The sequence below is a fragment of the Prunus mume genome, linkage group LG5, assembly GCF_029339155.1.
Source record: "Prunus mume cultivar Tortuosa linkage group LG5, ASM2933915v1, whole genome shotgun sequence".
Taxonomy (NCBI): domain Eukaryota; kingdom Viridiplantae; phylum Streptophyta; class Magnoliopsida; order Rosales; family Rosaceae; genus Prunus; species Prunus mume.
In genome coordinates, this window is record NC_142702.1 from 7,991,953 (window position 1) to 8,064,041 (window position 72,089).

General features: G+C 36.5%; 3 protein-coding genes and 1 long non-coding RNA gene across 9 annotated transcripts; 3 read left to right on the forward strand and 1 right to left on the reverse strand.

Moving 5' to 3' along the window:
• The first annotated feature begins 21,528 nt into the window (after positions 1-21,528).
• Positions 21,529-26,920, forward strand: LOC103331080 (uncharacterized). The gene is made up of 6 exons (XM_008233696.3): positions 21,529-22,296; positions 22,755-24,161; positions 24,257-24,522; positions 26,184-26,250; positions 26,361-26,411; positions 26,499-26,920. The coding sequence occupies exons 1-6, from the start codon at positions 22,105-22,107 to the stop codon at positions 26,652-26,654; spliced, it is 2,139 nt and encodes a 712-aa protein (XP_008231918.3). The 5' UTR covers positions 21,529-22,104; the 3' UTR covers positions 26,655-26,920.
• Positions 26,921-27,352: 432 nt separating this feature from the next.
• On the reverse strand, positions 27,353-34,327 carry LOC103331052 (protein FAR1-RELATED SEQUENCE 3-like). Of its 4 annotated transcripts, none has more exons than XM_008233662.2 (7): positions 34,068-34,327; positions 33,366-33,446; positions 30,963-33,194; positions 30,702-30,791; positions 29,815-29,964; positions 27,957-28,072; positions 27,353-27,732 (listed from the first exon to the last, which is right to left on the reverse strand). In XM_008233662.2, the coding sequence occupies exons 3-6, from the start codon at positions 33,183-33,185 to the stop codon at positions 27,962-27,964; spliced, it is 2,574 nt and encodes an 857-aa protein (XP_008231884.1). In that variant the 5' UTR covers positions 33,186-33,194; positions 33,366-33,446; positions 34,068-34,327; the 3' UTR covers positions 27,353-27,732; positions 27,957-27,961. The 4 variants fall into 4 exon arrangements, with proteins under 4 accessions (XP_008231884.1, XP_088908760.1, XP_088908759.1 ...); XM_089052634.1 differs by having other exon boundaries at positions 30,963-33,254; positions 34,068-34,309; XM_089052633.1 differs by having other exon boundaries at positions 30,963-33,284; positions 34,068-34,309.
• Positions 34,328-37,697: 3,370 nt separating this feature from the next.
• Positions 37,698-42,807, forward strand: LOC148916795 (uncharacterized). The gene is made up of 3 exons (XR_016127203.1): positions 37,698-37,896; positions 40,247-40,326; positions 41,290-42,807. It is a non-coding gene; the product is annotated as an uncharacterized LOC148916795 (long non-coding RNA).
• A 9,285-nt stretch (positions 42,808-52,092) lies between these two features.
• Positions 52,093-58,342, forward strand: LOC103331053 (disease resistance-like protein DSC1). Of its 3 annotated transcripts, none has more exons than XM_008233665.3 (6): positions 52,093-52,249; positions 53,007-53,571; positions 54,700-55,786; positions 55,950-56,225; positions 56,323-57,408; positions 57,496-58,342. In XM_008233665.3, the coding sequence occupies exons 2-6, from the start codon at positions 53,078-53,080 to the stop codon at positions 58,015-58,017; spliced, it is 3,465 nt and encodes a 1,154-aa protein (XP_008231887.2). In that variant the 5' UTR covers positions 52,093-52,249; positions 53,007-53,077; the 3' UTR covers positions 58,018-58,342. The 3 variants fall into 3 exon arrangements, with proteins under 3 accessions (XP_008231887.2, XP_008231888.2, XP_088909488.1); XM_008233666.2 differs by having other exon boundaries at positions 53,010-53,571; XM_089053362.1 differs by lacking the exon at positions 52,093-52,249 and adding an exon at positions 52,407-52,822.
• The last annotated feature ends 13,747 nt before the right edge of the window (positions 58,343-72,089 follow it).

Sequence of the window (72,089 nt, forward strand, 5' to 3'; positions counted from 1 at the left end):
TCCTCTTGTCTTCGTCGCCTCTGAACTTAAACACCAAAATCCGAGAGAAAGCTTTCATTGCACGCAAAAGGTAAGCTTTCATTTCTCTGTTTTTGTTGCTATTTTTGTTGCTATTTTGCATGCTCATACTGTTTTTGTTTTGAAAATCTTTTTACCTTTTTTCTGGCGAAAATCATTTTTACTCTTTCAAGTTTGATAAAATACACAGAAAGAGAGGGAAAGTTTCAACTTTGAACACAACTAATTCAACTAAATAAGACGACGGTAGCTTTGTATTTGCGTGGTTAAATATGTAGACCACGACGGTTCGTCAGTCGTCCTAGCGTCGTCTTAAAATTGATCTAAGTTGTTTTTAAACAGACGGTCAAATTTTTATTTGCTTGTTTAGTTGCAGGTTTGATTTCTCTGAACCATGGTTTTCGTTTTTCCTAATTTGATAAAATACAGAGAGAAAGAAAGTAGGGTTTGGTATCTTATATAGACGACGGTATCTTATTATTGACGCCGTGTGAATGTTCATACCACGACGTTGTTTTAAGATACCGTCGTCTATAAAAAGATGCCAAAGCTTTTTTTCTTTCTATTTTATCAAATTAGGAAAAACAAAAACCATGTTTCAGAGAAATTAAACCTGCAATCAAACATTCACAGAGAAAGAAAAATGTTTTTGGTTTCTTATAAATACGACGGTAGCTTATTATTCACGTCGTGTGAATATCCATAACACGACGGTATATTAATATTTACGTCGTGTTAATATGAATATCACGACGTCGTGTAAATATCGCCGTAATAAGTTCTTATTACGTCTTATTTAATATTGTTTCGTCGTTGTTTAAACATTTGTATTGTTTCTTCTTTAAACATTTATTACGTCTGATGTTATGTTATTACGTCGTGTAAAATCTTATCATACGTCGTAGTTTATAAATAACCGTCGTTTGTGTTCTAATTTTTTCCCGAAATATTTTCACTTGCAGGTTTGTTTATTCTGTAACCATGGTTTCTCAAGACCAAAGTAAGTACTCTGGCTCCAAAAAAAATGGAGGTAAGGAGCTTGGAATGGAAACTCCTCAAGACAAGCCCTTGAAGAAGATGAAGTTTGTTTCATCTGCTGAGACAGAACCAAGCAGCCCGACAACAATTTCTGAGGATTCAAAGTCAGGTCGAGGTATGAGCACAATGCCTCGTGTTGTGAAGAGAAAATTGCAGAAAATCAAGCCAGTTGTTGAGTACAATAAAGGGGGAAAGGATGTGGCCCTGCACATACTGAGATGCAGTCCTACATTGGTGTGTTGGCACGCTCCAGAGTCCCACTTGTGGACAAGAAATGGGCTGAAATCCCCAATGATATAAAGGAGCAGATTTGGGAAGCCGTTGACATGGCTTTTGTGGTAGGTCAAGGGGGCAAGACCTCGGTGTTATCTTCTGCTGCCAAGAAATGGAAGGATTTCAAGTCTACACTGACAAGGCATTATATCCTTCCATACATCAAGGAGAGGGAGAAATTAAGCCAACCCCCTGAAGTATATAAATTCATAGAGAAAGCAGAATGAGATGCCTTTGTAGCTTCAAGGTTATCCAAAGAATTTGAGTCTGTGCATTCTCAACATGCACAGATTAGGGAGAAACTTGAGTACAATCATCGATTGTCTCGAAAAGGATATGCTGGTTTGGAGGATCAATTGGAGGAAACCATGCCTGGGGTAGAAATTGATCGATCTACCTTATGGAAGAAAGCTAGACAGGACAAACATGGTAACATCCCAGATCCAAAGGTGGCAGAGAAAGCAAAATTAATTGTAAGCCTACACACTCTGTTTTAAAAATTTATTAAACTGTGTATATATAATTCTTATTACGTCTAATGTTATATTTTTTCGTCGTGTCAATGATTTTACTACGTCGAAATATTTTAAAAAACGTCGTGAAAGATCTAAAACCTGGAATCACAACTCTGTTTTCTGTAAGTATAGATAAGACGTCGGTGGTTAATTTTTTCGTCGTTTTAATGTTATTACTACGTCGAAATGTTTTCAAAAACGTCGTGAAAGATCTAAATCTGGAATCACAACTCTGTTTTCTGTAATTACGAAAAAGACGTCGGTGGTTTATTTATTGCGTCGTTTTAAACATCTAACCACGTCGGTTTTAATTAACGTCGTTATAAATATATTATAACGTCGAGTTCTATTTTGGTGCGTCGTGTGAAATTATATACTGCGTCGTTTGTTTATAAATAACCGTCGTGTGTTTTCTTGTGCTGACTTTTTTGTATGTCTTTGTTTTAGGATGAATTGCAAAAACAAGTGGCTGAAGGCAGTCTGAGTGTAACTGGCAGTAATGATGTCTTGACCTTGGCTTTGGGTCCCGAGCATCCAGGGAGAGTAAGAGGGGTAGGTGCTGGGATTTCCCCTAGGCAATTCTTCAATTTACCTAGACCACAGAGGGTAAAGTTTGCTGATCAATTGAAGGAAAGTGTAAGACTTGTCCTTCAAGAGGAGACTAAGAAGATGGAAGCTAGAACCAAACAATTAGTAGAGGCTGAGAGGGAACATTTACTAAGTCAGCTTTCCCACCTCATCCCCAATTTTGATCCAAGCATGCTTAAACCGAAAACTAGCCCCTCTCAAAACCAAGGTCTACAGCAAAGCCCCATAAATCCAATGTCTGATAAAGCTAGCTGTTCTGGGGCTGAAGGGAGATCCCAACATTTAGAGGATGATACTGCCAAAAATGGGGAGCAGCAGGAAGAAAGCGGTAACATAAGCGAACTTTGAATTCTCTGTTTTTTTTTTACATTAGACGTCGTTATTATGAATAAACCCGTCGTTTTAAAACCATACCACGACGATTTTATAAATAACCCGTCGTTTTTATTTAAATATCACGTCGTATTTAGTTTACTTGTTTTACACGCCACTAGACGTCGTACTTTGTGGTTTTTAGACGACGGTTTTAGTCCTTAACGACGTAATATACAATTACCACGACGTTTATTATTTACCATCGTTTAATAATTTTAAGACGTCCATAATTCTTACATACCGTCTTAGGTTATGCCTTACCACGACGTTTTGGTTTAATTTTTTTACTCTCTGTACAATCTGTCTTATATATATATTTCTTTATTATTTAAAACAGAAATCTGGGGCTTTAGATAATCAAGATGAAGAGAAGAAAGGAGAAAACAAAGATGAAGGGAAGAAGGAAGAAAAACAAGAGAAAAAAGATGAAGGACAAAAGGAAGAAACAAATGATGAAGAGAAGAAAGAAGAAAAACAAGAAGAAGAAAAGCATGACGAGGAGGTATATTCTCATAACTTTGCCTTTTTAATTTGTTTTTCACATTTCAGACGTCGATATTTTTCTTTAAACCGTCGTTTGTTTTCACATTAGACGTCGGAATTTATTTTCTACGACGTCTATAGTTATATAAAACGACGGTATTTAATTATCGTCGTTTAAATTATAATAAGACGACGTTTTTTAATTTAAACCGTCGTTTTTAATGAATTACCACGTCATTTTATTTTGCTTTATTTCTTTAAACAGGGTACTGAAGTAGTTGATTATTCGAATGTGGAGGTGCCATCTTCCTTACAGTCCCTTTGTCGTTATGTGGAAACGACACTAAAGCCTCAGGAGAAGATCATGACCTTCAACATTGAGAAGGAGGTGTTTGGTGCAGCTCGAAGTACCTTCGTCTTGCATGAAGATATTACACAGTTTGCAGGCATGGAAGAAATTGGGGCTACTGTGGTTGCAGTATATATGAGGTTTGTCATAATCAAATATCAAACATTATATCATAAGACGTCGGTTGTTTAATTATTACGTCGTTTTAAACCACTAAAAACGTCGTTCTTTTTCTACCGTCGTGATAAATTAGTTATCACGTCTGTTTCTATTTCATTTCGTCGTGTGAAATTGTATAATACGTCGTTTGTGTATAAATAACCGTCGTTTGTTTTATATATTTAGGTGCTTATATGATGTTTTGAGAGACGCAAATATGTGCAGCATGGTTGGCTTTATCGACCCTGCTCAAGTTAGTGCCAATTTGGGTCACTAAGCGATGATCACGAATTGTAGCCAGTCGACTTCAAAAAACAGATGGTGAACAGATTTTCATGATGCCTTACAATCCAGGGTTAGTCTCCTTAAAAGGATTTTGTTTGTATGATTTTCACTAATTGACCACTTATAAAACTGTTTAACTAATTCTGTGTCGTTTGAAACATCTAACCACGTCGGTTATTTATTTATTGAGTCGTTTGAAACAACTAACCACGTCGGTAGTTAATTATCGTCGTGATAAATTTATAATAACGTCGATGATTAAGTTATTACGTCGTGTGAAACTATATAATACGTCGGTTTTTATATTAACCGTCGTTTTTTATTTTATTTTTGTGCAGCCGTCATTGGGTCTTGCTGATTGTGAGGGCAAAGAGGGAAACCGTCTATTTTCTGGATCCTCTGCCTGGAAATCGTGTGGTTGATGAGGAGGGCAAAAACATCGTGAACAGTGCTTTAAAAATTTATAATTCCCACATAGGCAGACCAGGCCGTAAAGCACCAATCTGGAAAACTCGCCAGGCACACCAAAGCAACCCAGCAGTGTCGAATGCGGGTATTATGTGATGCGCTTCATGAGGGACATCATCATGGATCCTTCCTTGGAGTTTGAGAAGAAGGTAAGAATAAAATTTTCAGAAACATTTTTTGTGGTTTTTTGTATTATCAACGACGGTCATTTAAAATTACCGTCGTTGAATCGATATACTACGTCGGTTATGATAAAACAACGTCGTCTGTCTCTGAATTTCTTTTTATTTTGTAAAGCTTAATAATCATTGTTTATGGATTGCAGTTTGCCAAGGGAAAAGATCAAGCGCCATACCCCCAAGCAGCCATTGATGAAGTCAGGAAAGAATGGGCAGAGTTTGTTTGCCTTCATATGGATTAGATGATTGTTGGAACACTTGATATTTTTATATAATATATAATTTTTTCTATAATATATAATGTCCAAATTTTGTTTATAATATACATCCTTTTTTTCCCTGAAAATTTGTTGAGGTTTTCATAATATAAAAGAAAAAACAAATTGCGTAACCGACGTGTAATAACTTTCCAACGACATAATTATGTAAAAACCGACGTAAAATGATATTTAGACGTGATGGGGCGTACATAAGACGTCGTTTTGATGACAATTTCGCCATGGTTTCGCTTTTAAACGACGTGCTTTTGAACAAGTAAGTCGTTTATTAGGGTCTAGGTTAATACCTTATAACGACGGTGATTAGGTCGTTGAATATGTATTTTACGTCTGATGGTGAAACATCCGTCATGGTTTCTCTTTTCAACGACGTCTTTTTACATGTGAGTCGTTTATTATTATTTACAACGTCGTGGTTTGTTGTTGACATAAGAATATTTTATTATTTTTAATTCAAAATTTTAAAAATAAATTTAAAATAAATTCAAAAAATTCAACTTCAACTCCTATGAAGTCATTGATATATTTTCTTCCCCCTAAAACCCAAAAAATGCAGTTTGTGTAATAAAAGATTAAAATGTCCAACCTAAATAAAATTGTTTTGATGAGTCATAGCATCACTTACATAGTTTGATGGTTTAGGGTCTAGGGTTTGGGATTAGGGTTGTTATTTATTAGGGTTTATGGTTAAAGTATAATTTTTGGGGTTTAGGGTTTATGTTTGTTATTTCTTAGGATGTAAAACCATAAACAATTTTATAAAATTAAATTTTACAAATATATAATTTAGGGTTTTAAAGTTTAGGGTATTACTTTTAACGACGGTGATTGAGTCGTGGAATATGGAGTTTACGTCGTATGGCGAAAAATCCGACGTCGTTTCTCTTTTAAACGACGTTTTGTTTACACGTGAGTCGTTTGTTATTGTTTACAACGTCGGTAGTTAATTAACCTCGTCGTGGTTTGTTGTTGACATAAGAATATTTTATTATTTTTAATTCAAAATTTTAAAAATAAATTTAAAATAAATTCAAAAAATTCAACTTCAACTCCTATGAAGTCATTGATATATTTTCTTCCCCCTAAAACCCAAAAAAATGCAGTTTGTGTAATAAAAGATTAAAATGTCCAACCTAAATAAAATTGTTTTGATGAGTCATAGCATCACTTACATAGTTTGATGGTTTAGGGTCTAGGGTTTGGGGATTAGGGTTGTTATTTATTAGGGTTTATGGTTAAAGTATAATTTTTGGGGTTTAGGGTTTATGTTTGTTATTTCTTAGGATGTAAAACCATAAACAATTTTATAAAATTAAATTTTACAAATATATAATTTAGGGTTTTAAAGTTTAGGGTATTACTTTTAACGACGGTGATTGAGTCGTGGAATATGGAGTTTACGTCGTATGGCGAAAAATCCGACGTCGTTTCTCTTTTAAACGACGTTTTGTTTACACGTGAGTCGTTTGTTATTGTTTACAACGTCGGTAGTTAATTAACCTCGCCGTGGTTTGTTGTTGACATAAGAATATTTTATTATTTTTAATTCAAAATTTTAAAAATAAATTTAAAATAAATTCAAAAAATTCAACTTCAACTCCTATGAAGTCATTGATATATTTTCTTCCCCCTAAAACCCAAAAAAATGCAGTTTGTGTAATAAAAGATTAAAATGTCCAACCTAAATAAAATTGTTTTGATGAGTCATAGCATCACTTACATAGTTTGATGGTTTAGGGTCTAGGGTTTGGGGATTAGGGTTGTTATTTATTAGGGTTTATGGTTAAAGTATAATTTTTGGGGTTTAGGGTTTATGTTTGTTATTTCTTAGGATGTAAAACCATAAACAATTTTATAAAATTAAATTTTACAAATATATAATTTAGGGTTTTAAAGTTTAGGGTATTACTTTTAACGACGGTGATTGAGTCGTGGAATATGGAGTTTACGTCGTATGGCGAAAAATCCGACGTCGTTTCTCTTTTAAACGACGTTTTGTTTACACGTGAGTCGTTTGTTATTGTTTACAACGTCGGTAGTTAATTAACCTCGCCGTGGTTTGTTGTTGACATAAGAATATTTTATTATTTTTAATTCAAAATTTTAAAAATAAATTTAAAATAAATTCAAAAAATTCAACTTCAACTCCTATGAAGTCATTGATATATTTTCTTCCCCCTAAAACCCAAAAAAATGCAGTTTGTGTAATAAAAGATTAAAATGTCCAACCTAAATAAAATTGTTTTGATGAGTCATAGCATCACTTACATAGTTTGATGGTTTAGGGTCTAGGGTTTGAGGATTAGGGTTGTTATTTATTAGGGTTTATGGTTAAAGTATAATTTTTGGGGTTTAGGGTTTATGTTTGTTATTTCTTAGGATGTAAAAACATAAACAATTTTATAAAATTAAATTTTACAAATATATAATTTAGGGTTTTAAAGTTTAGGGTATTACTTTTAACGACGGTGATTGAGTCGTGGAATATGGAGTTTACGTCGTATGGTGAAAAATCCGACGTCGTTTCTCTTTTAAACGACGTGTTGTTTACACGTGAGTCGTTTATTATTGTTTACAACGTTGGTAGTTAATTAACCCCGCCGTGGTTTTTCATAGTTTTAACGCCTCTTTTGATTTTGCGTGGTACATATTTTACCACGACGTCCTTAATGTAATTAGCGTCATGTTTAATGTTAAATTTTAACGACGCGTGTTTTTTCGGTCGATGTTTTAAAAAGCGCGGTTTCTTAAAATATTCGCGGGACCTAAAATTTTCAGATTTGGCTCTTATTTTTATACTTCTAACCCTGAACCCTAAAATTGTCAGATTTCGCGCAACATAACATTTCGCTCTCTCACTTCATCTCTAATTCAAAGTTGGGCCAGGCTGTGTCAAATCCAATTTGGTCATAATCTGTGAGCTCTGCCAACCTGTAAGTACAAACCCTCTCTTCCCCTTGTAAATTCATTGAATGATATATTACGTTGTTTTGTTAAAGGGTTTTAGGTATATGTTTTGCGATCTGTTAATAATGTTGTTAAAGGGTTCATGGATTTTCTGTTTAATGTTTTCTTGATCACTCTCTGTTATGTTGAATTGGGAATGGATTTCATTTTGTCGGATCTTTTAATCACTCTCTGTTATGTTGAATTGGGAATGGATTTATTGTTTTCATGCTTAGTATATGTTGGTTTCACGTATATGTTAGTTTCTTGCTTGGTTTCATGTCTATGTTGTGTTGTTAATAGGGTTTTCGGATCTTGAAAATAAACTGGATATCGACGCGTTTTCAGGCATACAACGACGGTTTTTACTTTAAACCGTCGTTGTTATTCTATACACGACGGTGTTATGTAACTACCGTCGTGGTTATAATTAGACGACGTAAAATCCGTCGTCTATAAATGTCAAATACGTCTGTTTTTGTTTAAAAACCGTCGTCTATATTGTATATTACTTGCTATTAGACTTTATATAATCTGCTATAGTGATGGTCATTGCTTTCCTTTTCACTTTATTATATATAATAGGGTATAGTGTCGGAGATGGATAAGTCATGGATGCACTCGGATAGAAGATCGAAGGCATATGAGTTAGGGGTGGAAGCATTTTTGAACTTTTCTGTAGAAAATCTTCTAACTACCACACATATCCGTTGTCCATGTGTTAAATGTGTTAATTTGAAATTGTTTGGGGTTGGAATTATAAGGGATCACTTATACTTTAATGGAGTTGACCAAAGCTATAAGAATTGGACATTTCACGGAGAACCTTGGGAAGCAGCTACTAATGCTAGTAGAAATGTTGAAGAAGATGATGACCATAGTAGGTACAGTTTTGTGTCGAAGAAATAGAGATGGATGATAATGATTTTGGTGATTTTGGATATGATCCTTATGAGTTTGCCAATGTGATTGGGGATGGAGATCAACCATTGTACCCTGGTTGTAGAAAGTACACGAAGTTATCGGCATTAGTGAAGTTGTATAATTTGAAGGCAAAATATGGGATGAGTGATGGCTGTTTTACAGAATTATTGATACTTCAAGGCGATTTGCTTCCAGAAGGAAATACAATACCGGCCTCTATGTATGAGGCAAAAAAGACTTTGTGTGCATTGGGGCTGAGTTATGAGAAAATGCACGCATGCCCCAATGATTGCATCTTGTATAGGAAGGAGTATGAGGATTTAACTCATTGTCCTAATTGTGGTATCTCAAGGTGGAAGGAAGGCAAAGATTCAATCTTGAAAGAGGGTGTGCCAGCGAAGGTGGTGTGGTATTTTCCTCCAATTCCAAGGTTTAAAAGGATGTTTCGATCACATGAGACTGCTAAGAGTTTGACTTGGCATGCTGCTAGAAAATCAATTGACGGTTATATGTCTCATCCAGCGGATTCCCCGTCTTGGAAACTTCTTGATGATAAATGGCCCGAGTTTGGTAATGAGCCGAGAAACTTGAGATTGGCTCTGTCATCGATGGATTCAATCCCCACAGTTCTCTAAGTAGCAGATATAGTTGCTGGCCAGTTATCTTAGTTACATATAATCTCCCTCCTATGGCTGTGCATGAAACGAAAGTTCATGATGTTGACCTTATTGATTTCCGGTCCTAAACAGCCCGGAAATGATATAGACGTCTACTTGGAGCCTTTGATTGATGATTTAAAATCTTTGTGGGATGGGATTGGAGGAGTGTATGATGCACATAATGAAGAATACTTTACACTCAGAGCTGCATTAATGTGGACAATTAATGATTTCCCCGCCTATGGAAACTTATCTGGTTGTGTTGTTAAAGGATATAAAGCTTGTCCAATATGCGGCGATGATACACCTAGTCACAGGTTGAAAAATGGCCACAAAATTTGTTACATTGGGCATAGAAAATGGTTACCGATCAATCATCCATATAGGAGGCAACGTGCAGCTTTTAATGGGAAACCTGAATATGGCACGCCTCCTGAGCCATTAACCGGAGAAGAAGTGCTGCATATGGTTGAAGATGGTGACAGAGTTTGTTGGAAGAAGAAATCAATATTCTTTGATCTCGAGTATTGGAAATACCTTCCTGTGAGGCATGTCCTAGATGTTATGCACATTGAGAAGAATGTTTGCGATAGTATCATTGGTACATTGCTGGAGATCCCTGGAAAAAATAAAGATGGGATTGCTGCTCGATTAGATTTATTGAACATGAGGGTCAAAACTGATTTGCAACCCGAGTATGGAGAAAGACGTACTCGTTTGCCTCCCGGGCCTTGGAATTTGTCAAGAGCAGAGAAGAGAGAGGTTTGCAATTCTTTCTATGGTATGAAGGTCCCTGAAGGTTATTCTTCAAATATAAAAAATCTTGTATCTTTACAAGATTCAAGACTTCTTGGCCTTAAATCACATGATTGTCATACCTTAATGCAACAATTGCTCCCTGTGGCAATTCGTTCTGTTTTGGAGAAGCCTGCAAGGTATGCAATAACTCGTTTGTGCTTCTTCTTCAATGCTATATGTGCAAAGACTGTTGATGTTTCCAAGCTAGATAAGTTGGAAGAAGATGTAGTAGTTACTTTGTGTTTACTTGAGAAGTACTTTCCCCCTTCATTCTTTGATATCATGGTTCATCTAGTAGTACATCTTGTCGAGAAGTTCGTCTGTGTGGGCCAGTATATTTTAGATGGATGTACCCGTTTGAAAGATATATGAAAGTGCTAAAGGGGTATGTTCAGAATCGTACTCGTCCCGAAGGTTGCATTGCTGATCGGTATATAGCTGAAGAAGCTGTAGAGTTTTGTCGAGCATTTATCGATGTTAGTACAGTTGGAGTGCCTTCAAGCCAAAAGATGGGAGTTTCAAAGCCATTATCAGGTTGCACAGTGAGCGTAGTTGATCGGGACTGTTGAACCAAGCACATCTATATGTCTTGGAGAATACGGAGGAAGTCCTACCTTATATCGAGTACGTATGAGTTTTATTCTTTAAGTTTCCATTTTAAATTATTTCTTATGTTTATCTTATATGTTTGGGACCGTAATACTTGAATTTTGTGTGTCATGTAGGCAACATATGATTCACATCCAGACCACTTATCCAAAATTTAGAAAGAGAACAAAGTGGCTGCAGGATAAGCACAATAGCACTTTCATTCAATGGCTACGCTTCAAGGTATATGTTATTGAATAACATATTGGACTTTTAATTTTCTTCTTTCTATGTTAGATTGAATGAAGTTATATGATTAATTTGCAGGTTCAAAGTGAACTTAATGAGGAAGACAATCATGGCGTATCAGAAAATTTAAGGTGGCTAGCAGCTGGTCCAAACATGGCAGTGCCATTATATAGGAGCTATCTCATTAAAGGTATTAAATTCAACATCAAGGCACAAGATGATGTGCGGACAACTCAAAATAGTGGAGTTTATTTACTTGCACATACTATGCAAGTTGCTAGTGCCAAGGATAAAAACCCAATTCTCTCAAATATGGGTTTCTATGGTGTCATTCAAGAAATTTGGGACCTTGACTACCAAAAGTTTACAATCCCAGTCTTTAGGTGTGATTGGATTGATAATACTTCTGGTCTTGTAGTGGACGAACTTGGATTTACCCTTGTAGATTTGAGTAAAATTGGACATAGGAATGACCAATTTGTTTTGGCTTCTCAAGTCAAACAAGTATTTTTTGTTGACGACCCGATGCATCGTGGTTGGTCGGTAGTGTTATCAATGCCTAATAGAGAATATAATGATGTTATTGGTGATGATGTCTTAGGTGATGTGAGAATTGAGTGTGAGCCATTTACTAGGGGATGCCAAATGTTGACACATTTGATGAAGTGGTGGTTGAGTTAGGGAGTCAAAATATTCGAGATGGGTGTGAAGATATATGGGTTGAATGATGCTTTTAATTGGCAGTGTATGACATTAATTTTGTAATATATTGTAATGTGATTTCTTCACTTTCATTATACAGGTTTTGGCCACAAAACAATCGAACAAAAATTACTGGTTCCAGATTACAAAACACGACGGTTTTGATAAAAATGTAATAAAACGACGTCTGTTCTAATAAATAACGACGTTTTGGAGCATTCAACGACCGCAATATATTTACCGACGTCTTAAAGCAAAGTAACAATGAAGAACCACGACGCTATTGTGAAACAGTAATCCAGGATAACACGTCGGACAAGCATAAAGAACCGCCATGTAATTCAAAATAACACGACTCCAATCCCATAATACCGACGTCTAAAAGATGAGAATTTTAACCTGAACGTTACAAAAGACGACGTCGTCATGAATTTACCACGTCGTAAGTTCTTTAATAAACGAAGTGGAAAAGGATGAATTCACGACGGTATTTGAAGTCCATTAAATTCGTCGACGTTAAGATGAATTAGACGACGTTAATTTTTTTAATGAAGACGTATAAATTATTAAACACGACGGTCTTTTTCATGGTACCGACGTTGTATATAGACGACAACGTCGTCCTTATAAATTACTGTGTCGTAATTAATGACCCCATCATTTTTTCCACGTCGTTTATTTTCAAAATATGACGTATAAATTCTGTAATACGGCTCTCATTTATTTGGAACCGACGTTGTTTATTCATTTCAACGTCGTCTAAGTAAATACATACGTCGTAATTAATGAACCTGACATCTATTTCCACGTCATAATTCATAAAAAATCGAAGTGGAAAATTTATTTTACGACGGTTGTGGGAAATGTTGTGACGTAGTAGGTGTCAATAACGTCGTCTATTATGATTGTAAAGACGTCGTATTTATATTTGTCATCTGTTTCCTTTTTAACGACGTTTTTTTTGTTGGAGTTGGTCGTCTATTCTCATCCTCGATTGTTTTTTATGTCTTTTTGCAGCACAAAGACGTCGGTTTTTATTTTTTGATGACGTTTTTTGTTTTAACAACGACGGTTATTCACCGTCGTGGTTTTGTTATGGAAAAGATGTCGGTGGATTCCACGACGATTTGAAAACAGAATACACGACGGTGAATACCCGTCGTGGTTTTCCTTTTTTGTAGTAGTGTTTCCTTTTATAAATTAAAAAATACAAGGATGGCATAAAAGTAAAAATAAAAATCAAGTAAAAAAAATTCATAGCTGAACGAGAAATTGAGGTCATTTCAGTGACAACAGAAGAATTAGTCTGAAACTCAGAATAGAAACAAACATGTATTTTTTTCTTCATACGTAAAGCAACTCAACAATAAACGGAATGATGTGGTGCATAGGTTTACTCAGAAAGTTCTTTATTTTCCTACATTTTCTCATCAACCAAACAGGTAATATAAATTAACAGCGACATTGGTTTCTCATATTGGATAATTTTTATGGCATTCTAATCAATTCATCTCATATGTACTTGAAAATTGGTACAAAGCTCTTACTTGAAATTTTTCCTGACGCCAAGATTTTACGACACCGAAATATCTGAGTGGCCTTCCAAAAAACTAGATCAATACCGAAATGATAATACTAGAAGTGAAGACGAGTGAAACGAGTAAAGTAACTCCCATAGAACAGTTTGGGATCAAGACTGAAACCGTATGGGTTCATTGCGATACTGAGCCAAATTAGGAGGATCGAAGACATAAAGAGTGTACTGGCAATCGTGTTTTGGGTTTCGATAATGAATATTGGCGTATTATCTTTGATAATTGTCACCACCACAGCATAATCCAATTGTTGTACTGTTTCGGTTCGTATCCCACATGCGATAATTCACAGTGAGACAGTATAGTTATCATGTGGTTAATTTATGATTTTACATGTCTCCTTCCTGTAAGGAGATACTTATCCTTCCTGCAAATGTAAGGAGATACTTGTTCTTCCTATGAATCACAATTTGACATATATGCAAAAATAATTCATCAAAAACTAGACACATGTCACACTCTTGTTGGTATGAATGTAGGAGGTCATACTTACATGGTAAGGAATGAAGTATTTTCTGTTAACTTAAGGCCGTTAAATGAATTCAGGTACCATATGTGTTTGAGCAAATTTCTCACGGGAGAATATTCGCATGTGATTCTTCCACTCTTTGAGCTTCCTTCTTTTCTTCTTCCTTAGTTCCCGTAAAATAAATTTAAGTCAACGGACCACACTTGAGGGTGTTGGCCAAAGGCCCTCTGATGCTTAAGTTAATTACATGATCTTGAGAAAAATGTGAAAATAACAGAAAGGTCGAAGTTTTCTCTCATGGGGGCTGAGCGGCCTCAGCTATGTGTGGTGGCCAAAGCCGTGAGAGAGAGAGAGAGAGAGAGAGAGAGAGAGAGAGACGGCAAGAAAGAGAGAGTGAGAGTGATTTCTCTAGGGTTTCAGAATTACCTCTTGTGTGATGTGTAGCCATGTATTAATAGTCTCCTTGCTTGGCTAAGGCTTGAAAAATAATCCTTATTTAATTAGAATTATTCTTACCCAAAAAGATTACAGGAATTAATCAAAGTGATTTGTTGGAAATTGGTTCCTTAATTTAGAGAGATACCTATGTCCTATTTAATTAGGGTAATTAGTTGACCTAAGGAATATTCATTTTTCTACATGTCATCTTCTTATTGGTTGCTGGAATATATGTTCTCATAGTGTGCTACAATTGCGTACGTGTCTAATAAACATTTTGTGTTGCCCAAAACGGTCTAGTCCTGTGAGACATAGCCTTATTTTGTAAACTAATGGTCTTAAGTTCAAACCTCTATGACACTTTAGACTCCAACCATGTATAGGGAATGGTGGTCATTTGGGTCAAAATGAAATCTGGGACGAAATTTGGCCTAACTTTACAATTCAAGCGGAATTTCTATGGGGCCCAAGTCGAAGCCAACTTGCACAACACGTGAGTCTGCAAGGTTAGAGAATAAAAGAGTTTGAGTCTTGAAAATACATAGTATGGAGGGTGAAATTTTGGGTTTAGCCTCATTTGCTAGGGTTAGAGATGGTCTTAATAGTGTGTGTATGAGACTCATCATCTCCCTTGTAGTTTAGATTATCGCTTGCATTAAAACATAATAATAAAGGGTGTTGATTTTCTCACTCCTCTTTTGTCCACTTAAAACATCGTTTGTCATTTCTTCGATAACCTTCTTTTGAACAACAATAAGTTACTCTTGTCACCAAACCCATCTTGTTTTTGGCATGATATTGTTTCCTTACATTGAAACCGCTTCTGCCACCATAATTGACATAAAACTTATATGCACACTCTCATGAGAACTAAACTCCCTATTAAGTATATCCAACTCAACTTTTTCTTAATTGTCTTTAAATGGTTCATCCAAACTATTAGTAGGTGAATTAGGAGTAAATGTCTCAAGTTAGGACTCACCTTGTAAATCAACTCCAAAATCAATACATGGCTCATTGATTAGTTGTGGACAATCCATCTCCATTAACCTGAAATACAAAAAAATGTATGGACAAAAGAGTTTTTATTTTTTATTTTATTCTTTATAGGGAGAACAAATGTGTCATTTAGGAACGTGGAGTCATTGAAGAATTAGTGTTATGACATATAATTTGTTATGCATACCCAATTTATGAATTGAAAATAACAAAATTCTGCGTGACCCACAAAATTCATTGATCAAAAGAAAGCAAAAATATTTACTCATTGAAGATACGCATAATAGAGCAGATTAGCTTCACAACTCAAATGCTCAATACACTCAAAGTAACAAAAGAGAACAGTAGCCACAACACACCCAAAAATATGATCAATACATCCAGCTCTTAGCACAAAGGACATAGCAACATATAAAGGATATTGATGACTTAAGCATATTCCTGTCCTTGTTTTCTTTGATACTACTATAATATCTTCTGTATATGACAAATATATAGGTTTGAATTCTTGTAAATCATATATGGGTAATACTAAAAGAGAAATCGATAATTTTCTTTCTCTTCCTTCCAAACCTTGTTCTTCTTTCCTTCTACATAAGAATTCATCAATAATTCAAAATAACCCATTCATGATATGATTATCCCTAGATTCCAAGAACTCATCCACCAATTTATAAAATTTAAAAAGAAACACATAGATACCTGAGGCATATGAGAATCTAAGAACAAGACAACAACCATGGTATTGATGAAGAACACATGAAAAGCAAGATTTCTTGTTTGTAGGGCAATACTGGAGCTTATTATTCCTTGAGCTCCACGACTAGAATGAAGGAGTAAGAGGGTTTTCTTGAGTTTTTTTGGTTGCTCAAGGAATAAGGGCTAAGATTGTTTGCTCAATAAAAGTTGTGGCACAATATCGAACGTTAGATTGTATTAATAGTCAAGATTGAAGGCATAATAATGGTAATTTAGTTTCCAACAAAAAAAAAAAGGTAAGTTAAAAGAAAAAAAACGAAAGTTAAAAGAATTGACACATGTCAATAATATATTGGTTTTAAGGAGTAGCTCCTTCTCAATCTTAAGGAGCCAAGCTTTTGTTAGTAGTATGTTCTTAAAACCAACTAATTATACGATAATTAATATTAAGAACATCTTATTTAATGACTTATTAAGTTATTCATGGGTAAGATCAGTTGTTTTCGACCATGATATTTGATATATTATCATAATATTAAAACAACTATAGTCTTAGGAATATATAAGTGGACATGAGAACTATGTAATGAGATTGTATACATTGAGACTTATCATGTTCCATAATCCTAAATATGTTCTTGGTCAAAGGAGTATCAATTGGGCGTTGATATTTTGCCAAGACCAGTACACACAGTATCTTCTCTATATGAAGAGAATGTCATTGAGTGTAGTGATACCAAGATATGTGTGTTGGTACTTGCAGGAGAACAAGTACACTAAAGCAATCAAATACATAAGTTCAAGAATGGAAGTATCTACTCACATTTCACACTAGAACTCATAGATTGCAATGGTGCAAACTAATCCTTAGATATGAAACATCATAGATGTCTTGTGGATATATTATTTGGCTTTGAGGGCACTATATAGTTGTGTTGTAGAAGACATGACCCAAATATGTTTATCAGGACTCTCAATAAAGTCATGGAGGCAAATGAATGTACAACAAGGGATCTCTACTCTCAATAAGGAGATAGAATACTACAAGGATATGATTGATCAAATCTCTGCGCAAAGTAATGTATAAGATTTGAAAGAAGAGGTCTTCAAATCTTACCAGGATAATCATATAAAGTAATAATTCACATTAGGATATTTGGCATTAGATTACATTATCTAATATTATGAATAAGATTGTACAAGAGAAGGATTCAATTGCACGGTCATTCCAATTTGAATAGGTTCTTCCGTACCCTTTATTTAGCTCGGATAACAATGACATGTTGCTAGGCATCAACCATGGTTTGTGGAAGTCTTGAAAGGTTCAATCATAATTAACCTTCACTAATAGGAAGAATTAAATAGTGAGATTTAATTCACAAGTTAACTTAGAGAAATTGAGTCAATTCGCTATCTTGCTACAAGGAATTTATGGATTGCACACTGAGAAATGTGATTAGAGAAATAAATGAAGAGGATAAGACGTTAAAAGTCAACAGTCAACAGTCAAAGTCAACATGTTTGACCAAAACGGATGACCAAGTCAAAATATTGGACTAAGGATATAACTTAATGGTTAAGTCACAAATCACAATTAAAATGTTAATTGTGAAGTTAGTTTGACGGTTGGACTCAATTTGGGCATTAAAGGCATTTTGGGCCAAATGGCAAAATAGACCAAGGACCCATTGGGCCTAGGAACATGTTTTGTATGACAACACAAGCTAAATAAGCCCAAGAGGAGCCCAAGAAGAGATAGAGCCGAAATTCCCTATTGAGAATTTCTCATCATATTTTGTTGGCTATAAAGCCACACTTTGACATTTTTCAAGGTAGGATTTTCGGCCTCCAAACCATGAAGTGTTGATGTGTAGGTGAGACATCCTCCCTCTCATCTTCTTAACCAAAAATTGAACCAACTAAGAGGTAGTCTAGCATCTAAGGCCTCTTGGTTGATCTTCTCTCCATCTCTTGTCCATTTTGGTGTGGTGAGGTAGATGGCTTTTCCTTTGGAGCATCTTGGTTGAGGAATCTATATGCTAAGAGGAGATTGAAGGCCTTTCCAACGAGGTGATCATTCTTGGTTCTCCAAGAAAAGTCTACAAGGCTAAAAGTTTAACATTTCTTCTCTTTTCTATTTTGTGCTCAAAGAGACTAGATCACAAGATGTTTGGGTTAAAATGAAAAAAAGGCTTAACTTAACTAGAATAAGCATAATCAATCCACCATTATGAATGTTTATGTGTTATATGTTGTTGCTAAATTCATTCCAAACCATGAGATGCAAAATGTTTCCTTCAACTTTTCCCACTGATGATTTGCCCCTTAAATTTGTACCTGACAATGCTTGGCTTTTGACATATTAAGAGCCATTCCTCCTCAACAATGACGTGGGCTCCTTAAAAAATAACTCATGTTTCCTTTCTTCTTCTTTTTTTTTTCCCTTTCTTTCAACGCTTTTAACCAAGCATTATGTCTGGTTTTACTCAAGCCTTCGCCCATGTAAACCTCTGGTCAATTTTGGCGCCCAAGACCCTGGATTGAAATCATTATGTGCTTTTAATTTTTGGTTTTTGATTTGCAGCCAGAGTAGAAATTTGATTGGTTGATTTGAATACCAGATTTTGATGAAGTGGGGGAGGAGAGAGATAAAGAAATAAAGACTAGTAAAGTCACATTTGAAACCTAGAATCCCCACCTTCGCTTACCTCAGATTTGGAGGGTAGAAAGTCGCTGATCTCCACTATTTCAGGTGTGAAGAGAGAGAGAGAGAGAGAGAGAGAGAGAGAGAGAGAGAAGAAAAAAGAAAATTGGTAGGCTGCTTGCTCGTCCTTATCGATTCAGTGGCGAGGTTGGTGATGAGGGTGGATTTAGAACAGGGGCGACAGTGGGTGACTGCGCGTGCGGTGGCTTTGTAGTGTTAGTTTGGGGAAGCTTCATTTAAAACCAGCTAAAAAGTTAGGTCAAAAGATTTGAGAGGGAAAAAAGAAAAGAAAGAAACACGTGATGTTTTTTTGACAACGGGAGAACATTTAGTATTCTTAATTTTAAAAAAAGGAATAAAGGTCAATTGAAAATTAGGTACAAGTTCAAGGAACAAATCACCAGTTTAGCCTTGAGAAAAATAACAAGTGATGAAAAACAAAATCGAGGCAAAATATGATAACCAACAATGTATATTATAATCTTTTTAATCAAACCCTTAGAGCATGTCCACCCCAAAAGGCTAAGGCTAAGGCTAAAGCAATGTTATTATTCACGTGAATAGTTTGCCTTTTTTGGTTCCACCCCAAAAGGCTAGGGCAAGGGCAAGAAAAAAAAAATGCAACAAAATATAAACTTGTTATGTATTTATAGGGAAAGTGAATAAAATTGTTATGTATTTATAGCGAAAACATTGATAATTTTTTGGCTTTTTATTTTTTTATAAATAAAAAAATTGATTTTTTTTTTTTGAATTTTTTTGACTCACGACGTTAGCGTCCTCGGTGAAGCCAGGCAAGATCTGCCCTTGGGCTTGCCCGAGCTGCAGTGTTGGAGGTCCAAAACCGAGGGAATGAGCCTCTTGCCCTGGCTAAAGTCCCGAGGTGGAGAGCATCTCCAGCAGCCTCTTCAACCTCACCATTAAAGCTGCAACCATTTTCTCTCTTTTCAGGACTGGTAAGTTGTCTCTGGCTTTTCAAACATTTAATTTTACTTTAAAAAAACAAAACCTACCTTGAAAATGTTAAAAACATCACTAACTCCCTTTTTTATTTTCATATAATAAATACATAAACATTTTTCAAATGTTTTCATTATTTTCATATTGTTGGAGATGCTCTTAATATAATAGGTAAAGTGCCAAATACCCCCCCTAAACTATCACATTAGTTGAAATCTACACCATGAATTAATTTTTCAGCTAATTTAGCATTCATACTAAATTTTATAACCAATTTACCCTCCACTGTTAGTTTTTGGCAATTTCCATCCAAATCTCTATTAAAAAAGTCATATGTTAAGCACATGCTTCACTGTTGAATTAAAAATTAATTTTTTTTAACCTCTCTTTTATTCTATCTCTTTGCTAGACGCTAGTCTCGAACCCATATGGGTTTTTGGCTTTGAACACAATTCCAACAAGTTATTGGAGACCAACAATTTTTTTTTCTGCTTCGCCAAGGAGCTCAAATGAGAGAAATCAATTGAAGAGAGAAGAGGTTAAAATCAATCGTTGGAAAATCCAAATTGGGGGCTGGGTAATATGGGTTTTGGAGGTGCAGGGTAATTTGGGTTTGAAGGGTGTTGGTTCTGATCACAGACATACCTTCTTCCTCACCTCCTTGTTTGTCCTTTGTTTTAGCTTCGATGGTAAGTTGTTTGTCCTTTGTCTTATATGAAGCTGAAGGTGCTGAAGGTTTTGTTCTTTCTGAAACACTTTGTTGCAGATCTCACCTAGAAATCTATTTGTTGCCATGAGTGATTTGAGAGACAAGGCTATTACTTCAGCATCTAGGTTTGCTCAAGTATCAAAATTCCAAAAAATAAAATAAAAAGAGAGAGTAAAACTGATATTAATCATGCATGATATGTGTGAATTAATGCTGGTTAATTAATTTTGATTTGATGAGAAACCTGGGTTGCCTGGAAAATTTCTCTTCTTCTTTGGCGGTGGTGGTGGTTGTTGAATATCATGTACCGATGATGACTACTGCTGGGTACAAGAAATAGGGAGAGAGAAAAAGAGGCATAGGAGGAAGAAACAGGGAAGAGAGAGGTTTGCAGAGGGGAGCTGGGTAAATTGGCTGAAAAATTAATTCATGGTGTATATTTTAACTAGCGTGATAGTTTAAAGGGGTATTCAACAGTTCACCCTGATATAATATATAAATTGTAATAATTGACTTCAAAATGAATAACATTATTAGGATTTCTTTCAAGGGAGTTTTACTAAAACACCTAAAATGGGGATTGAAATTATAAAAAAATTCAAGCACTATTTAAACATATAAACACACCCAAAATCTATCATTACACACACTCAAAAAATTGACTTTGGGGTTAATTTTGGATGTGTTTTTACGCTTAAATAGTCTTGAGTTTTTATAAATACATGTCAGGATTGGGTTTATTTATAAATTTGTATTCTTTCAATTTCATAGACATTTTGAAAAAAAGAAGAGAGAAATATTTTTTAAAAAGTCGAAATAGACAAAAATGCCCTTATTTATTTTTGAATTTTCTAAAGAATTATTTACATTTGTATATTTTTAGTTTGAAAATTAAAGGATTTTTTCTGTCTTTTTTGAAAAAAATTTAACTTTTTCCAAAAGTAAATTTTTGTTGTTGCTAAAACCTAAATTTATTTTTTATTTTTATCCAACTTGCCCCACATTTCATGTAAACTTCCATCCCCCTTCTGACCTGACACTCACATAAAGTGTGAGCAATTTGTTCTGTGAAACTTTATGCTTCCACGGATCTCCCTCCAAAGTCTGGACATCCGGATTGTTCTTGAAATCCTAGGATACTCATTCACCTGAAAAGGGGAGAAATCCTAGGGCAGTGTTTCCTAATCGCCAGATTAATCTAACGGGTAGAGATACAAAACTGTTCAGATAAAAAAATTAAATAAAAACCGCAATGATTAATTGTACATAGAAAACATAAACTGGCGTCAGTGGCGGAGCATGGAAAGTTGCTCCCACCAAATCCAATAACATACCTTTTTATTCATCTCTCTCTCTCTCTCTCTGCATATCAGTTTACCCATCTGGGTAGTTTTTTTAATCTGCAAAAAGAGCTCTCCATCTTCTTGTTCTTCTCCCTCAGCATTTTCCCATTTCCCCAAAGCAGCCAGAGGTTAGACAGAGAGTCTGAGAAATTAAGAGGTGCTCTGAGTCAGTTGAAAATTAAATACCCAGAAAAAAGAGAGAGGTAAAAACCACATTTACTTTGTAAAAGCTTTCTTCGTCTTCTAGCTTATTTTTTCTTCTAGGTGTTGTAGAAAAACGAAAGGAAGAGACAAAGGGTGCAAATAGTTTAGTGATGCCGCCAAAAAATTCTCGAATGGCTGATGCCTGTAGGGCAATGAAGCCTTTTGGCATTTCCGAAGGTCAGACAAAGGCCGCCGTCAAAGAACTTCTGAAAGTCTATGCAAACAGCTGGGAGTTTATTATTGATGAAAATTACAGACTTTTGCTGGACTTTGTTCTGGACCAGAAGCCAGAGGAGGAAAAGGTTTGTTTTTTACCTTCTTTTTTTCTTCTTCATATTTTTATAAGATTTTGCTTTTTAATTTTTTATTAATTATTTTAGTGTTTTGTTTATTCAATTATTTTCAAGATTTTGTTTTTATTTATTTTTCATCTATTATATATGTCATAGAAGAGAAATATTGGAATATCTATTTAAATAGTTTTTTTTTAATTTTGTTACACTTACTGGGCATCCTTATTTTCCCTTTAAAATGGAAAAGGAGTTTTGATCCATGAATCAAAGGTGAGAATTTCTTGCTGTATTATGTATAATAATATTCTCTATGCCCTATATTTCTGTTTACTATTATTACAAATTATGGCTGGGTTGTTTGTTCTATGTCTTGGAGCTCTCATCAACCATGCAGAGAGCATAATGGTTTTTTTATATGATGAAACTGAAGTTTAAGTGTTTTAGCATTGCATATATTTTCGTGCCAGGGAGTGAGATCGAAGAAAAAAGAAGCTCCATCTTATGATAAAACTGAAGTTATTGAACTTCCAACCAAGAGATATTGCACAAGGCAACGGAAAAAACAGGCATTGTCTCCTTTGGAACACTCCACATCTTGCCTTGAAAAATCTCCATTAAAAAGGGCACGTCAGAGTAATGAGGATAATCTGTTTTCTGATTCGGAAGAATCTGAAGACTCTCAACCACTAGTAAGAAGAAGTCGCCGAAGACACCAGGAAAGAGAGGTTTTGGACTCTGGGAATAACTTCGATCCTCTGTGTAATCGCAACACGCAACTGGAAGAAAGTCTCAATCTGATAGGTGAAGATAGTTCTTCAGATTTTGATGAAGACGGCTTGAAGTTGTTGGAAATGGAATCGGTGAATACAGACAACAAAGATAATGTTTTTGATTTGCCACATTTTGTAGCTGCATCATCTACTCCAAAGGGTGACCTGGAAATGTCTATGATTTGCCACTCATCTCCACGGTCTGATTTCTGTCCTCCACATTTTGATGAAGCTCTAGAAATGGTGGAAGAGACACACATAAAATCATGTAGGGTTGAAGAATGCTTTGTGGAAACAGGAACTGATTCCATCTTTTATGAAAGTACTGCACAAGATGTTCTTGCCAGTAAATATGATCATCTAAGTTTTCAAAATGAATTCATTTTATGTAAAAATCTTATCAAGGTTATACCCCATATACCCAAACATATAGCTTTTGGTTGTTATGATGGTCTTCAATGCTTAATTGGTTTTGCAAGAAAGGATATTGAGAAAATCTTTGGTGAAACCGCAAAGAGATTAAAGGTGATCCAAGGCCGTAGATCTTCAAAATTATGCAAGGTGGAGGCTGCTCATAACTACCATTCTTCACTTGGAGTCATTAAATCCTTTTTTTATATTGATGACATAACTAGAGGTGAAGAAAGAGTGAAAGTTTCCTTGGAAAATGGAAGAAATGCTGAAGATCTGCCAATCTTTTTTTACATCCCCAATAATTTAGTTTACAAGAACGCCTATGTGAAATTTTCACTTGCTCGTATATCTCATGAGGGTTGCTGTTCACATTGTTTTGGGGATTGTTTGACATCACCAGTACCTTGCCTCTGTGCGGCTGTAACTGGGGGTCAGTTTGCATACACTCCAGGAGGATTCGTCAAGGAGAAGTTTCTGGAAGAATGTATATCCTTGAAGCGGGAACCTAAACAAGACCACTACTTGTATTGTAGAAACTGCCCATTTCAAAGGTCTAAGAATGAGAAGAGTTCCGTGCCATGCAAAGGCCATTTGTTACAGAAATTTATAAAGGAATGCTGGTCTAAATGCTGGTGTAAGAAGAAATGTGGAAACCGGATTGTTCAGCAAAGCATCACTGTGAAGTTGCAGGTTAGTTTGTCCTCTGTGAATTCAAGGCCCTAGGTAATAATAACCAGATGGGTATAAATTCTAAAGGCGTCTAAGTGGTTTAATCTATGTTGCAGGTGTTTTTGACACCCGAAGGGAAAGGGTGGGGTCTTCGAACACTGGAGGACTTGCCAGCAGGGGCTTTTGTTTGTGAGTATGTTGGAGAGATATTAACCAACACAGAACTACATGAGCGAAATGTGGAAAGTCCTGGTAACAAGAATACATGCTACCAAGTTCTACTAGATGCAGGCTGGGGTTCGAAGGGTGTCTTGAAAGATGAAGAGGTCCTTTGCTTGGACGCTACCGTTTATGGAAATGTTGCGAGATTTATCAATCACAGGTGTAAACTCCGTACTCTTATATACCCCAGCCACTTCCTTCAACTGAGTGCTTATAGTATTTATTAGATTTATATTTCTAGTCAAAGGTGATATTGCATAAGAATTATATTATTCTCTTCTATATAAATTTCAAAGTTATCTCTGACCAAAAAGTAGCCCAAGGTTATTACTTTCGTTGTATTGTTTGTCTTGCTTTTCAAGTTTTCCTCTCAGGGTCTTGGATTGATCACAAGCAGTTGTAAGTTTTGGATTTGTCTGCTAGTATGAAACAATATTCTTGTTCTTCTATCGTTGAAAATATTTCTGCCTCTTAGAGAATTTATATCTACTTACCCTATTATGAAAGAAGTAATTTAAGCCTAATATAAGTTGCATACGCATTTATATCCGATCGCACGAAGAAAATCTGATGCGCTTGGTTGCTTAACAACGATGTGTTAGTTTCATGTTGTATCAGGTATCTATATTCAGTTTTAGTAATATGAAGGGTTTATTGAATATATCACACTTTTGATAGGTAAGCCATTTATCTACTTCCTCAAACAAAGAAACTTTTAGATTACAAAAATTCTAGGTTTAGGGGTTTAGTCTTTATAGAAGTATCTACTTGACGCCACCTACAAGCATCTGGGGTGTGAACATGAGCTCATCTCTGCCACTCTGCCTCTCCAAACTCCCCTGTTTCTTTGTTCAGGATTTAAGGTTAATCACAGATTGCATGCGAACTTAAAAGTTGCATAATTGTCCGCTAAGTTTGCATCTGCAGTAGACCTGTAAATTTAACTTTATACGTTAAGCTATTATCATTTGCAATAAACTTAATGAACAGTTATTAACGAGAATCATTTAAAGTAAGTGATGAAACAATATTCTTTTTCTGCTGTCATTAAAAAAATATTCTGCCTCTTCTAGGTTTATATGTACTTACCCTATAATGCAAGAAGTAATTATAGCCTTATATAGGTTGTATCTTAACATCATAGGAAGGGAATGTGTTGCACTTCATTCCTCAGGTTTTTTGAACATTTCAAACTGTTGAATAGGATGCTCTGTTGATAGGTTATACCATTTATCCACTCCTCAAACAAAGAAATTTTCAGATTGCATCAATTCTAGGTTTAGCGGTTTAGCCTTCGTATAGAAGTATTTTCTTGTCAATTGTCTTGTTATTTGACTGTATTCCTTTACATGGTTTGCAGTTTCTTTATACTCAAATTAATTCAGCTGACCTTGTCTGCCTAAAATAACTGATTTGGTTTCATGACTCCCCCTATTAACATCTTAGGGGTGAACACGAAATCTCCGCTACTCTGCCTATCAAAACTAACCAATTTCTTTGCTCATTATTTAAGGTTAATCTTAGATTGCATGCATACGTCAAAGTTAAGTTATTGCCACGCGCAATAAACTTAACGAACAGTTATTATACGATCACTGACGAGCATCATTCCATTTCTGTATGCATTATAAATTCTATATTAAGAGCCATGTTTCTTATTGAAGCTGTCTCAATGTCATTCTGTGCCGGAATGGTTTGTGTTCTTCGATATCTCGATTGATGAGAGCAGGCCAATTTGCGCCTCTCCTTGAATACTTTTTTTTTTTTTTTTTTTTTTGTTGCTAAAATCTTCTACTGAAACGTTTTACATTTATTGGTCAGATGTTCTGATGCTACCTTGGTAGAGATCCCTGTGGAAGTGGAAACCCCAGATCATCACTACTATCATGTATGATTTTTCAGCATTCAATGATCTCATCCCTTCGATCTTCTTCGTACTACTAGTCGAACCAATTCTTCATACAAGTAAATATGATTTCTTTTATTTATTTCATGCAGATTGCCCTTTTCACAACAAGGAAGGTTGATGCCATGGAGGAGCTGACTTGGGTAAGAGGGGGGTTCGCCAGTATATGATATGTTATTACCGTGTGTTTGGCACCATCATCCAACTTTCAAATGCCTATGCTGTTTCAGGACTATGGCATCGACTTTCATGACCGTGATCATGATAGCGGCCACCCCATGAAGCCCTTCCATTGTCTCTGTGGAAGCCCGTTCTGTCGCGATCGTAGTGATATGAAGGGTGATGTGCGCCTACTCACTTATGTCCGACGGCAACGTAGAGTGTAGCTTCAAGCATGATGCTCTTCATGTTTCTAACATAGGTAGAATGCCTTTTTTTTAATTAAATTACTAATTTTGAAATCAGTTCTGCTGTGCTGTCTAATTGGTAAAATCACTCAAGCAGAATCTCCAATGTTTGCAAACATAAATTTTTCATTCCTAATCTCAGTGGATTTGGTTTATTGTAATATTAGTTTTTTTTCAGTGGTAGTAAAAATGGCCAATTCAGGTCCGACATGGTTTAAATGTGATCTCCAGTTTATTTGTATTAATTTTTTTTTTCCAAAACTTATCAGGTATCGTTTTTGTATATATTTGTTACACGCCTCATGCATAAAATTCTGTTCTTTGCTCAAGCATGAATTAATCCTGTAAATAGCTCTCTTGGCACAGTCAAAGGTGACCAAAAGAGTACACAATCCAGTTGCACAGCCGACATTTATTAGGCCTGCCTATCTTTAGCACAAATTAGGGAAGCCAATGGAAGCACAAAGAAAACACAAAATACAAGCCCAGCAAACACAAAGGTGACCAAAAGACATATTGTGATAGTTTGGTCCATTATTATGCAATTAGATCCATGTGGTTTGGACCTGATTCTATGAAAGTCCTTAGGGTTTTGACCTCTTTCTATTTTGACACTTCAGTTTGGAGTTGACTTGGTTTCAACATCCCCAAGAATATATGCAAGGCAAGACACCTGGTACTATGAATTAGCGCATTATGAAATTGAAGCACCATTTCGATTTCAGATACAAAATATATGCAAGGCAAGGCTCATTGCATGTGGGCATTCACAACTAGCATGTACATACCAGCATCCAAAACAAGGTTACATGAAAACCATCTATATACCTTAGCTACAACTAAACTAGATGTGGTCAAAGGAATTGAACAACTAACTACAACTAAACTAAATTCTTCATGGAACACTGGCATTGCACACCGATGGCCATAGGCCAACAAATCTTCACTTCTCTATCGCTAGCGCCTTTTATACAAAGATAGCCTAGATTCGATTATTCGTTTTGGAGGTTGGCAAAGCAGATGAATAAGTCTTCTTTACAGACTTCATATCAGCTCGCTGTGTTCAACATAGAATCATGATACAATCAGCAATCATAATTTTATCTGAGGACCATATATATCTTATTTAAATACGAAAAAAGAAAAAAAGAAAAAAAAGATTTCTCCCAAAAAGAAGTTCATTATACAATTGACGAGCAGTTAGCATACATAAGAAATACATATGAATGAAACTATGTAAATGCTAAATTGGTAAACTGCCAAGTCTCCTAATATGCTTACATTTGTCATAGCTGCTCACGGATGTAAGCCATTGATTTCAACATGGAACCTAGTGTATCTCTAGACACTTGAAATTTGACCTCCGTTTCTCCAGAAGTTGTCTTTGTATCTTGAAGCTGAGAAACCACAATAATGTAGATACATTGAACACAAATGATGACAAATTTAAGATAAAATAATAATAATTTCATGCAAAATTGGATTACTTTAGAATAATAATGAATGTTGAATACAAAGGATTCCTAAGTTTGAATTTGCAGAGCCATGCATTTCTTGCTGTGTTTCCAGGTATCCTTAGTTTACTCCCAAAATTTCTAGACAGCAGCATTCCAATCTGAATAAATAGCATGAAACGCTCAATCCCTAAACTCAGAGGAAACCGAAGCCCACAAGGATGCCCAAAAATGAACTCTGTCCCACAAATGGTCTGTATCGTCCTCCTTGCATCTTCAAAAATCCTTCTAATCCTCTCCATCCATACCACCCACAATATTGTCAATGCAGCACAGCTTCCTATCACCATACCTCTTTTCCTCCCTCAAAAACAGCTCATGAATGGGGTGGCGCCCCACCATTCTTGTGCTTCTCTATTCATTAAAAACTATTATGCTTTGACGAAGGAAAAAAGCTACAAGTTATATGGGACTTTGGTCCAATGACAATCTTCGGGGTGGTTTGGATGGAAAGGAATACAAGGATGTTTTAGGATAATATCTGATGTGAACTGAGAAGCTACAGTCTCTTCTTTGATTTTTCTATTTTTTGGGGCTGGTTGTGTAGCTATTTGTGGTTGTCTATAGGTATATTTTTGTCTTATTTTGACCTCTGGTTCATTGTACTTCTATTTAAACCTTTCCATTTCACATTTCTTCTGTTTCGTTTATTAAAAAAACCAAAATGATTTCGACAGATATCTAAATTGTCTTCAAGGACTTGGAAACTTTATAGTAGATGTGCCCTGTCTCCTTATGATAATAATTAAAGAATTTACAACAGACTTGATCACATTGTAATTCCAGCATGAAATATAAATTCCAGTCTAATAATAAAGGAAAAAAATTTGCCACGTTCCTCTGTTAAAGAATGGTATGTATGAGCTTGCAATTTTAGTCATTGACTGTAAACATTGCTGATTCATCAAAACATCATCATTCAACTACAGCAGGACAGAAGGAATTTTAAAAGTGAACAAATGAAAAGAGTAAGAATAGCAGTAATACTATTACTACTAATGGAAATTGTATAGTAAATATTGTTATGATGAGTTGCACCTGCATAACCACTGCTACCTCTAAGGAACATCTGCACCTCGCCCCTCATTGGAACCAGAACTTAATGCCCATCATTAATAACTTAATAAGCGTACTGCAATCCCAGAGTAATAGGAAACACTACTCTCAGTATGTTGTTCACAGCCCCAGAAAACACCCCAAGCTTAGTATTTCCTTCCTCAATACCCTCTTGGTATAGCTTTTCACACTCTAAAGTCCACTTATTTCCCCAACATTTTCCCAACAGGAAATCCATATATCCTTACCTTCAGGCTCCAGCCCAGATAATTCCTGCAGCTTACTTTGTTGAACTTAACCCATAATCTCTTTTGAAAGATACACAATAGTGCACTTTACCCCCATAACCTTTAAACAGGCCTATTAATCCAGAAATCTTCAGTTATAAACTCACTCAACCACCTATACTGACTACAGATAGCTCAATTCAACTTCCTGTCACAAGTCTAACTGTGATGCCAAACCAATTGCAAAATTTACGGTGAAACCCAAGAAATTTCATTGTAAATACCTTAACACAAAGGGAAAAACTGTGATGCGAAAGAGGTTGAAACTTTGGGTTTGCATACCTTCAAATTGATGACAGCAACTCTGTTGGCTGGTGCAGAGAGCTGCTGACTGATATAGGCCATCGATCTTAACATAGGCTCAAGTGTAACTCTTGTTAGCCTAAATTGTACCTCTGTCTCGCCTGCAGGGTTCTTACCATAATCTTGGAGCTACAATAGATGTAAAAGAATATCAGAACAGCAAGACAGCCATATCAACAGCAACCTAACCTTCTCCTTCTAAAAAAAAAAAAAAAAAAAAGTTATATATTTATTTAAATTTTAAATTTTGTTATTGGCAGGGGTGGAGACTACGTGATAGGGGATAGCCTTTACAGTAAAGAGCTAGTACCAGGCTATAGACGTCAGTGGTCCAAATTCAGCTATTATGCTTGAGTAAATTATTTGTAAATGTAAAACGAGAAGAATAATCACTAGTTTGTTCTTAAAGGGTTCAAATGGGAACTGCGTGAATATTTAAATGGTTTCCAAAAGATGCTAAATCACCTCTGAACTAGAGTCACATTAGGTTAAAGAGAAGTACTCACCAGTAACTTAAGTTGAGGGACAAGTGAGGGCAATGGATTCAATGATACGCAACGGTTGATAATCAATAACACAAGGGAAAAATTGTGCCTCACGTATCACTCAACTTAAATCACTCAGGTTGAGGAACAAGCCAGGACAACGCAATGATTGGATTTGACACAATTCTTGAGATCAATAATTCATTGAAGTGAATCTAGCTTGTAAATGCATTGTGCCTCACTTATCCCTTAACTTAAATCCCTCCTCACTTCTAATAATTAAGGTAGTATGAGAACTCTTAAGTGAAATTAAAGATAACTCAAACATACAGGATAGTAAAGTCGGAAAATTTTACACATATACAGAAGAGACATGCATACCTTCAAGTTGATAACAGCCACTTTCCCAGCTGATGTTGAATTCTTATTTTCTATGATCCATGCCATGGACTTGAAACAAGTAAGGACAACCTACATCAATAATAGAAACTATAATAAGTCAACCCTATATCTTTATAGAAGGTATTCCAAAATAAAAATCTAGAGATCTCAGGTATAATGGAAAGTTGGAAACACATAGCAACAAAAGAGGTATAAACAGAAACAAACGAAACAACTATCAAACCTCCTTTAGATTCATACCGTGTTATCAGGATGGGCACCATCAGGATGAATAGAGACGGGGGCCATGCTGGGCTGATTCAAATCAGCAACAGGAACTCCTCCATCATTAAGATTAAAGCGATGTGGCAATGCTTCTTGCCAAGGCCACAACGAGGGGGCCATTTCGCCAAGAGGCAGTGGGGATTTCTTCATATTATCTTCTTGTATATTTCCACTAGCCTGAGAACTAGGAGGTGTGACTTTAGCAACATTTTTCTTCACAACAGAAATCTTTTTCCCACCCTCTCGTAGAGCACTCATTGCTGCGTTGTAAGTCTCCACAGCAATTGCCCCTTCCTCTGCATATTTAATTGCTTCCCGACATAAATTGTTAAAACGCATGTTTAGTGTTTCAATACCTTGGTTATCTGAACTCTGTTCATCTAGTCCAACCCCAGATTTGGCATTTCTTGTCCATCGCTTCAATATGTAATGTGTTGGAAGGGTGAGAACATTTGTCACCGTGAAGACAGTCAAAATATGTCTACAGAGGATACCCGAATATTCAAACATCTGACAGCTGCAGCTCGATTTCATCTCGGAGACATTTAATGTGACTATATACGCCTTGTCATCATGTTCATATTTTGCAACCCTGTACTTACTAACCAGTCCATCACCCTCAATTTTATTTGCAGTATAAACAAAAGTTTCTACCAATTCCTCTTGAAACTTTGCGAAAACCTTTTTGGTATACAGGTTAGCTGCCTGTTGTTCCATTGGTGATGGTGTCTTCAGTACTGGTGTTGTGCACATTGTATCATAATCTGCTTCTATTTCTTTTTCTAATGAAAGTTCTAGAGCCCTTTCGTACTGCTTAAAAAACAGAGGTATACTTGTCTGTTGATTCACATAGCCATCAAAGAAAGAACTAACACCTTGGTTTGAGAAAATTGCAGCAAAGAAAGTACCACGAAAATAGACTGGGGCCCATTGCTTTCGAGCATTATACACTGCCTGCAGCCAGTCATTCCTCAGAAGATCGTATCTCTCAAGAAGGGAAGCCCATGATGATTCGAAATCCTCAATTGTCTCTGAAAAGTTGATGCAGCTATATAGCTCTCCATATAAGGAAGGATGAGCAAGATATGTGTGAGCCAGTCGTTCTTGTCCTTCTCTTAAAATATGCCACTTGCATATGCAGTGCCGCGTTTGTGTAAATACCTGAGCAACTGCTACTTGTATGGCTCTATCTTGGTCTGTAGTTATAGACACAGGAGGCTTATCATTCATGGCAGAAAGCCAGGTCCTAAACAGCCAAGTAAAGGAAGACTCGGACTCATCTAGAAGTAATGCACAACCAAACAATACCATCTGACCATGATGATTTACACCAGTGAAAGGAGCAAATGGGACTTGGTACTGATTTGGTCGATACATTGTATCAAAAATTACAGCATCACCAAAGTAATTATAAGCTGTCCTAGATCTTGCATCAGTCCAAAAGACATTAGTCATTCGGTTCTCATCATCAAGTTGGATAGCATAATAGAAGCCAGGGTTTTCAGCCTGCATCTTCTTGAAATAGTTAAGAAGATTTTGAGCATCTCGTCCAAGTGTTCTCTTTCGGCTAGACGGCCTTATATAGTTAACAGGCCCAAGATTCCTTGCTGGGTGATTTGGTTCTACAGGGGAGACACTCCTACCTCCACGATTGGGTTCATAAGAGACATGATTACCCTCTGTGGCAAAATAAACATCAGTAGTGGCATCCAAAGTCTCAGCTGCATTCTTTGTAGCACCAGCAAAGTGCCTACGGGGTCGAAGGTAATGGACCTTATTAGGACTTACCATAGAATGGTTGTGGTCCTCAACAAACTTCGTCGCAACCCAACTGTTTGCACCCTTTCTCTCTATACGTAGCATGGCATTGCAGCTTTCTACGTTCTTTCTTTTGAATACCTCTCTCGAACATGCAAAATCCCATGTCACAATTGGTCCATCAGGCTTAGTACGACTGAACTGACCAACGTGGGTGCTAAAACCTACATGCCTGGAATATGCATCATAAAGAGTCTTGGCAGCCTCCTCTGATTCGAATTCCATTCCCACATGTGGCTTAGTATTCCCATCATCCTGAATACTTATTTCCCTCCCTGTAAAATTTTGATTTACATTCTGCTTTTCACCTGGTTCAGTGTTTTCTTCCATGTGATGTTCCATGTTTTCCCCCTCAACATCTACCACCACTTCAGTGTCCATGACAGTTTTCTGAAAGATATGAACAACTATATCATTCCTTTTGGGCTGACTATGAAGAGTTCCTCATGGCTATCCCCACCGAAGCGTCAATAAAACAAGCTGATTACGTATACAAAAATATCTATGAACTAGAGCTAACTATTATATAAAAAGTTCAAACAAATAAAAAAAATATATTACCGAAATTCAAAAGCCAAGGAGTAAGTGGTTGTTCACCAATACCCTGCTCAGGAACACTCAATGGAAGGAGAAGAGCAAAACCTAACAGCAAATAACCAAACTTTAAGAAATATCCTGATAAATACTTCATGTTGCGCAATCCAATTTTACGTTTCCACGTGTTTAACATGAATTCTTGCCAATGTATCATTTCTAACATGACATGATCATGACACAATTTGAGAAGGACTTGAGGTGCTGCATTGCATACCTTTGTATGATCTTAGGAGTGCCAAAATCTTTGTTTAATATTTTGTTTAAAAATTAAAAAATGTTTAGAGTAATTCCTGATTTCTTTGGTTTACAGAAGAAAATTCAATAACAAAGGAAGAAAAAGAGAAAGCCGTTCAGCATTATTCATTACTTTTTTTTTTTAATTTAAACTAATTCGTAACATTTGGCAACCACATAACAGAGTACCACTTTTCTATTTCTTCTTTACCCAAAACTATGACAACTGCATATTCCCATCAGCACTAAAACCACTCACCATACAAGCATCAAACAATATCCCAACCAACGTTTTCCATTTCCAAAATTAAAGTAAAATTCACTTCTGTAATCAGTTCAAGAACCCAGAATGTTGCTAAAACCAAACAAAAGGCTTTCAACAAAATGGGATCAAATGGAGCAAAGAAATATGCATAAAAAGTAAAGCCTCACCTGGTTTCTTCAAGCCTCAATTTCCGATAGGGAATCCAAGTGCCATTGTGGTTTCAGTTTTCAGAGCATGTGTTTTAGGGTTTGTCAATTTGGGGGTAAGTGAGAGTTTACGAGCATAGAGCTCCAATTATTGTTCTGAAGGAGTAGCCAAGTGACTGAGTATGAGGGCATATACCCCAAACCCAAACCCAGACCCAGAAAAGAGACTGTCGTCTTCGTCCCTACCTTAATTTTCCTTTTTACTTTTTTTTCGGTTGACATTTTCACCCTCCAAATTTTTCTTTTTTAATGTTTCGTAATTATTACGTGTACGTACGGTGCACGTGCAATTGCTTTCGCCAATTTGGGGAGTTTAGATCTCCGGTTATTATTTTTGCTCATTGCTTTAACTAAAGATGTATTTTCACTATTTTTCTCAACAATTGACACGTGTCTCTTGGTATAATCATAGTTAACCATTTACTTTGTATTTATGCAATAATGGTTATGTCAATAAATACGTGTCAAATGTTGAGAAGGGTTGTGAGGGTACACCTTAGGTTAAAGTGGTGAGTAAAAATGCGCCCATTGTAGTTTTTTCAAATTTTCCGCGAATTTATTAAGGTGATATTTCACAACACTCAAAGCTTGAATTTGGTTAATTTATTACGAAACTATCGAAATTTTGCCAATATCTCGCGAGAATTTAGTCAAATTTTCTCGTATTGTTGTGAAATTATTGCAAGCGCACAATCCGCACAAGTAATATAAAAGTAAGTAGAGTGTTGTTCCCACGAAGACTGTAATTTCCTATTAATTACCAATTATGATTAATTCAAGAGTTTATTTGAACAGTTGATTAAGAAGATTGATTGATATTTAAGTAAACTAAAACAATTTTGAAAAATTATAATTTAATTAATGATAGAAAATCAAGATGATGAAACACTAGAGCATCCGATTTCACCATAACCAATTCTACTTAATTCTTATACCCAATTAATTACTATCCATGTTGACAGTTGGTTTCTCCTAATTCATTAAATATCCCCTCTCGGGCTCAACCAAAAGTATTCTCAATTAATAACCCATTCTCTCTCGAGCAATGGATTTAGAAAACCAAGAACTCATTAAGTTCTATGAGAACCTGCAAGAAAACTGCATGAGTCATGTTAGTCCCTCTCGGGCACACATTCAAGACATGGTATTTGGTACAAGAAGCAAACATCAAACATCTCCTTTTGGTATCCACTTGGATCATCAAATCAATTAAATATTGGCCAGATATTCAAAGCATTAAGAACAGTAATAAAAACTCAACATGGAATAGTAATCAGGAATTAATATAACTATAAAAATTAAGTATTCATGGTTAGGCTACATCGTAGCCCTAGCAAGGAAAATTAGTTCATGACAAAAGAAAATATAAACAAGAGAATTATTGTCATAAAACCGATTTGGCAGATGGACTTGATCTCTAGATTCTCCATAACAACCGCTTCGTAAGCTTTAAAAGCACTGCCGCAGCAACTCTTGGCTTTCTCTTTGATATATTTGTGGGTGTAGTGAAATATGATGAAAAGTCTATGGTAGAAAAGATGATGGTATGAAGAGATCCTTAGGGTGACCTTATATAGTGTAAAACAACTAAACTCTACTCCTAAAAGGTCTAGAAAAACTCTCCCAAAGCAAAACAAAATCTCAACAATTAAGGAAACAAACTAGAAAAGAATCATTCTTTGACTTGGAAACACATTAGCCAATTTGCATGCTCTTTTTGGGGTCATTCTACTTCCTAGAAAATTCTAGAAAAATATGATAAACGTAGCTTTATCTCTAAGCTTTCCAAGCATATATTACACGCTTCTAGGAAAAAATCATAAAGGTCTTCAAATCTTCAATCTTCCACAGTAGTGCAGTTCTGACGGGATTTCAACTTAGGGTGTCTTGATTTGTAGGTCTGGAGCATTTGGCCTTGCGCTAAAATTCATTCGAAAAGTCGATTTTCAATTGAAATCCTTCCAAGAACGCAGAATAGCTGAAAATAAGGAAAGTAAAGTAATAATACTATTTTTAATTAACTTTCCCTACAAAAACCAAATAAAAGAGGTATAAAAATATAGGAAATAATGCACTTATCACGTATATACGCTGACAACTTGACAGCATTCTAACTCATTTGAAATTTCGAAAAAAATTCAAAAGTTGCAGAACCCCATCCAACATATCATTTAATGCTAACATCAGCTTATCCACCTAGGCGGATGATTTTTTTGTGTCATTTCCTTATTTCTGTTAAATTTATCCACACCAATTATATGCTTTTGTCTTACAAAATGTTTCTCACAATATCCCTTATATCTCTTACTACATTAAAAATAACTCTAGCTGAAGGTAATATTATTATTATGTTTATGTTCGTAAATACTTAAAACTCTTATTATTTCTCAGCGAGCATTATATGCAATCTTAGTCACATAAATCCACCATACACTTAAGTTTTATCAATTTCTTTGGTTAAATTGTTAGACAATTGTTGAAACAAGCATGTCTATAGTTTTTGTTCAAAATTTCCACATTTTTCTAATAATTTTCATGACTTTTCATAATTTTTAACGATATCGATGCTTTCCTAATATTTCCATCGATATTTCCGCTTTTTTGGACCATCGATATTTCTCAAATTCCTGATATTTAATTCCTTAATCAAACCTAAGAAGAATAAGAAGAAGGAGAAAAAAGAAGAAGCAACAGACAGATGAAGAAGAGGAGGCAGCTACAGCTAAAATGAATTGTATGCAAACGAGGGGTGAAGAGAATCTAGTGGGATAAGGGGTATTTGTAGGCATCTCATGAAGGAATGGAAGACTGAGATTTGTCTATAAAAAAAAATTTTGGATGGCCAAGATTAATCTGTTAGTTGAGTCAACAGTCAGCAGTCAATATACGATCAACACAATGAATAGATGAGATTCAACAGTCAAAAGTCAACATAAATGGATGACTTGGCTGAGTTGGGTAGGTGACACAATAGTCAACATTCCACAATCAACCGTCACTATCTAATCGTCACTATTTCACCACATGGCACCGATCACCCTTTAACCAATCTAGTTATGCCACATGGTGCAATGTTACTGCCTTGTCGCTCCCGTGCAAGCACCAAATAGATGCTCCAAATTGTACCACGTGTCACTTCTTAATAAATTAATTTTTATTTTTATTTTCTAATACTTGAAAAATTCACCAAAATAGCTCTAGACTCTAAAAAATGCTACGGACTCATAATCATGTTTAGGGGTGGGCATCAATCCAGTCGATCCGACTAATTCGGCTGAACTGATTATATTGGTTTGGTTTGGTATGGTTTTGACTAAAGAAAAAGTCAACTGTTTGAAAAACTGAATCGAACTGGTTTGGTTTGGTTCAACTGCGGTTTGGGAGTATTGTAAACTGTCATAAACCAAGCCGGACTGATTATAAATTAATTTATTATTTTTTTAATTTAATTTACATGTGGCAAGGCTTGAATGGTTATTTGAAAAGTGTACCACGTACCTTCGGTACCTGATTGGACTCCAAAACTAAAACTCACATACTCTACTTTATCTGTCCTCTCTCATTCCTTAATTTCCTAACCCTAGCCGTAACCCCCTCTCCCTCTCAGGCTCTCACCGTGGTTCTCATTCAACCTCAAAGCTTGACTCCATCATTGACCACCAGGTTCAACCTTAAAGCTCAACTCCTCCTCCTCATCCTCTATCTATAGATTCTACTTCGCCCACTTCCATCAAGAAAGTTAGAGGCTGACCACCTGGTTCTACTAAGAAGCAACAATTGGATGCTTTGGGTAAAGCTTTTTTCTTTTTATTATTCTAAATGCTTAAATCGTTTGAATCTTATTGGGTTTGCTTTAATTTTTTGTGGGTTGCGTTTTAAATCTACGTTGTTATGTGTCTTTGATATTGCTATTGTTTCTCTTTTGCGTTTACCCTTGTTTGTCGCGTAGTGATTTTTTAATGTTCGAGTGAGCCGTTGGGTTTTAATTTAAGGCAACAATGGCTTTGACTTATTCCCATACCAGGATCAACTAAGTTCTATTTTTATGTGCTTATAATCCTCGTCAAACAAAGGGAGAAGACATACATCATCAGACACACAAACCTATTTTTGGTCTTGCATTTTTCTTTCCTTAGACTTAGGATTTTACTTTTCAAGCACTTAGTGTAGCGAGTTCTTCATTTTCTTAGTGTAAGTTTACTTTCTTGCAATTTACATTATCTTGTCTTTTAAATTCAAGTCTATGTCAATTGCTTTACTTCTCATTGTTATCACATTTTCATTAAGTTTAATTTCAAGTATAATTTAGTTTAAAGTTCTTATCATTCTTATTTCGTTCTTGCTTTATTTTACGTTTATGTAATACCCCCAAAAATTAAAGGTGGACTTTCGTATTTCAGTTAGAATAGTATTAGAGTGAAGAATGATTATGGGTATTTTATCAAGTGATTTTGGATTGAGACTATTGGATTAAGTGTTTCTAATTTCAAGTTGGACAAAAATGCCCTTATGTAACATTTTGTGAATTTTTCAAAGGACATTTAAGACATTAAAGTGAGACCATTATAATTTTTAGGTAAGATGATAGTAGTCGACTCAACGAACATGTAGGAAATCGTTTATGAATTTTGGGCCAAAATGACCAAAATATCCGTATGTGTGAATATTACCAAAATACCCATATGAGTAAAAATTACCAAAATACCCTTGTAGGGAAAAAAAAAGAGAAAAAAAAAAAGAAAGGAATCTGAAACGTGGAGGGCAGTTGCCCACTCTCCTCCCATTCTTTCCCCATTGCCTCAAGTTTTCAAATCCACAATAATTTTGGAGATGAGTGGGTACAGGTGAGTCATTAGCCTAAGGTGTGAGTTGGAAGGCTATTAGGAGTGAATCACCTAATCTGAGCTAAAGAATAATGATGATTACTCTAGGATATTATTTTAAGGAAGAAGGGGAGGGGGGGAGGGAAGGAGATGGAAGTTGGGTGAGGAAGAGAATGAAGCATATGAGGAAGAAAGAAAAAATCTTCTAAGGTGAGTAAGCTACGGAGTTATGATTTTTTTTCCCCATGTGATTTAAATCGATTCTAGTCCCTTGAAGAGCTTTTTGAGTCACTTGAGTGATAGGGAAAGTGAATTAGAAGAGTTTTGGATTTTCATTTTCTAGTTAGGTGGATAGAGTAATTTTTTCAAGTGTGGGAGTTTATGATTTTGGTTCCATTTTGAGTTTTTGATAAGTTCTAATGATAGATATAAACTTTAGAAGAGTCTTAGAAGCTTAGGAACAATTGGGGGTAATAGAACGGTTGAAAACGACTTAGAACCAAATATGAAAAATTGCATTTACTGGAAATTTTTAGTCCGCGAGCCTCACTTTGGCTCTCTTTTCCCCCCAATCCTTTGAGTGTTTGAGGAAGCCAATCGTAGGGTTTTAAACTATTTGGAACAAAATACAATTAGTTTAATCGAATTTGGTTAGTTGGTTGTGTTAAACACGGATACAAAAGTTTGAACGAAAATATAGTTTTTGCAGAAAACCAACCACGAGCAGAACTTTGTTGCTGGTTTTCTTCTTTGTTTTAGCTCCATTTTGAGTGTGATTTATTAGGTTAGAAACTAGAGGGAATAATCTTCAAAAAAACTGCAAGTTTGCCCAATTTTGTTAACTTTTGTTCGGTCAAAATGTCTCACAAATTGGAGTTTTAGTTTGAAAAAAATGGGAAAATTTCAGAATTTTTTTAGAAGATGATGAACAATAACTGCAGCCTCCGATGCCATATTTTTAATCCTTCCAACTCGATTTCTCGATCTGAGTCTTAAGTCAACCCAAGGTTGTGCCTCGAGGCGGATTTTGTTTCAAGTATCGGTTGATGTAAGGCCCACGGGACCCAAATGATGAGTTTTGGATAATGGGTATTGTTGGACTTGTTTCGGTGTTGACAGGGCATAAGACACAATTTTAGATTATTTTAGACATGATTTGACCGCTTTGGACCACAGGTTGGTCCCAGGATCATTTTTGTCATTTTCACGTAAAATCTTTGAAAGGCATAAGGTTGAGGTGTTAAGTTTAGGTTTACTGGTCTTAGGCGAAATAGAGCGAAAACTTCCCACTAATATTTTGGATTTGAATTTATTCAGGAATTGGATGAAAAGTGTAGATTCGACGAATCTGAGAATTTCTAAAGGGTAGTTTGGTACTTTAGCTAGCTGGAAACGAGGTAAGGTTTCCTGATTTCTCGATGATTGGGCTCTGTCACTTTTAATCTTTGCGCTTATATATAGTACTATAAATATGAATACTATTGTTGCTTTGCTTGGTGAATATTATTTGATGTTCGATGAAATACTATTTGATGTTATGTGAATATTATTATTGATGTTTCTCTGTGGATATTATTTGATGTTATGTAAATATTATTATTCATGTGATTAAACTTGAAATATTATTGTTATTATCTGTATTATTATTCCGCAGGGATAAATGATGTTCGAGCTGCATTACATATGCATCATAAATACGAGTGTGTTTTGGATTTGTGTAGGTACATCTAAGGGGTGGGAGAAGACCTTAGATATATTTGGAAAAAAAAATGTGGAATATATTCAAGTAACAGGAGCAGAGCTTGAATATATTGAGGTGATGGGAGCATGACCCTTAATGAAAAGTGAATGTTGAGAAATTCGTAAATAAAATAAAAATTAGGTAAGGAACAGATGGGCGCTAGTTTATATTTTATGGTATTCAGAGCCACAATGGTAAAATACATGGTATGGGACATACAAGCTTGTGCTCTAAAGTATGAATTAGTGGAATTAGAAGTGAGTGAGTTCATGGCATCACCACATATGCAAATTTATTTATCTGGTCTGGTTGCATAATTTATGTATCTTGTGTTGTTTGATGCATAATACATTGATTAACTGTGATAGCTGACCTTGAGAGGTATGACAGTACCTTACTAGGCATTAGAATGCTCATATCCTAATAGATTGTGCATGATTCAATGCAAAGTTCGAGAAAGCGAGTTTCAACCAAGCTACTAAGCCCTTGTTGTTAATTTGTATAATTAATATTTGTAAGTAGTTAACCGTTGATAAATATCTTAGTGTGTATTTAACTACGAGCTATTGCGACTTTGTTTCTGTGTTTTAAAGTAAATTTGTATGGTCATAAACATTAGGAGGAATCCTAGAAGAGATCAAGAATTTGAAGAGTCTAGACTTCGTTCGGAATCAGAGACAAGCATGGCTGGTTCACTTCCCATGAACACTTGCCACAAAATATTCATAACACTTAATAAGGCCAAAATGGCCTGAACCGAACCATTGTCGTTGACCCTGACCAGTGTTGGTCGAAGATGGTACAAATATCACTGGAGGATCAGTCTTGAGGTGAAATCTTGCCACTTCGTTGGAAATCTAACAACTGATCCATGCAATGGAGACGTTGAACAACCTCAACCATCAACGAATGCAAGAGGTGGCTCAATCGATGGCCTAAACAACTTCCCAAGCTGAAATGCCTACCTAATTTGATCAATAAGTTAGGTCCAAAGTCAGGTGCAGCTGAGGTGAGACACATGGCTCAAGGGAGATATGGAATACAAGGCTCATTAGCTGGCAACTGTATATTAAAGTCCTCCTAATCATGGTTTAGGTGGGATGGGGACATCAAATATTTCCAATTGGGCTGAATTTTTGATATGTTATAATAGACACCCATTGGAACAACTTCCATGAAGAATGTCTCCTCATTTGAGTTGCCTACATTGCTGCAACAAGGCTTTCAATGTGACTTACGAAATTGGGCTAATAAGGGAATGCAGCCGAAACTGGACAATGGTGATATGGAAATTTCATAGCAGAATTTATGAATGAATATCTGGTATCAAAGCTGATATAACTTCCTCTAGAATTCTCTAAATCATGAATCGTAAAATACTCCAAAAACTAGATTGCTACAACTTTCCCATGGTGTATGGCTCATTAGCTGGTTCTTCATGAGCACGTACAGTCCAATCCGTGAAGTTGACTGATCTGTAGAGATAGTTTTAAGCTTTCTTGACTAAAAAATGAATTAAATGAGTCCTAAAGCTTAATACACTGAACTAGGACAAAATATGGTTAAAAACACAAGTTTCATCCAAAATCATAACCAAAAGATAAGCTAGCATAGTACAAAATGATATGTAATTATGCACTCATTATTTGGTAATGCAAAGGTTTTGTTAATGTAAGGTTCTATTTATAAGCTTATATGGATTATATGGTTTGCAAAGGTTTTGTACGTTGTAGGGAGGTGGTGAATGCAAAGGATTTGTATGGTGTGATGAGGTTGACATGAAGAGGTTTAGAGACGAAGATACCATAGCAAGGGGCTCTCCACGAAGAGAAGAGAATCAATCAAGGGACTTCATGGTTCAAGCTATGCCAATCAAGGGACTTCGTGGTTCAAGCTATGCAGCTACAAGTTCCAGATATTATGAATTTGCCAAAAGGAATAAACGACATGCTATTGATCATTTGTATTTTGATTGCCGTGAATGTAGTTTTCAATTTGGTAAAGAAATGAGTTGAAAAGTAGTCCTTGTTGAAACTATGTATTACTTAAAGAAGAATTCAAGAAAAATGTGAACCCTCTACAAAGCTCCTTTTTCGAACAATTAAAAAAATCTGAGAATACAAGAGCAATACTTTTACACGTGAACAATAGTCAACACTTAGGTTGAATTAGTCTTGTTACCATGCAAAGTTTATATTACACACAAATAAAAATTGGGATTATGTTTTGAAGTGTTGTAGCTTTGTGGCCTTAGTAGGTTGAATTGGCTAGTTTTATTTTGTATGTTAATGTCTAGATGATGTCTTTTGTCAGTTTCTTTCTCAAATTTGAATTAATACCTTTGATTATTTCCCTTAAACCATAGAGTTTGAGTGTTGTACAGGAGTAAAAGTCTTGATTTTGGGCTGTGACACCATGGGGGCGGCCGTTCTAATTGACTCCAAAGAAAGTAAAAGGGCCAAGATCATCATGATAATACCTGACTTCGAATCATAGGGTGGAAATGGCCGTGGATCGGCCTCTACAATCTCCAAAAAAACCTTCTTCATGCCAAAGGGCCAATTGTTGATGTAGAGCGGAAGGAACACATAAGCTCTAGTGGATCGAGTCATTTCCAAGTAGCGCATTGTAAGCGTAACATCCTGACCCAAATTTTAATTATTCGTTAAATTTAACTAATTTATTAAATTATGAAATTACAATTTTGCCCTCGGGGATATGGTTATTTTGGTCACTTTTTAGTCCAAAAGATTTTGGGAAAATAAATAGTATTATTACATAGATCACATCAATACGAGTTCGTAGACACGTAGTGGGCTCAAATCGGAGTTATAACGAAGAAGTTATAATCTACAGAAACCTAGTGGCATAACCGTAAATATTTAGAAGTGGGTTTTTAAAATTTTCTTTCCCTTTTCTCTCTCTTCCTCTCTCTCTCCCCCTCAAGAATATGTCTTTCTCTCTCTGAACAGCCACTGCAACACCAACAGCTTTCCACGGAGATTCCCGCCAATTTTGGCCATCTCTGACCATGATTTTGGTCTATTTTTTTCGTCTCTCTCTCCTCTTTCTATACATACCATATCTATCCTTGATTCCAAGCTTTAAAACCAGAAATTTTTAACCAAAGTGAAGCTCAAAACGGACTGTTTCAAAACCGTGGATGTCGAAGGTTTTTCTGGCCAATTTCAGCCACCATCATCCACCATTTGACTCCCAAAACACTCCTCTACCTCCCCTATGTAATTTCCCTCAAGGACCCGACCAAATTTCATGTATAAATCATTCAATCCGAACCCAAAACTTTGTAGTTTTTTTGGAGAGAAAGCCATTCGTTCGAGGGCTTTAACGGCTAAATTATTCTTTTTACGCAAGTATGAAACCTACTCCTCTTGATGTGCTTGATCGTTTGGCATTGGTCTTGACCGGAAGTTTGACGATTTTCCTACCGCAGAATGTACTTTGGGCACCCACTCATTGCTGGCGCGTGGGTACTGTTTGGGTGATCCTTTTGGTCATGAAATGTTCCTCATGTTGTTCTGAACACAACGGTATGCTCAGATTTGAATTTGATTATCGTTTGACGGTCGATCGGATTTACGCATATTAGGCGTTATCGGGGTTTGATATGTTCGGATCATTGGATCAACTCCATTTCCAAATATGTCGATCAAGATACCTCTAGAATCGTGTTAGAATTCACAAATCAAGAATCGGAGTCCCGGATGCTCCGATTCAATGACTCATAGTTTGTGTAAAACGGTGATCGTCCGATAGTGCAATCACAAGCAATTCGATCGCTCGATCTGAACCAAACTTGTAAGACATTTTTGATAAGCTTTGTTGAACATGTAGGAACTTTCAGATTCGAAATCAGAAGTCGTGGGTCTCGCGGGCCCTGTTGACCAAAAACGAGAAGTTTGACCAACTGTTGACCATTGGTCTTTTGGGACCGTCTCATCCTCTGTGAAGGTACTAGAACAGCTGTAGGGCTTTCCAAGGTTGTGTGTATACATGTTAAGTTTCTAGAAATTATGGGTTTCAGTGTATGTTTTAATTGTGGCCTTACATTACCAGGTAATATTACTTGAGTTGTTTGTCTATGATAAATATGTGGGAATTGAATGGTGGTTATGTCGTATTATTGAAAACTTGGATTTCTTTGATGTCGAGATTTTGTGTGTAGTAGTGATATTGATGGGAAATTGATTTGTTTGGTAATGGATATATTGGTTAATGAGGTTATAAAGGCGGCCTTCGCTATGTGACGAGACTTTCCGTTTATATATTGTTGTTGTTGTTGTTATTATTATTATTATTATTATTATTATTATTATTATTATTATCATCATCGTTTTATTTTAATGATTATTATTATAATTCACTTATGACTTGACATGAGGGTTTGGTGTCCATATGAATCTAATTAAATGTTGATTATACAATTACACTTAAATATATGGCTACGTGTTCTGGTTAGGGGTACATTGTATATTGATATTTATGGGAAGTTCGGGAATGCTTAATATTATTTCTATTATTATTAATGCTAGTAATATTATTTATAAAGGATTATAGTGATTTTGTGTATGAATAGTGTTTTGAATATTAATAAAATTGAATGGGCTTGTTTTTAATTAAGATTTTATTTTGGTTTTCAATAAGGAAGTATCGGTATTATTTTTACTATATATATTTATGTTAGAAGGAAACGATTCGTTTAGAAATTAGAATTTTGCATCAAGATATGTACCTTCCCAGGTTACTATACCCACACATGGTGACAGGACCCGACCCAATTTCCGCTTTGGAATTTGAGCCGAACCCTGTGCGTGTCTGACACCTAGCGGATGCTAGGCACAAATGATCAAATTGCCCATCCAACCCAAAAACAAAATTTACTTCAAGTTTGACTTCTGCCAAAAATTCGGCAGAGTCTCCCCTACAAATTGTTCGTTTCCAAGATTTTTCAACCGGTTAAAAACACAGTTAATATCCACAACTGGCAGCATGCACAGGTTATCCATCTAGCAGTCTATAAACAAGGCCTTTGGCCTGCAATAATTCAAAACAAAACCACCAGCAAAACCCTTAAGTCAAATAATGAGATTTAACACAACAATGAATGAACTCGAATTAAATTATGCTTGCTCACCAAAATAAACATAAGTTAACCTTCCAATTTCCATCAAGCAATGATTAACACCCAACACAATCATAAGTAGTTTAAGCACTCGGCTCAATTCATATAACAATCTAAAACGGTTTCAAACCTGTCTTGGCCAACAACACTCACTTAGTCCAACGGGAAAGTAAATATTTATTTAATCAAGCCTCATGTTCAATCGAGCTTTAAAACCACCAATAAGGTTAATACCTGTTGGTAATTTTTATCAACAATATTAAAACCTTGCAAGTGCACAAATCAAATGATAGTATAGTAAGCAAGCAAGGGTCGATCCCACAGAGATTGTAATCAAAAGAGATGTTTATCAATGTCACGCAACGAAAATTAAAACACAATGACTTCCACACACACACCAACACCAGGAGGGTTTTGATTTGATTTTGTGAATAAAACAAAACAAGGAAAGAAAACAAAACATAATTTAAATTAGAGTTTAAGAGAAATTGGTTTAGAATCAATCAAGAACAATAGCTAGGACTCAAAGTTAGCTACTCAAAGAAACAAAATATCAGAATTCACATAACATAGAGAAATCGAAATCATCACACTTGTAGAAACTGAAAATCCATTCAAACTTGTTTATAGAATTGAAATCATATTTAGGGCTTCAAGATTAAGCCCTAACTAACAAGAAATTAGTTACTCATGTTCTTGGATGAACTCAAAAATAAATACATAAGAACTGAAAAGAAAGAACTCGTTGGCAGCTTTCTCCTCTTGCGCGGTTGATCTCCTTAGGACTTGAATCACTTGTATCGGGGCCTTGGTTGGCCTTTTATATCACTTATATCAGAGTTCTAAACCCTAAAATTGATTGACAAGTCGTCCAAGAAGTCTTGGTAAACAAGGAATCCAAATAGGAAAGTAAAAATCACAATTCCTAACTCCATAGGGAAATACAGCTCAGCCCAATTGTCACACGATTTGGGGATCTTCGGCCTTATAGAAAAATCATTAAAAATATATTTTAGAAAGATAAATGTCTTATCTTTCCAACCATATATAGCACGTAACTTGAAAAATTCGGAAAGGCTTCCGTTTCTTCACATTCAAGTAACATGTATGAAACTGTCCTGTCTGCACATGGGCTAACTTTACTTGTAGTACTGTACCAATTGGCTTGGTAGAAAATACTAGAAAAATCACAGATTGAACTTCAAGATGTTAGCTTTCATCTCCAATTGGCCTTGCGCCAAAATTCCTCCGAAAAGTTAATTTTTCCTTAAGTAATTTTAGTTCGCGGTTGCACCCGGGTGGGACTCCAGACTACCTACGTACCCTTACTAAAGGATCAAGCCACACGTAGTTCTTCCTCTTTTATATTGCCCTTGTATCTCATGTCAATTGTTATTCTTCATTGTGTTTACAAATCAATCCAAGTTCACATGTTAGTGGCATGCTCACCATCACTTACAAACTCCACAGTACATACTTTTCAACTTCCCAATTCTCAGAACAGTTCATACTCTGAACATAAGTAGGCCACTTATTGAACTTCCTCTAATTATACTATTGGCATAAAATATATGTTAACAATAACAACAAAATGAAATAATAAAATAAAAATAAATAATGAAATAAAAATAAAACCAACAAGTTCCGAAGACGCTTTTATTCTTTCCTTCGAAACTTACATAAGGCTCATTACATAAATATATATATCAATAACTTAACTGGAATGTTTATATTTTCCTCTTTTACTTGTCAAACGAACTCATCTCTAAAGAAAATAAAGGTGAACTGTATAAAATCTTTAAAATTTAGGAAATTCTCCATACTTGTCTCTTAATCATAAAATAAGTATTAAACTTTTACTCCAAAAATACCAAGATAAGATCATCAATATTATTCAGTCAATTCCATCCTCGCTGGCCTCGGAAACACAAAGTTACCCTAGCCGCATTCCTCGTAGGCCTCAAAGACACCAAGGCAACCCGAGCCGCAATCCTCGTAGGCCTCGGAGACACCAAGTCAACCCTAGCCGCAATCCTTGCACCACAAGATTCAGGCATCCCCGAAACTCATGGGACATTATTAGAAATAACATTTAGGCATACCATCACATACTATAATACACTTCCAAATACAAAATAATAGAGATATACATAATTTAGCGATCTATATATATATATATATATATATAGACATACATACTCATCCCGTAATAGATTGCATGGTAATTTAATCCATGAGATTAATGCCATTACTAACCAATGAACACTCACATAAACATAAATTTTCTAAAGATCTGAAACAATTCAAATAGACTTCAATACTTGTTTCCACATGAATTCCATAACATGCCGTAACCCTCAATTAAAACATTATATTTCCATACCTAACCCAATCCATATACTATATTTATAATCATAATAATATCATTTAATGGAAAGTAATAACCTTTAAAGAAAATCCCATAACTTCAATTATCAATATGATATCCCAGAATTTCCATAAGCTGATTGCCTGGCATTGCTCTCTTCTTACTTAAGTCCTTCATCCTGAAAAGCTGGTTGACCTCTTTCCATGGAAAAGCGTGGATTCTGGCAAGAAATTCCAATATTCATACACTAAAAGATGTGTTTTTAGAAGTATATATACTGTGAGGTCCCACTGGGCATGCCAAATTGTTTACATGTTTTGATGTAGTTCCTGTGGTGGTAGGGTAAAGTTCCCCATTGCCCGAAAACCATTGATGGTCAACAAATCAACTTTTATTTATTTATAAGCAAGCGTGTCATTGTTAATGGTTAAAAATCCTAACAGACTATGAAATGTAATAACTTGCACCCCAAGCTATTGAATTTGATCAAATGATTGTGAATTTGGGTGAGAAATATCTCTCAAGTAAGTTCTTTTCTTGCCTTAGACAGGTGAGGACTTTATAATTCCCCTAGTAAAACTAGTAAGTCTAACCAAAATAAGTGTCTAAAAATAAAACAAACTAGTTCAGAGAGAATTGCCTATTACACAATCAAACAAAAGAAATTGCCAAGTCCGGAAGGACTTCAGAATATTGGGCTTCGATTTCTACTTAGATTGTTGTTTGTAACTCAAGCTGGACTGGATGTATATGTACTAGAATTGCATTTCAACTAATGAGGATCAGTTGGAAATCTATACCAATGTTGAGATTGGCAGAGCTATAATTAATTTGAGCCATGGTGAGGCTTATTGAGTGGGCAGAACTGGGATCTCTTTAGTCTGGACTGGATTGGAAGTGGCTAGATTAGCAATTGCTAACCTGGAATCGTACTTCAGTGCCTATTCTGCTTGGCTAAGGGTCGCCTGAGAGCTATTCTGGCTATATTGGGACATCAAGGTGTCTTTGGAAATTTGTTGAGGTTTAATGTTATGAAAAAACCTGAACTCCACTGGATTCATCTATTCTGAACCAAATTTATAACGAGAGAAATCTCGTTTTCTTTGTGAATTGCTCCTTTAAACTGAATTGAAGTAAAAAATCTGAGGTTTGCCTGCTTCGTTGGAAGCTAGGTGGCTTTTGCAAACCAGACAACTTAATTGCTTATGAGTTTGAAGAGTTTTGAGATCGTTTGATCTTGTTTTGTTTTTGTCAGTATGACTGAGAGTTTTTGTCTTGATTGGATTTTTTTTTGGTTGTCCTTGATCCAATTCACATTCTCTTATATTTATAGAAAATCTGCATGAGTAGTAGTTATTCTGACAAGAAAAACCCACATCAACAGTCAGTTTATGATGATCAATTTTGACATTTTGACAACCAATTTTCCTACTTCTTGTCCATCCCTTGCAAATTGAAATTATACTAACGAGATCCTCATCTCATGAGTATGGGAAGGAAACTCAGCCTGTTTTTCTGGCATTTAATGGTTATGGGAGTGGTTTTTGATTTCACATTTCTACCAACTCCCCTGAATGTCCTCTGTCCGTTTCCTGTTGACGTCTTGTCATTGGAATCACATGGGTATTGCGGAGAGAGACTCCTTTTTAGATCTTAGAATTGCTGATCTAGCTTTGAATTGGTAATCAACGGTGATGATCAAACCTTGAACCCTTGAAAATATAATCTAAAAGCTGGGTAGGAATTAAACCAATTAAATATGGTCTTTTTAGATTAAATCAGCATTTGATGATAATTAACTTTTATCTTGTGAAGCTTAATTTATGTAATTGGTTTCATTCCATTTTCCTTCTTTTGAAATTACTTTGACCTTTGAAATGTCCTGGGCTGACTTCCAATTTTGGGAAAATGGAGCCCAAACCTGTGTCGTCAATATAGTCCAATAGCTAGATGGGCCGGTAAGCAGAAATTAGACCTAAACAAATACTTAATTGTAATGTTTTTTTTATGCATTCACGCTTGATCGGAAACTCAGCATTTGGCCCCTTGATAGTTCTGCCTCTTTTACTGCAATTTAGGGTTGTTTTGGGTGGGGCTGCAACTACTTTGCTAGGGAAGATGGGTTCAAAATGGTGGGAACTAAAGCAAACATAAAAAGACCCATTTATCACTAAATTTAAGGAAATTATAATAGAACAACATGACTTCTATTGTTAATGAAATTGGAGTTTAAGGACCACCACAACTATTTTGGAAGTAAAAGGATCAAAATGCCAATCAAGGACTACTGCACCTAAAAATTCAAAATTAAAAAAAAAAAAAAAGAAGAAGGAAAATATGAGATGATATCTTTGTATAAAATGTAGGTGGGACTCAAGATTCCTGCTCCCAGAGCATCTCCAACCTATATGTCAAATTGACACATATACATAAAATAACAAAAATTGAAGGTTAAAGTTACTTCAACTGAGTAATCAAATTCTATATGGATTTGAAGGCCGGAAGAGATATATAAAAAAGCTTGATATCAAATATTATTTTAACATTTTTTTAATCATGGACCGCACTATCATTTACTCTCTTTAAAAATTTTATGCCCATTTGTTTTAAAAAATATAATAAAATAATATGATATTTGGCATTTTGGGTGGACTTAAATTTTTTTTTTTCCCTAAAGTGTCAAATTGCCACATAAGCCATCAAATTTAAATTTAACTTTTTTGCATTTGACATCTCCCTTGTTAGAGCATCTCCAACCGATATATCAAATTTCCACATGGACATGAAATGACAAAAATTGAAGGTTAAAGTTACTCCAACCGAATAGTCAAATCCTGCGTGGATTTGAATGTTGGAAGAGATATGTAAAAAATAACATATCAAAAAACTTGATGTCAAATATATTTTTAAATATTTTTTTAGTCATGGACCTCACTATCATTTACTCTCTTTTAAACTTTACTCATTATATGAGCCCTATTTGCTTTTAAAAATATATTAAAATAATATAATATTTGGCATTTTAGGTGGAGTTCAATTTTTTCCAAAATATAAAATTGCCACATAAATTATTAAATTCAAATTTAACATTTTGCATTTGAATGAAAATACTCATGTGTCAAGGTAAATTCCTTCGCTATAAGAGCTATTCCAACCATGCATTGAGGGGAGGGGGAAAAAACAAAATCGACTTCACCATGCCCGGGGTGTGGGACCCACTAACCCGGGGCCCAAGGCAACTTTCGCCTGTGTCCAAAGCGAGGGGGTTATCAGAGCGCCACAAGAATCGCAAGAATCGCTACAAGATCGCTACAAGATCGCCAAGGCATCGATTTGATTTTTTTCCTGTTGCCACGTGGCGTCGTCTGGGCTCTCCGATCTGATTTTTTCCTCCAATCCAACGGCAGCCAATTTTTTTGCCATAAAATACTGGAAAAATTCGAAATTTTTTTAAAAAATACCAAAAAATTAATGAATTTTTTTCTATAAATACCAGACTTTTTTAAATTTATCTGAAATTTGAAATTGAAAATTTTATCCGATTATGAGATATGAATAGTATTGACACGTAGGAACCCGTAAATCTTATCCGAAAATATTATCCATATTAATTATTAAGGTAAATAAAATTGTAAATAAAACAAAAAAATGAATAATCGCTTCTTAGCTAGGCAATGGGTGAAACACAAAATTCGGATTTTGCAACCACTATTCACGCAATATAAATGGAGTTGCTCAGGATTTTATAATACCTTTTTTTTATCCACCCTTGCAATTTTGTACCATGGAGTCCAGGAAGGTGAACGGGACTGGCTGTAGATAAGTCAAATTGAATGAGACAAAGGTGATTGCTGGTCCGTTTTAAAATAAAATAAATAAAAGGTGATTGCTGGTGTCTCGAATCGAACGTTCCGAAGAGCCCCAGGCCCCACTAGTCGTCCCGGATCCATTGACTTCACTATCGACCTGAATTGTGTTTAGAGACGCTCTGCTTCTCTGGTGGAACTTCAGCCTGTAGCTCCTTCTCACTTCTTCAGCTGCGAGTTCTTGCTTTTCACATACACCCAGGTCAGGCTCCAACTACTAATTTCTCTAACACCATCTCATGATTTCTTCCCATTTTGTATTTTTCGATTGTGATATAATTTTCTCTCTTAGTCATGTTGTTGCTGATGATGTTGTTTGGCTTAAAAAATTTGGCAAATGCTGAAGGTAATTACAAAAGTTGTACTTTTGAATACTTGATATGTATTTTAATATTGAGGCAAAATAAAAGAGTAGTCAGCTCCATTTATGATACCTCTGTAGTCGCAGATTTGATGTTTTTGTTGGACTTGAGGGTTTCCAGGATCCTCAAGTGAATTGGGGGAGGCTTGGTTGGCAATGGTCTAATTCTGCTGTTTCTGAGAGGGGGATGAGGGGGGAAGGAAAACATTAAAGACTAAAAATTTGGTTCTTTAGTTTTTTTTTTATACAAGCCATATTGGAAGAGGGGATTTGAACACAGGACCTCGGGTACAGGATAACTGCTCTTAATCATCAAATGGGTATTTTAAATGTCGAAAACTATCAGACGTTTGATTAAATTTGATGGCTGGTAACAAACTTGGAGCTGTCAGTCGCTCAAACTCAGTCCCTCCGGTGAGCAGCTCTGAATAAAATATTAGACAGGTCAATTTATGGTTCCTCTGTATAGTATAGTAAGTCATTTTGCAGGTGAGTTCAAATAAGTGACCCAAAAAAATGAAAAAGTAGATCAGCAATAGAAAAATGTATTTATCTTCTACCAAATTGCTTAATTGCCTGCACTGTCTCCTCTCTCCAGCAGGTTGCTTTGTGAAATTAATCTCATCTCCATTTTCCTGTAAGTTGGCACAAACAAGAAACCAGTCTGAAATGGCATCGAGCACGCAAAGAGACAGCTCATCTCTTCCTCCACCGTCTCAATGGAAATATGATGTCTTTTTGAGTTTTAGAGGTGAAACACGCAAGACCTTTACAGCCCATTTACATAAAGAACTGCTGGATCAAGGAATTACAGAGACATTCTTGGATGAAACAGAACTTCAAGAAGGAAAACCAATTTCTGAAGTCTTCTCAGCAATTGCACAGTCAAGATTTGCCATTCTTGTGATCTCTCAAGATTATGCTTCTTCAACCTGGTGCCTAAATGAACTTTTAAAGATTTTTGAATGCATGGAAGGGAGGGGCGCAATTCTACCAATTTTCTATTCTGTGGAACCCTCCGATGTTGGAAAACAATTAGGGAGTTTTGAACAAGCCTTCACTAAACTTGAAGAAAGGTTTAAGCATGACATCAACAAGGTGAAGATCTGGAGAGATGCTTTAGGGACAGTGGCTAAAATCAAAGGGTGGACTACAAAGGATAGGTTAGCATTACTTCTTTTTCCCCTCGACTCAAAAGCTCTCCTAAATGAATAGATGACCATTGTTTTTACTTATTGGAGCACATATAATAATTGTGAATTTATATTTTATATATCACCTCTGTAGGATAGAAAGTGACTTATAATTCCGTTCTATTTGATATAATTTTGTAGTGAGTACATTTAATTTGCCTGGACCTGATGCATGAAAATCATACAGAAAAATATTTTATGATAACATTCCTATTACCCATTCATAAAAAAGAATTTATATGGGGAGGCTAAGTTTATTTTATGATAAACTAAAAAATACACTATATTGTTTTTCATTGCTGCAGAAGAGGATTGGAACTTGGGAACATTGGGAAGAGAAATTGTTACTCTATCCAATGCTATTTGATCATCTATACACTTTTTAAATCATTTTTATCACGTATTGATGAAGTTTCTTTGGCTTAATCCAAAATATGCATTGTAACAGTGAGGAGTTCTTAATTCGAATTCAGATGCTTTCGTAACAGAGGGAAATAGTTTTGAAATTTTTTTTGGGTAGCTTTCTATTTCTATCATATTTTAGGTCCACAGTGAGGAGTTCTTAATTCGAATTCAGATGCTTTCGTAACAGAGGGAAATAGTTTTGAAATTTTTTTTGGGTAGCTTTCTATTTCTATCATATTTTAGGTCCACAGTGAGGAGTTCTTAATTCGAAGTCAGCTGCTTTCTTGACAGAGTTAATGATATTATGGACAACAACTTATTACACTAACTTTTGATGATAACTGATGTGAAAGTGATTCAGTTGTTTTCATTCTGCGTCTTCTATGAACTTTTTATTCATAGCAAGTAAAAATTTTCATATCCATTGGTATCTCAAAGTTGGGGTTTTTTTAGGATTATTGTTCCATTAATAAGGTGTTCTTAGTTTTTGAGTTGAATGGCTGTGATGCAATGGGTTAGCCCTAAGTCGAATCCAAAACTTCTTATAAAACGCAGGCAGAGCTACCACTCGGCTACTAGAGGTGGTGGCAAAAACACAAAATGCAAAGTGTATTTTTATCGCTTTTTTGTCTATTTATGACTCATATTAGTTCAGCCATGCATGACCTTGATTATTGTCTTTTCCTCTTGAAGATATGAACCACAGCTCATCAGAGAAATTGTTGACAAGGTGCGCACCTTAGTACGTCCTACATGGTTGGAGCCTGAAGAAAAGCTGGTTGGAATTCATTCAACATTGGAGCATCTACGTAGGCTTCTAGATAGAGACACTGAGTTGGTTCGTTTTATAGGGATATGGGGGTTGAGTGGGATAGGTAAGACAACCATTGCTGAGAGAACTTATGCGAGGATTCTTCATAAATTTGAACGCAGCTGCTTTCTTGACAGAGTTAGAGATAAGATTTCTCAAACAGATGGTCTAAAAAATCTAAAAAGAGAACTTTGCAAGAGCCTTATGAAAAGAAATCTAGAAGACTGGGACTTTGATATAAAAGGCACAATCAAAGGGCTCTTATCTCGCAAAAAAGTTCTTCTCGTTCTTGATGATGTCGACGATAATATTCAATTAGAAGACTTATGTGGGAACCAAGATGGGTTTGCTCCAGGGAGCAGAGTCATTATTACAGCAAGAAGTGAACGATTGCTAAGTAGACATGGTGTGGACGGAAAATTTGAGGTGCATAAGTTAAATGACCAAGACGCTCTTCAACTTTTTAGCTTGAAAGCCTTTGGAAGAGATTATCCAGATAAGCCCTATGTAGCTATGTCTAAATGTTTTGTGAGTTATGCCAATGGCCTCCCATTAGCTCTTAAACTCTTGGGATCATCTTTGCATAAAGCAGATCAAGATGAATGGGGAAGAAAGTTTGGTAAACTGAAAGATAATTTTGATGGAAAAATTATGGATAGGCTTAAAATAAGTTTTGATGGATTAGATGAAGAGGAGAAAAGTATTTTCCTTGATATCGCATGCTTCTTTATGGGAAAGTACAAAGATGAAGTAGTTGAAAGACTATGCGGCTTTCGTTCCAGCGTAGACAATGCTATAAAAGTTCTCATTGGGTGGTCTCTGCTAACAGTTTCAGATAATATGGTGTGGATGCATAATTTGTTACAAGAAATGGGTAGAGCAATTGTTCGTGGAGAGTCAAAAGAACCAGGTGAACGTAGCAGGTTGTGGCTTTCAAAGGACATCTTTTATGTTTTGAGAAATAATACGGTAAGAGCTTACATGGATGCATCGGTAACACATGAATCTAGCAAAATCAACAGATTATAAAGCAGACTTTTAAGTTTACTTGCCTTACTTTCCATATAACGTGCACATCAGTTACCCTTTATGATGTTTTGCAATTGACTTGTTCTTTATTCTTGGTTATTAGGGGACATCAGCAGTTGAAGGCATTGTCCTAGATCATCGTGAATCAGAAGTGTGTAAATGCCATCGAGAAGCCTTTTCAAAGATGTTTAATCTTAAATTTCTCAAACTTCATAATGTGTACCTTGATGAAGGTCTCGCATGTCTTCCTAACTCCTTACAATTTCTTGAATGGAAAGGTTATCCTTTAGCTTCTCTCCCCATAGATTTCAAACCGGATAAGCTTGTTGAACTCAGCATGTGTCATAGTAAGATTGAACAGCTTTGGAGTGGAATAAAGGTACAAGTCTACAACTGCAACATGTAATCTATTTATCAGAGTAAAATGTAAGCTTCTCCTGAATCTAATTATTATCACTTTCTTGTAACTCTAACAGGATTTTGACAAGTTGAAAGTCATCAAACTTAGTCATTCAAAAAGTTTGACAAGCACTCCTGATTTCAAAGAGGTCCAAAATCTTGAGAGACTAGATCTTGAGGGATGTGAAAGTCTAGTTGCGATCCACTCATCCATACGAGTTCTCAAAAAGCTAATCTTCTTGAATCTTAAAGACTGCAAAAGTCTTGAGAGTCTGCCAGGTGAGATTGCAATGGAATGCCTGGAAATTCTAATCCTTTCTGGTTGCTCAAATGTTAAAAGGATTCCTAAATTTGTGGGACATATGGAGAATTTGTGGAAGATTTCTTTAGACGAGACGGCTATTGAAGATATACCTTCATCAATTCAAGGTCTGACAAAACTTTCTGTTCTTGATATTAGAGATTGTGTAAATCTGACTCAACTTCCAAGTACCATTGGCAATTTGAAGTTTCTTAAAAGTCTTAATGCTTCTGGATGCACACAACTGGCAGAACTGCCTGCAAGCTTTCAGGAACTAGTGTCTTTGGAGAAGCTTGATTTAAGTGGAACTGCCATAGAAAAATGGCCCTTTTCCGTTTTACATTTGAAAAAGCTGAAATCATTTATTTTCCGCGGACCAAAAGGGCGATCACCACAGCAATGGCATGTGTCACTCCCTTTTGGATGGTTGAAGTGTCTTCAACCTATGAGTCAGTTCCTGCCTCCTTTGTCAGGGTTATGTTCTTTAAGGGAGTTAGATCTAAGTGATCACAATCTTCGGGATGGAACAATCCTTGCTGATATTGGTTGCTTATCTTCTTTGGTTTCATTGGACTTGAGTGGAAATGATTTTGTTAGCCTTCCTGAAAGAATTAGCGAGCTTTCTCAGCTTGAGAACTTATATTTGAGTGGTTGCCGGAGTCTTAAATACCTTCCAGTCCTTTCATCAAGTAAAAGTTTACAAGTGACTGCCGATTGTTGCACTTCACTAGAAAGGCTGCAACATCCATTGAATTTGGATACATTAAGTTCGTCATGTTTCAATTTGATGAATTGCTCTGGATTGTTTAAGAATGAAAGCCATGATTATAAAACATTGACTATGCTCCGAAAATATCTTGAGGTGCTCTCTCTCTCTCTCTCTCTCTCTCTCACATTCAATCATTCGTTTGTTCATTCATTCTCTAACACGACGTTTTCTCGTGTATAGAGAATCTCATATCCGGGAGATAGGTTTGAAATTGTAATTCCTGGAAGTAAAATTCCATGGTGGTTCAGTCGTCAAAGAGTGGGATCTTCGGTAAGCATACAGGTGACTCCGAAATGGTGTGATAACAAGTGGATGGGATATGCTCTTTGCGCTGTTTTTGAAGTTTTCCATAGTGGATGGGAGCTCTCTTGTGTTTTGGAAGTCAATGGACAAAAAGAGTACCCTGCACCTGTATTATTAACTGATGTCCAGCCCGTGTCGGATCATCTTTGGCTATTCTATGTTTCTCGTGATATAAGCTTTGGTACAGAGTGGCAAAAGAGTTGTGATCAGTTAACATTTTCATTTGAAAGCTCAGGCCACATCAGGGTCAAGAAGTGCGGTGCCCGTTTGATTTACGAAAAGGACGTGGAAGAGTTCAACAAAGTAGTGGCACAATCCAGCAGCAATGTTGGGGGAGGATCCAGTGGGACTCGTAGATTTGATGAGGAACCACAGCTCAAAAGATTCAAGAAAACATGAATTTCGCTCAAAAGATTCAAGAAAACATGAATTTTCTTCACATACTCGTAATTGCACCAGCAAGTTCACCCTTGCGCTGTAACAACCCGTACCCTAGTGGTGTCGTAGTTGGTCCATAATTCATATTTCAGATTCAGGGATATTTGTGGATTTTAGGAATTGTTTATTAATTATTAAAACTTTGGGGAACTGTTTGCGATATCTCTCTTGTACAGTTTGAGAAATTGCGAGGGACCAGAGTCTACTCCATCAACTTGACACCTCCTGTTTGTGTATATTAATTAGTACATAATGGTTTTTGAGTGCTGTTAAGCGAATCTTAAAATTAATTGAGCACATCCTACTACTAAACTGTTTATTGAATTACTAATTTAACCTAACATAGAATGACCAAAAATGATATATTGAGTTGTGAAACAAATATAATTTTAATCCCTACTCACCATATTCAACCCTAATCAAGCGTTTCCAATATATTTGTAAGGTTAATTGCATTTCCATTATTATTTTTATGTTACTTGCATTTCCAATATATTTTAAATATTTCTTGCATTTTCAATTTTTTTTTGTTCATAGATTATACAAGCACAAATGTGGTTTGATGCAATTGGGTAAGGCAAAAAAACTTTCAACCATCATGAATGTTGGGAGGTGGTGAAAAATTGCAAACGCTTCAGAATTATTCCCACGGGTCCCCCCGTTATATTAAACGAGATGCCACTCCATGATTCAACGACATCGGATTCACCTCGAGATTCCCCTATGAGTCAAGACTCACTCATCGAAAAGGAGTCGAGGCCCATTGGCTGAAAGGCTGCGAAGACAAAGAAAGGGAGTAATTCTAGCACTAATATATCAAAAAATTTGGAGGAAATTGCAAGGTAGGCTGCCATAAGAATTGAAATGGAGAAGAAACACCAAGAGAATGAGATGGCAATTCGAGCAGAATATTTACAAGAAGGGGATTATTTGTGCAAACAACACATTGAGAAGATGGATCGGGAAACCATGGTCATGGATACAAGCCATATGTCCCCTGAAACAAAACAATTTTGGAAGCTAAAATGAAGGGATGTTATGAGAAGAAGACTTTTCCGTGATGATGGACCTAGCAACATGGATTGGTTAAATGATCAAAACCGTTTAATTAGTTGGCATACCTTTTATTTATTTGTATTTTTCATGTTTTGTATTTTTATTTGTTGTAATTCATGTATTTTATTTTAGTAGTAGTAATTCTTTATTTTAGTAGTTGTATTGGCTTTCTTTATTTAATAAACAAAGCATTCAATAAAATACTTTTTTATTCAACATATTCCATACATCAAAGAAAACATAATTAAAAGGAAAAACCACTACCAAACCATAATAAAAAATAGGACAAACTACAGTAAACCCCCCAACCTATAGGGTTATTTACGAGTTCATACCCGATTTTGGGAACATTTATGGGTACATATACAACTTCGCGAAAACTTACAGATCGCCCCCTCTGTTAGCGAATCCGTCAGAAAATCCGTTAAATGCTGATGTGTCAAAAATAGGACCCTTTTTTTGATGACGGGACTTCCACGTGGACCAAAAATTAATAAAAAATTATCTACTTTTAAAAAATAATAAATATTTGTTTAAAAAAATAAAAACCTAAACAACTCTCTCTTTTTCCTTCTCCCTCCTTCTCGACCCACCCCAACCCAGAACTCTCCTCTCCTCTCCAGCATATGCCCACCTCGCACCCACCATCTTCCCCCAACCCTCATCCAGATTCTCTCTCTCTCTCTCTCTCTCTCTCTCTCTCTCTCTCTCTCTCTCTCTCTCTCCCTCCCTCCCGATCTCTTCTCCTCCTAGCCCCTAGCCACACAAACCACCACCCAAACGCATTCATCCTCCTCGGAGGTTATCAACTCATGGGAGCTCATGGCCGGCCTCGACGCCGATAGCTTCCGATTCTCGCCGCTCCCGCCCGCCAAAGGCTTCAACTTTAGAGACCCAAAAACTGCAGGCAAGGAAAACTCTGCATAGACTACCTTCCCTGGATAACTCTCAGTAGAATACTGTGGTGGTGAGACAATGGAGAGTACACTCCATGAGGAAGTGATCCCAAGTACACAATAGAGACCTGCATCATCATTAATGTCTCAAAAGTAATCAGATCTGATTCTGAGTGCACACAAAATCCAGATCTGATTCTGGCATTGGAGATGGAAGGGAAATGGAAGGCCGTGGTTGGATGTCTAGATTTGATATTTCTTTAAAATGAAATTTGAATTGAAATTTGAATTCGAGGCCATTAGATTGAATAAAATTTCAAATTTGAGCTATTTGGTTTGATAATACTAGACATTTGTTTTGAAATTTTCATTCTGAAATCTCCATTTTGGCATCTTGAAAGGTGATGTTGCTGCCCAGTTTATTTATTTATTTATTTTTAATATTTGCTGCCCAAATTTCATCCATACTGAGCTTGAGTAAATTAAAAATGGAAGCGGCAACTCGTGGAAAGCAAAGGGAGGTGGAGTTTGGTTGTATTGGAGAGAGAGAGAAAGAGAGAGAGAACGACATTGGCAGTGGGTTTGGGGTGGATCGACGAAGGGTTAAGTCGGAGGAAGGGAGGATGGGGGTTGGCTGGGTGGGATGATGAGAGGCGGCTGGTGGGTCGTCAGGCGATGGTAGAAGTTCCAGAGAGAGATGCCAGGGGGTGGGTGGCGCTGGTACAGGTTGGAGATGGTGGTTGTGGGAAGATGGTGCAGGTTGAAGATGGTGGTTGTGGGCGTCTGGGTAAAAGACGTGTCGCATCAGCAGGCAGGCCACGCTGCCATGAGGGCTAACGCTATCTTTTATGAATCGATTTATCAAATGATGTATGCATTTTTACTGAGTCTAACTTTGAAATTGAAATACCAATCTCTTTTAGAAATATGTGTTATAATTTTACAACTATAAATTTGTCATCTGGATTCTGTTGTTGAATGAGTAGCAGGGCATAATGCTTGCTTTTTGAGTTGAGATGGTCAGTCAAAATTCAAAACCTAATCTGATATGAAACAGATCTAGGAGAATCTGGGATGGGAAGATGCAGTCGATGAGGGTGGTTGGGGTTGCGACGGAGAGGGGTTGGGAAGGGGTGGGCAAGGTCGTGGTGGTGGTTGGCTGGGTTGGTTTTTGTTTTTTGTTTTTTTTTTTTTATAATCAATTTTAAAATAATTTTAATAATTTAAAACTAGTTTTGAAAAATATATAATTTTTTTATTAATTTTTAGTCCACGTGGAAGTCCACCTCATTAAAAAATAGAGCCCACATTTGCCACGTAGGCAGATAACGGATTTCTTGACGGATTCGCTAATGGAGGGAGACGATCTGTAAGTTTTTGAGAAGTTTTGTATGTACTCATAAATGTTCCCAAAATCGGGTATGAACTCATAAATGACCTTATAGGTTAGGGGGTTTACTGTAGTTTGTCCTAAAAAATAAAAAGAAACTACAACCAAAGCACAATAATAATAAAAAACCACAACCAAACCATAAAAATAAAAAAAAATAAAAAAACAAAAAAAAAACAACAACAACACAACCAAACCATAACTAAATAAAACCTAACCAAATCATCTATGCTCCATCATTCACCGTCATTGCCTTTCACCGCCCATAGATGCTCCATCATGTCAAGTTGACGCCTTTCATGAATATACGAAGATTGCAATCTCTGTATATCGATCTACCATACGGGTCATGAAACGACGATCCCTAACCAACGGATCTGGCTCAAATGATTCTCTATTTGGCCCCATGAGCCTTTCATAAATTCGCGTCAAGGTCGTGTTCATGGGATCCAGTTCGTAGACCTCTGTAGCATCGTAATCATACTCATCCTTCACAATCGTATTATGGAGGATGATGCAAGTCATCATAATGCTTCTGAGGACCTCTTCATCAAACATACGGGCCGCACCTCGAATAATCAACCACCGAGCTTGAAGGATACCAAAACACCTTTCAATATCTTTCTTGTATCCTTCTTGATAGGAAGCAAATAATTTTTTTTTCTGGGATCGGGGATTCGAAATGGATTTGACAAATGTAGTCCACCTCGAGTAGATGCTGTCAGCTAGATAATACCCCGTCCGGTAGACTGTATTGTTGACTTGATAGGTGATATTGGGGCCTTGGCTTCTCAAAACATCGTTGAAGACCGAGGATTGACCCACCATGTTGAGGTCATTTTGGGATTCGGCAACTCCGAAGAAGTCAGGCCAAACCCATGTATCGAAGCCAGCAACGGCTTCAAGGATGATACTTTTTTGGCCTTTTCTATTTCTGTAATCTCCTTTGCCAGGCAGTTGGACAATTCTTCCATTGCCAGTGCATGCAGTCGATGCTACCAATCATTCTTGGAAATCCTCGAGCTTGGCTTTTCGTAGAAGCCGTTGGAGGTCCTCGGGAGTAGGTCTGCAGGTAGTCCCTAGTGTACAGAGTTTCGACTGCATCACAAAATCTTACCAAGGCCTCCAACGTAGTGGACTTTCCCATCCGGGCAATCTCATCCACCTGATCAGTAGATGAACCATACGCCAACATTCGTATAACAGCTGCAAGTTTTTGCTCCAAAAGAAGTCCCAAAACCCCAGCAGCATCACACTTTTGAACAAAGTATGTATCATAATTGCAAATATCATGCATGACTTTATTGAACAAATGGGGTTGCATTCTATATCGCATTCGAAAATCAACATCAGAGTATAAAGAAGTTGGGATAAAATAATCTTCCAAAAGATTCTTACCCCGAGAATGCCTATGTCTGTCCACATTCGGGCCACAGTCGACTTGTGAACCACGGCAGCGACCTTTGTTCTCTTCATCAAGCAAAGCCACTGCTATGACAACTTGTTCATCTTTTTCTCTCTGCAACCTTTGCCTTTCAGCTCGTCTACGGCTTCTCTCATTTGTTTCTCACTCTTGCCTCTCCAAGCATTTCCTCAAATCTTCCATTGAGAATGGAGTATGAATTCTAAAGTCTGAGAAATGAAAATATAGAAAGATGTGGTGTGAGAGGTATGAGCTGAGCCTCTGGTTTTATATAAAATTTTGGCCAGATAGAGATGCCACGTGACTTGTTTTGATAGGATGAAAATCTTATCTGAAGTTTGAAATTCATCTTATTTGAATTTTGAAATTCATTCGAAATTTGAACCCAAAAATTTATCTGAATTTTGAATTTTGAAATTCATTCGAAATTTGAACCCAAAAATCTTATCCGGAAATTTTATCCGATTATGAATAGTCTTGGCACATAGGAACCCGAAAATCTTTTCTAAAAATATTATAGAAATTAATTATTGAGGTAAAACAATTTGTGAAAAAAACAAAAAAATGAGTAGTAATTTTCTTTTGCCATGACAACGGGTGGAAACAGAATGACTTTTTGCAAAGGCAACCACTATTCGCGTGAATAGTGGCTGTCCTAGGCCCCCCCAAAGGGCAAATGGGTGAAATTGCTCTTACGCATCTACCCAACTTCTCCTTATCCCCAAAGGTGGCCCCATCATCTTTCCTCCTCCCTCTGCAACTAACCATCACCCCAACATCATCCATAAGCACCCAAACCCACCAAAAGCCATGCCCCCATCAGCCTTCCTTATTCTTTTGCAACTAACCACCACCCACCATACTTGGCCGCAAAAAAAAAAAAAAAAAAACCACCACCCACCATCATCCATATCCACCTAAACCCACCACAAGCCATTCCCACCACAAAAAATAAAAAAACATAAATAAATAAATAAAGAACAATGCATATTTGTGGTGGGGATGGGTTTTTGGATTGCAGGGGCAAAACACTTGGTGATAAAGACGGTGGCATGGCCTTGGTTCAAGGTTTGGATCTGGTATTGTGGATAGGTTGAGTCTGCGACGGATCTGGAGAGAGAGAGAATGGTTGGCTTGGGGTTGGGGCGTTGAGATGGAGGCCATTCCTCTCCCCTCAGCCATGAAAACCCAGCCTACCTTTTACACCATTGTGGGAGCAAATATTTCCGTCTCCAATCAGGGCACGCCACGTGGAAAAGAAGATTATCTCTTAAATTAATTAATTGAACCAGTTTATTTGGCCAATTAATGAATTGGGATAAATATCTTAATTAATGGGATATTATCTTTATTTAATGAGATAATACCATTAATTAAGATATTATCCTAATAAAGAGAAGATAATATCATTAATTCAGATATTATCTTCATAAAAAGAGATAATATCGTTTAATTTAGATATTATCTTCAATAAAGAGAAGATAATATCATTAAATCAGATATTATCTAAGTCCGACTCGATCTCTACGAAACCCTAGCCCCGAGGCCCTATAAATAGACTACTTCATTCATCATTTAAGGTACATCTAAACCTACTCCTTATACCCGAGAAAAATACCCGAAGCTCTTTCTCCGTCTCCACTCTCCATATTTTCTCCACACGGCTCCGGCCGCCCGGTTCACACCCTACATAAACACTACTCCGTACCCTTTGCTTAGCTATTGTTTTTCTACAAACACTCGAACTAAATTAGGCATCGGAGGGCCTTTGGCCAACACCCCCGGGTGTGGTCTATTTACTCCAATCTGTTTTACAGGAATCGAGAAAGAGAGAGAAGGAAGATCGAAGGTTGAAGGATCCAGAGCGAATATTCTCCTGTGAGATTATTTGCACAAACAACCATCATCATCAAAATCACAATCATGATCTAGGCAATATTTTAAGGCAATTCCCTATTACAAGAAGACCACATTTTATAGATACTAGGTACAAAGGGATGGGTTGGGATGAGGGAGGAGATCTGTTAGTTCCGATGGTGAAGGGGTGGCAGAGTGTGGAGAAGACGGTGTTGTTGGTTTTTTAATTTCCTGTTAATTTTTTCATTTGTTTTTCTTCTATTAATAATAATTGAATTAAGTTTTTGAAAAGAAAATCTTTTTATTTTTTATTTTTTTACACATGGCACCTCCATGTAATCGAATTCAAAAAAATTGTGGATCCCATTCATGCCACGTCGACATTTTTAAAAGAGCTTTTGACTGACTTGACGATGAAGGGTAAATTGAGATGCAAAACATCGATCAAAGGGGAAAATTGGGTCATTTTAACTTTCAAAGGATAAAATGAGATTTGACCAAAGGTTCAAAGGGCACTACAGTAAATAAGCCTGAATTTTATCATACAATCCTTGTACACCTCTACCAATATTTGGGATATTTTTATTACAGCTCAGTTTTTGACTAAAACTATTTAATATTCAACGACAATGGTCTAATTTAATTTTCTTTATAAAATTAGTTTCCAAACCAAAATATCTTGGTTCCTTGAAGTTATAATATTCAATCAAAGTCATAACTTTCAACACCAAAATGCAAGTTTCAATTTTTAGCCCTAAAAATCAACTAGAGAAGTATAGGGAGAGAAATTGCAATCACCACTGAAGAACCAAAAGCCAGAATCTGAAGTCTCTACGATATGAGGTCAACATGATATCAACAAAATAACTTGGATAAATATAATTGTACTTATTGGATTTAATATAGTCACATATTAAATAAGAATTATAATACTAACAAATGAATTTGGACCCTAAACACTGGAACCTTTGAGATTAGAATCATTTGCTGCTTGCAAGAATGTCACCTTATTTTCCACAAGTTCGGCTATCTTCTCCACAAGGGCTGATTTGTTGGTTTGGTGAGGGATCTGAGTCATTCACAAAGTATAAAATCACTAAAAAAAAAATACACTATTTCATGAGAATCTAAGACTACATGCATATTTAATGCAAACCAGACAAGAAGACCAAGGCAAACCTCCTTTATGATACTTGCACTTCTCTTTGTTCTAGAATCAAGCAATTCAACATCAGTTTATGCGTATATAAGGAAGATGCCATCAGCATAAGCAAAAGGGATAATTCAATTCAATCACATTAGTATATACTATTTTACTCTATCTTCACCTTAAGCTCAAGTTTCATGGCAATTTTACTTATTCAGAAAAAATGAAACAAAACTCTGTGTACGAACGGAGTAGTATACCCCATGAATTTAGCAGCAAGTATGCATCATAAGACATATCACCACTGCCCATCATCACATTCAATTTGAAGGCATCCCTTTAGTACAACCTATTCAAACGTTATACAGAAACTGATAAAAACCAAGGAAAGAACTACTACAAGGAGGAGGCTATCCCTTTTTCGTCCAAGCTTACTAGAATGAACCATGCTTCAGATAGCGAAGGAATGGTTCCAAATTACCCAAGGTTTCCCATAATCAATCCTTGAGTTGGAAAATCAGGCCTTGGCATGTATTCCAGTAATTCTTGCAATTGTCACAGGGAAAACCAAATGTCAAATACTCGAAAGGAAAAATGAAATGGAAAATAAAGAAAACACAAAAACAAAAATGGGTCGATAGGATGCAGATCATTGTTTGTCCATAGTCAGGTAGCTTTAAACTTGTGTTGTTTACTATTCAAGGAGGCTGGAGTCAGTTGGGTAATTCCGCAAGGATACCCTTCATTAATTAGTGAAAGTCTTGCTGCTTTTGGAAAAGGAAATAAGGCTCGGGTCTTATGGGGTTGTTGCAAGATGGCTGTTTTGTGGGTGATTTGGATGAAGGGGAATGAGAGGATGGGGATAGAAGAGCTGTGGGAGAGGGTGATGTTTTTGTCGTCCCATTGGGCTTCAGTTACATCAGATTTCAGGGATCTTTTCCTTTCTATTTTGCTAAATTGGGAGTCATCTATAGGATAATGTGGTTTTGTAGGTTTCGTTGTTTTTTTTTTTTTTTTTTTTTGTAATCATTTGTAGTTTGTTTGGTGGACTCCTTGTTTACTATCCCTTGTCTATGTACCGTAGGGAGAAATCCTGGACAATGAAATTTCAAAGCAATCAGGAGACCACGTGAACTAAATAACTAATTATAATGTGATCTAAACACTACTACATTTTAGTCTTTGCGCGACGAAGGGGTCTTCGTGGCGCAAAAATGATTTTAGTCGCACATAATTATGTGCGCAGAAGTTTCGTCGCGCACAGTCCGTCGCGCAAAGTTCGTGAAGAAAGGATTTGCGCGACGAATAAAGACAATTCGTCGCGCGGTTTGCGCTTACGTATAACAACTTCGTTTAAAAAAACATTTCGGGACGACCTCATTGCCCGTCGCACAAATATTTGCGCAAGCGAAACAGTGGTCGTCGCAAGAAACTTTGCGCGGCGAAATCATATTCGTCGCGCATACCCATTTTGCGCAACGAAATTATTCGTCGCGCATGATTAAAATATATTTGTCGACGTGTTATTTAAATTTTTTGCGCGACGATTTACGTTTCGTCGTGCCTGCGACGATGACCGCGGTCGAGGTTCCCTCGTCGGGCATTCCCCATCCCCCTACAATACGTTCCCGGCCTCCTCCCGAGAGTCGATCCAACGTCTGCGTCAAAATCTAAAATCCAGCATCATGCGGAGGATCCACAGACTCGATCGGAGTCTCGGGAGGAAGTTGGGAGGCGGACTCTTGAAGAACCAACTGGCTCCTCTCCACCATCGTCGTCTGTTTAACATTACATAAAATATAAATTCAAAAATGCATATAAATTGAAAGTGTAACATAAGAATTAAAAATACATAATACTTACATGAAGGGACTCGGCCAACTCATTCCCAGGTCGAACATAAACGTCACCAAAGACGTCGATCTCTGGGAATTTCGACCCCCCCTTAATTAAACAAGAGAAGGAAAATATTAGTATGAACAAAAGAAATTAATAATAATGACGTATTAAAAATTAAATATAAATTATATTATTCTTACCCGACGCCGTGCATCCATCCTATATGAGAAGGGCCTGGAGCCGGAATGGTGAAGAAGAGTCTTCTTCTTCCTATTGCCCTTATTCACTTGGGCTTTATTCTGTTATACAAAAAATAAAACGTAATAATTGAACTATAAATAAATAAAATAATAATGAGATATAAAAAATAAAATAAACATTAAACAAATATTATTAAAAAAATACCACATAATCGGGCGCCTGAAAATGAGCGCAGAGCCACGCCCAACTATCCTCCCGCCCCTCAAGCTCCTTCGGGCAACCCTCCTGAAGAGCGACTTGCGGATCATCAAATGCTTGAAAATGGTGGTGCAAGTCGCTCTTCCACTGCTTGTACCTCTCATCGAAGAGTCTGTTGACGTACGCCAAGGTCTCCTCGTTGATGTCCTCTAAGTCGTAGTTCGTCTGCAATAAATTGATTACATACATTAAGTAATAGAAATATATAAAGTTTGAAAGAAAAATAATCAAAAGATAGGAAACATACCGACAACTGGCCGCGAACTTGCATCTTGATCTCGTCAGGGATGACCTTCTAAGACTTCCATTGCATCGGGCAATGGGTCCGAACGACGTGGCCAATGTCGTGGGCCAAGGAGCTATGCAAGTCCGCCGTCGGTGCAGCCCGATGGCGCTCGTCATATCCGATGCTGATACGACGTTCGTCACCCGGGTGACCTTCGCCGTCTTCAGCTACCGACACGGCCCTCGGGTGTTCCTCTTGGCTGCAAAGGGATATGACAATATTGTTACATATACAATTAAATTGAACCATAAAATTCTCAATTAAAAAAATGTTAAAAACAAAAAAATGCAAGTGGAAGGGTATTACCTGTAGGTGCCCCGAGGCACCGATCTGATCGATCGATGTGGTGTCATTGGTGGTAGTGGGCGGTGTCGCCGCCTAGCGCTAAGAGGCTGCACCACCGAAGAAGATGATGATGCAGCCGCCTGGGATCCCCAGGACCAGCTAGCACGTGGTCCTGCTCCATCGATCTTTGGAGCGGTGGCGGTGATGCCGGTGGCCGAGCCGGGGCTCGAACTCGGTGTAGCCGTCACCGCCCTACGACGTCTAATCAAGTCTGACATCTGCACAATTTCATTAATCCAATGTAGCACATACAATGTCATTAAAAAATTGAACTAACTAATTAAAATCATAGTTTGACCTAGGGTTTGCGATTTCGGAGTATCCGGGACTCCGATCCACGATCCGTCGAATCCTAAACGATCCTATAAATACATGGTACCACATACGTGAGTTTCAGCTCGATCCAACGGTCCGAACATATCAAACCCTAAAATCGTACAATAGGTTTGAACCATTCGAGACTCAAACGATAACCAAATTCCAATCCGAGCACACCTACGTGCTCGTGACAACAAAATGTTTGCACTGGGACAAAATGCCCTATGCCACATGTACCCGACGCGCCACCACACGCGGCGCGTGGGTGCCCTAAGCGATAACAATCACCGGGAAATCCTAAAAATTAAGGGCCAAGGTTCCTACCCTAGGTTGAAAACATCAATTGGAGACACTTTTGTTCTCGGACCTACCCCAAAAAATGGACGGAAGTGGCCGGAATTTCAATTTCAAAACCGGCCGAAACCTAGGGTTTCAAATTCACTACCCTATGCACACAATCAATCAAATCCTACACAACCATCAGCTAGAGCATGAAAAATAGCCTAGAAAGCATACCTCAATTGCCGGATTTGGTGCACGGAGGAGAGAGAACAACGACGGCAGGATGGAAGGCGGCGGAGAAGCTCGAGGTTCGGCGTTGGTGGCGGCGGTCAATTAGGGCGGAGTAGGGGCTGAGGTCACGGCGGAGAGAAATGGAGGTTTAGGGTTCCGTTTGAAAAACTGGGGAAGAAGGAGAAGATCGCGATTTTCAGAAAACTTATTCGACTTTGCGCGACGAAGATATAAATCCGTCGCGCAAAATTCATTAAAATAACTTTTGCGCGACGAAAAAATGCAATTTTGTCGCGCATTATTATAAAAATATGACCTTTGCGCGACTGAAAAAAATGATTTCGTCGCGCAAAGTTCTGAAAATATAAACTTTGCGCGACGAAAAACCTAGTGTCGTCGCGCAAAGTTGTCCGACCAAATTTTGGGATTTGATTTTAGGCGGGAAGATAAATTCCACGATATTGCGCGACGAACATGAGTTCCTTCGTCGCGCATTCTAGCTTTTGCCAAACAAAATTTCGCCAAGTGTTGGATAGAAAAGGGCTGCAATTGTTAAGTTTGCGCGACGAAGAAACTCATGTTCGTCACGCAATCTGGCTTTTGCCAAACAATTTCACTAAGTGTTGGAGCGGAAAAGAGCAGCGAATTTTGTAAATGATTTTGCGCGACGAAGGGACTCATGTTAAATCGCGCAATCTGTCTTTTGCCAAACAAAATTTCATTAAGTGTTGGAGCGGAGAAGGGCAGCGAATTTTGTTCAGGGTTTTGCGCGACGAATAAGTTGATATTTCGTCGCTGATCTTTTGCGCGACGAATAAGTTGGTATTTCGTCGCGCAAAACCATACCCTTGTACCCTAAACCCCAAAACCTGTACCCTAAGCCCTAAACCCGAACTCCTGAACTAGTTTCAATGATCCAACCGGCAATCTTCTTTTTTCATAGTTCAAGATCGTATACGTCAAAAATCATAATGAATGAACATTCAGAGATTGAGTAACGGGACAAAACTTTTCGACGGTTCTAAATAAATTTTCCCGATTCAACGGTGATTTTAACTCCGATCTTGAAAATTTTTTACCGCTGCGGTTCTTTACCCTATATGAATACAGAAATGAAATTCGATCTTGATTTCAGATATTTACAGATACAGGACATCACATAATCTTATGTTAGACTGAATGAATGTATAAAGAAATTATTCATTTTTTTTGAATATTGTGTTTTTATGGAATACGCATTCTAGAAAACTAGTTTCAGTAATCTAGCCGTCAAATATGTTTGTTTATACTTCGAGATCGTATACGTCGAAAATGAGAAAAAAAAAACATTCAGAGATCAAGTAACGGGACAAAAGCGTTTCGACGGTTATAAACGAAAAGTCATGATTTAACGGTTATTTTGACTCTGATTTTGATGATTTTTTACAGCTATACTGTTTAACCCTATGTGAATACAGTGAACTACTTCGATCGTCAATGTCAACTATATACGTGTGTATATATCAGAAATATATATATATATGTGTATATGTTTGCGCGACGGGGTGTCTTGGTCGTCACTCAAAAGGCACTTGCGCGACGAAAATATGTGTCGCGCAAATAATAGAGTATGCGCGACGTGTACGTTTTCCGTCGCGCAAAATCTGCGCGACAATTATGCATTCGTCGTGCAAGGTTATTTTCATTCACATATTATTAATCTGAATTATTCATCATTACATATAATTAATTGTATGAAAGTATGATTTATTGTATTTTCTTTTGATTTGAGAATGGAAGGATTGTTGATAATTTTATTTTCTTTGTATTCATTTTTTCGGTTATATGGTTTTCATTTGTTAAAAGTTTTTTGTCAAAATAAATTTAAACTTTATGATACAAATTACTTGGATATATTTATTTACCAATGGTTTATAACTACATTTATTTTAATAATGTTTCATTTCTGCACATATATAATGTTTGGATATAACAAGTACATATATGAAAACATTTGCATTACACAAAATATGTCCACTAACATAATAAAATTACAAAAAAAATTAATCATTCATCATCTGAACTATAATAACTTTCGTTATCGTTGCTATCATCACTTTCGGTCTCCCAATCCTCTTCCTCCTCCTCCTCCCCGCGTCCTCTATAACTACATCATCGTCGTTGCTCGGGCCAACTGCAACATCATATCGCGGAAGATCACCGAGGTCAATTGTAATTGACTGAATCGGTATTTCGATTGAAGACACTCCTTGTATTTGAAATGGCTCTTGTATAACATTAGTATCTCGAAGTGTTTCCGCATCATTTTCCATTGAAGATTCCAAACGTTGGTCAGCCACATTGTTGACGTCGTTGTCAGTTGGATCTAGTTCTGGTATAGCATACACGTTCCTGTGATCCATCTTTTGAACAACGTTCCAACCGCTTCCGGCTTTAGGGTCATCTAGATACACAATTTGTGTTGCCATGTTTGCCAAAATATAAGGGTCGTCATCATACCAAGT

What these genes read in the sequence shown, in the direction of transcription:
- LOC103331080 (XM_008233696.3), top strand. Translation starts at nt 22,105, where the DNA reads ATGCCGCCAAAAAATTCTCGAATGGCTGATGCCTGTAGGGCAATGAAG. An exon ending in AGAAGCCAGAGGAGGAAAAG is followed by an intron (nt 22,297 to 22,754) that starts GTTTGTTTTTTA and finishes TTTTCGTGCCAG; the next exon opens with GGAGTGAGATCGAAGAAAAA. An exon ending in CCATGGAGGAGCTGACTTGG is followed by an intron (nt 26,412 to 26,498) that starts GTAAGAGGGGGG and finishes ATGCTGTTTCAG; the next exon opens with GACTATGGCATCGACTTTCA.
- LOC103331052 (XM_008233662.2), bottom strand. Translation starts at nt 33,185, where the DNA reads ATGGACACTGAAGTGGTGGTAGATGTTGAGGGGGAAAACATGGAACAT. An exon ending in TGGCTGTTATCAACTTGAAG is followed by an intron (nt 29,965 to 30,701) that starts GTATGCATGTCT and finishes CATCTATTGTAG; the next exon opens with CTCCAAGATTATGGTAAGAA. An exon ending in TTGCTGTCATCAATTTGAAG is followed by an intron (nt 28,073 to 29,814) that starts GTATGCAAACCC and finishes GTGGTTTCTCAG; the next exon opens with CTTCAAGATACAAAGACAAC.
- LOC103331053 (XM_008233665.3), top strand. Translation starts at nt 53,078, where the DNA reads ATGGCATCGAGCACGCAAAGAGACAGCTCATCTCTTCCTCCACCGTCT. An exon ending in GGGTGGACTACAAAGGATAG is followed by an intron (nt 53,572 to 54,699) that starts GTTAGCATTACT and finishes TTCCTCTTGAAG; the next exon opens with ATATGAACCACAGCTCATCA. An exon ending in TGCTCCGAAAATATCTTGAG is followed by an intron (nt 57,409 to 57,495) that starts GTGCTCTCTCTC and finishes TCTCGTGTATAG; the next exon opens with AGAATCTCATATCCGGGAGA.